Source organism: Cucumis sativus, chromosome 3 (assembly GCF_000004075.3).
Source record: "Cucumis sativus cultivar 9930 chromosome 3, Cucumber_9930_V3, whole genome shotgun sequence".
NCBI lineage: Eukaryota > Viridiplantae > Streptophyta > Magnoliopsida > Cucurbitales > Cucurbitaceae > Cucumis > Cucumis sativus.
The window spans coordinates 15,285,053-15,357,141 of record NC_026657.2 but is presented as its reverse complement, the minus strand read 5'-3'; the positions used below and the strand labels follow the sequence as shown (position 1 = coordinate 15,357,141).

The 72,089-nt window shown below is 32.1% G+C and overlaps 6 protein-coding genes and 1 long non-coding RNA gene across 10 annotated transcripts; 3 read left to right on the top strand and 4 right to left on the bottom strand.

Moving 5' to 3' along the window:
- The first annotated feature begins 4,173 nt into the window (after positions 1-4,173).
- LOC101222419 (beta-glucuronosyltransferase GlcAT14B) lies at positions 4,174-7,798 on the top strand. Of its 2 annotated transcripts, none has more exons than XM_004146201.3 (5): positions 4,174-4,463; positions 5,318-6,030; positions 6,112-6,187; positions 6,268-6,383; positions 6,814-7,798. In XM_004146201.3, the coding sequence occupies exons 2-5, from the start codon at positions 5,460-5,462 to the stop codon at positions 7,311-7,313; spliced, it is 1,263 nt and encodes a 420-aa protein (XP_004146249.1). In that variant the 5' UTR covers positions 4,174-4,463; positions 5,318-5,459; the 3' UTR covers positions 7,314-7,798. The 2 variants fall into 2 exon arrangements, with proteins under 2 accessions (XP_004146249.1, XP_011651292.1); XM_011652990.2 differs by lacking the exon at positions 4,174-4,463 and adding an exon at positions 4,471-4,669 and having other exon boundaries at positions 6,814-7,313.
- Positions 7,799-9,323: 1,525 nt separating this feature from the next.
- On the bottom strand, positions 9,324-15,874 carry LOC101222182 (probable serine/threonine-protein kinase At1g54610). The gene is made up of 8 exons (XM_004146200.3): positions 14,829-15,874; positions 13,917-14,201; positions 13,447-13,764; positions 12,715-12,942; positions 11,983-12,083; positions 10,817-10,928; positions 10,107-10,571; positions 9,324-9,969 (listed from the first exon to the last, which is right to left on the bottom strand). The coding sequence occupies exons 1-8, from the start codon at positions 15,234-15,236 to the stop codon at positions 9,763-9,765; spliced, it is 2,124 nt and encodes a 707-aa protein (XP_004146248.1). The 5' UTR covers positions 15,237-15,874; the 3' UTR covers positions 9,324-9,762.
- An 8,448-nt stretch (positions 15,875-24,322) lies between these two features.
- On the bottom strand, positions 24,323-29,208 carry LOC116402809. The gene has a single exon (XM_031883171.1). It carries the CDS (start codon positions 26,751-26,753, stop codon positions 25,983-25,985), a length of 771 nt encoding a protein of 256 aa, XP_031739031.1. The 5' UTR covers positions 26,754-29,208; the 3' UTR covers positions 24,323-25,982.
- Positions 29,209-34,034: 4,826 nt separating this feature from the next.
- Positions 34,035-37,079, top strand: LOC101222658. The gene has a single exon (XM_011652988.2). The coding sequence runs from the start codon at positions 35,214-35,216 to the stop codon at positions 35,646-35,648; it is 435 nt and encodes a 144-aa protein (XP_011651290.1). The 5' UTR covers positions 34,035-35,213; the 3' UTR covers positions 35,649-37,079.
- A 496-nt stretch (positions 37,080-37,575) lies between these two features.
- Positions 37,576-39,488, bottom strand: LOC116402644. Of its 2 annotated transcripts, XR_004215111.1 has the most exons (3): positions 39,214-39,488; positions 37,860-38,042; positions 37,576-37,758 (listed from the first exon to the last, which is right to left on the bottom strand). It is a non-coding gene; the product is annotated as an uncharacterized LOC116402644 (long non-coding RNA). The 2 variants fall into 2 exon arrangements; XR_004215110.1 differs by having other exon boundaries at positions 37,860-39,488.
- Positions 39,489-47,449: 7,961 nt separating this feature from the next.
- Positions 47,450-49,728, bottom strand: LOC116402840 (receptor-like protein EIX2). Its single transcript, XM_031883236.1, has 2 exons — positions 49,372-49,728; positions 47,450-47,609 (listed from the first exon to the last, which is right to left on the bottom strand). Exons 1-2 carry the CDS (start codon positions 49,711-49,713, stop codon positions 47,580-47,582), a joined length of 372 nt encoding a protein of 123 aa, XP_031739096.1. The 5' UTR covers positions 49,714-49,728; the 3' UTR covers positions 47,450-47,579.
- A 10,899-nt stretch (positions 49,729-60,627) lies between these two features.
- LOC101222899 (heavy metal-associated isoprenylated plant protein 45) lies at positions 60,628-61,620 on the top strand. 2 transcript variants are annotated; one of them, XM_004146204.3, is made up of 3 exons: positions 60,628-60,820; positions 60,961-61,036; positions 61,219-61,620. In XM_004146204.3, exons 1-3 carry the CDS (start codon positions 60,773-60,775, stop codon positions 61,539-61,541), a joined length of 447 nt encoding a protein of 148 aa, XP_004146252.1. In that variant the 5' UTR covers positions 60,628-60,772; the 3' UTR covers positions 61,542-61,620. The 2 variants fall into 2 exon arrangements, with proteins under 2 accessions (XP_004146252.1, XP_031738985.1); XM_031883125.1 differs by having other exon boundaries at positions 60,638-60,820; positions 61,198-61,620.
- The last annotated feature ends 10,469 nt before the right edge of the window (positions 61,621-72,089 follow it).

Genomic DNA, 72,089 nt, shown 5'->3' with positions numbered 1-72,089 from the left:
TCACATTTTCTATTTTGAAAGGTTGCTAATTGTTTCTTTTCTTTTTGTCAAATCTTTGACTCCTCCCTTCGTAGTCTTGCAATGGCAGCCCTTGATGAGAAAGACATCTATAAGAGCCAACATGAACAGATTGGAGTTTTCACATCAAATACTTTATAAATAATATTCTTTTTCAATTGATAACAAACAAGCACCATTTTCATATATATATATATATTTTAATCATCCATTATTGTCTATTTGAAGCTTAAATAAATTTCAATTTCTTCCTAACAAACCCTAGTTTCATCTTGTGGTGTAATTAATACCTCGTCAAAACTAAAACAAAAAAAAATCATGAGTTGACTTCAATGAAAACCAAAGAAGAATATTCAAACCTTAGATAAGTTCAGGGTGGAGCGAACGATGGAGAAATTGCAAGACGGAGGCAGAGACTGAGAAGGAGGAAAACAGCGGAGAGGCTGGCTGAAGGAGAGGCGAATGATGGAGAGGAGGTGAATGTCGAAGAGCTTGTTGAAGGAGACGGTTGCATGCGAAGCGAAGAGGTTGAAGGAGAGGTGCGTGAGAAGTGGAGCTGAACGACACGACGACTGGGTCGGGTTGGTCGATTCGACCTTATCAGTCCAACCCAGCTACCCGACCCAAAATTTTATTTTTTCATTTTTTTTAACCCAACTCAACCCTTACATTTTGGGTTGGATAAGACAGGTTGGTCGGGTTATCGGTTTTTTTTAACACTCTTATTTTAAACTATAAAAGTCAGCAAAATCTTACAAAATTTCAAAAGAAAAATCTCTTTAAAACATACTAAAACAATAATTAGTCTAATAAAAAAAAATCTTCCACTTGTAGATTTAATAAAATATCACTATATGCTAATAATTAAAAACAAAATTTTTATTTAGCAATTAATGGTTTGTTAATTACAACAATAACTAAGATTAGTTGTGTTCAAGATTTATATTATGTGTTACTAGTCAAATACATTTAAAACAATGATTTTAACTTAAAATTTTGATTGGTGAGAAATTAGTGTAAAATTTGGACCAATGAAAGTATTTTTTTAAAGCTCAAGGATATTTATGAAAAACTTTTTAATAGTTAATGGATATTTTTGAAGGAAAACTTTAACGATTTCTGTCCAAAAGTAACAGTAAGATTTTTGAACTCTTTTTTGAAAGTTTAAGAGCTTTTTTGAAATTTTTGAAAGTTTAGAAGTATTTTTTACACAAAATGACAAAGCTCATGGGCATTTTTTGTAATTTAACCTATAAATCAAATACAATTAAACATAATTTTTGTTTCATAAAATTATGGTAGAATTTTTCATGCACAAGTTGGTAAAGTGAGCTATGGTAGAGTGAGTTATTATAGTTCACTCCATGTTTTAGAGTCCAATTACAATAGTTAATATTTTCAACGATTATAACCTACAATTATCTAGAATATTTGTATTTTAAATCTCTCTTTGTTACAATGTTGACTATTTCTTACTCATGCTAAAACAGTTACACTCCAAATATAAATTATTATAACCCTAGACTAGACTGTACCTTAAACACAAACTATTATAACATTACATATTTCAATAACCCACAAACTAAAATAACCTACAAATTTAATAATCATTATTGTAAGACATTTTAGATCGATAAATAAACTTAAAATAACTAAGAGAGTTACCTTATCCCAAACATACATAAGATTGATAGAAAACTGACGCATATAAATTCGTTTGAAGTGTGGAAAGAACGATTAGGCAAGAGACCCGCCTCACCTTGAAGGCAGAGGTTGAGGGTGATGAACCCCTCCACATGAGTCATATCTACCAATAGACCCCTTATTTGGAACCTTCCTAGTTGTCCAATCCAACCCTTAAGTGTCTTTGTTTCCAAAAGGACAAAGTAGATAGAATCCTAATCTAAATGGACGAGGAAGACCCTCGACAAAATTCCCCTATAAATAGAGTATGATATTCCCTAAAAGGTAAGTTCTTCTTTCCTACTTCTAGCTTGCTCCGACTCTTTGCTAAATGTGACATAAACATCAGAGGTTTGACACCACACCGGTATTTTCTTATTCTTCAAATTACAAATTCATAGTTAAACGCACGTGTAAAGATCATGAGAGTCTTTCTATCCAAATTATACCTTCGCCAACCACAAACTATAATAACCAATTCAACGTCTCAAACACTTTCTATTTTTTTTATCTCCCTAACCTCATTTGACTCTTTTGAAAAGCACCACATTATTTCCAACTTTTTAAAATACTTTATTTTATTTTAGTTGATCAAACTATTCACTTTTTTCTATCTCATGTCAAGTCAATCTACATTTTTTTTTTAAAGAAATGTCATATCACACTACCATTAGTGCCAACATTCTATTAATGGTGGTTAACCATCAAACCCAAATAAGATCTCAAATAGCTCTCAACAATCCTAATCTAATTCAAATACCTCTTTATGTTATTATAGCTAATAACATTTGTTCTATTCTAAAGGGTTTATTCTAAGGTAAAATTAAATAGTTGATTGTGGTCACCATGACTTCGTAAAATGTTATTTAACTTTTTTGGTTCTACAAACCATTTTTAAAATTCTTGTCCACTCATAATTATCAAAATAATTGTGCAATCATTTATGCATATTTAATATTACAACTTTTTTTTTTTAAAAAAAATCTAAATGTAATATGGTCATCATTTCACCTGTTTATAATTATCCCAAGAAATTTAAACTATCCTATTTTAACTCATTTTCAATAGATTCGGTTATTACTACAAAGAAAACGTTGGTTTAAATTTTTCTGATTTTGTTTTTTATTTTCTAAAAGCAAAGTAGGTTTATCCTCTCAAATTGATATGAATAGCAAAACTATTTATCAAATAGTTTCCATATTTTGCTATTTAAATTGACTAAGAAGATTTGGATACCAAATTGATTTGAAAGATTTGGATGGATTTTGACATAATGTGTAAAATAGTTTCCATATTTTACTATTTAAAAAAATCTATTTTTTTTTTTGTTAAATATTCACATCTTTGTACATAAATCTTTACTTTCTATATTTTTTTTTCAAAAATTTTCAAAATTTTTTTAACTTCTTTTCACGAACAATATAATAGCTTTATCATCATCTTTGTATCATGAACTATTAATTAAAAACATATGCCAATAGACAGCCTAACAAATCGAATAATGCTATTGTTACTCTCCAACTTAAACTTCACCCATTCAACGTCAAATTCAAAACTTTTTCTTAACACAATAATTTTAAAACTTGAAAGAATAAAATAAAACTATGAAAATCTACCTAAACGTTGGGATAAAAAATTATACTGACGTAAGTTATTGTATTTTTTACTTTCGTTTATTTTGGTTCTTATACTTTAAAAAAATTAATCAATGTTATTCTTAGAAATAATAATAGTAATAAAAAGAATGAGGAAGACAAAAATATATGAAAAATTGGTATGTTGTAAGTAAAATAAGTCGAAATTTGAGGTATAATGATCAAAAGTAACCTTTTGAAAGTACAAGAAGCTAAATATATAAAATGTATTGATCGAACTAATTTTGTTCTCACACTTTCGTATTAGGTTCGTTTTGGTCTATATAAATTCAAATTTTCAGATTTTTAACTACATTTTAAATGCAGGTTCATTTTATCATCTCTTGAATATTAATCATATTATTGGTTCGTTAGAAATAAAAATAAAAAATAAATATTTTTATTAATAAATACTTTAAAGTATAAGAACCAAAATTAATACAAAATTGTTTTCAAATATCACAAAACGCGTTAAAAATATGTATAAAAATATAAAAATTTTAGAATCTATGGATGATGATATATTTCGACAGGTAACCTCGATGGACACTCGTAAATAAAGTTCTATTCTCGATAATTGAATTTGAAAATTTGATATATTATTAAGTGATTTGAAATAAATTTTGAGGAGAATACTGAAATAGTAAGTACACACTTTATATTTTGTTAATAGGTTGGAGAAAGAAGGGTAAAGAAAATGTTTTTGAAGAAAAAGAAAAGGTTTTAGAGAGAGAACAAAATTCCACGTTTGTTGAAAAAAATGAAATGAAGAAAAGCTTATAAGATAAGTTGAATTCACATGAATGGGAGAAAAAAGAAATGGAGAATTAGGCAAAAACAATGCAAATTCCCAAACTTAGCTGAAAGAAATCCAAACCCCAAAGAAACCAAAGACCCTTTTTCTTTTATTTTTTTTCGTTTTCTCTTCTCTCTCTCTCTCTCTCTCGCTTCTGTGATATAAACACTTGTCCTTCTCCTTCCCCCTTTTGCCCAAAAAAAAGGCTCTTCCCCCATTCCCAACAATCTCATTCTCTCTAAATCCCCCATTCCTTAACTCCTTCCTTTGTTATTTATAATTCCCCCACTTTATTTTCACCTTGCACCAACGCCATTGCTCAAGAACGGCAGGTTTCTCTTTCGTACATCCCTTTCCTTCTCTCTCTTTCTATCTCTCTCATTCTTCTTGCGCTTCTCGCTCTTTCTCTTCCTTGTGTTGTACGTATTCTCCTGACCCCATTTCATTTCTTCTGTTTCTGTGGTCGTTTTTCCCTCCTTTTTACTGTTTTTTCTCTTCTGGGTATTGCTATTCCGTCTTCCCCTGAGATTTTCCCTTGGTGGGTATTGAGGATTTTGTTTGTTTCTTCACCATCTCATCATATTCGTTTGTTTTTTTAATGGGTTTCTTTCAATCTTTGTGATGTTTGGTTTCTGTTGAATGATTTGAGGATCTACTCATTTGGATTGCTCTTATTTTGGACGATTCTTATGGCATTTGGTTGTTTTTTAGTGTTCTATGGCTTCCTCATTAATGAACAAGTTATTTTCAATCTTTTCATCAACTTATTTCCCTGATTTGGAACGTGGAGACTAGGGTTTCTGCTTGATTTCCATTTTGTCTTAATATCACCATCTGATTTGTCTACTGATCTGTACATTTAGCTTTCCATCATTGAAATGTGGATGCAATTAATTTTATTTCCAATTATTTTGTGTTTCTTTAAGCTGTTATTATCTATTTGATTTTGGCATATGCAGTAAATTTCTGATTCTTATCTAAATTTTGGTTTACAATTCTGGGTTTTGTTCTTTTTTCCATTTAAAATACATGAGCTAGTAGTTCACGCAAAGCTTGAGGTCGTTGTTCACTAAAAATTAATAAAAAAATTTGCGGACTTGGGGGTTTGTTATATTTGTTTTATTCATCAACCTTGTGTGAAGTATATATATATTATTGATTTGGTGCATTTGTTTTATTTCTTAAGGGTCTTGGTCCGAATTTGAACAGCTTGGGGTTGTTATTTGGTGCCTTGATCTTATCAAAACATTAGGAAATCGCCAAGACCCTGCCGTCTAGAATGATTAATAGAAACTGGAGCTGAAATCAACCCATGATAAGATCTTGTGATGGGGTCCTTGAACTTGGAGAGGAAATGGCTGTTTCCTCTTGTGATAAGCTCTCTCATATGCGTATTTCTTCTTGTCACCTTCTTCAACATGGGTCTCGTCTCTTCACTTTACACGATCAACTCGCTTTTTGCAATCTTTCCCGGTCGAATGACTATGGACAACACAAGTGCTGTTTTTGCTGAATCGAAGATTGCACAACCTTCAACTCCTGCGGGACCAACAATCCCTCGCTTTGCTTATTTGATTTCTGGGTCGAAAGGTGATTTGGAAAAGCTATGGAGAATCCTTAAAGCGTTGTATCACCCTTTGAATCATTATGTTGTCCACTTGGACCTCGAGTCACCAGCAGAGGAGCGATTGGAATTGGCATCGCGAGTGGGAAACGAGTCACTTTTTGCTGAAGTTAAGAATGTTTTCATGATCAGCAAGGCCAATATGGTTACCTACAGGGGACCTACCATGGTTGCTAATACTCTTCATGCCTGTGCCATTCTTCTTAAGAGGAGTAAGGACTGGGATTGGTTTATCAACCTCAGTGCTTCTGATTATCCTCTTGTGACTCAAGATGGTTTGTACATGTCATTTTAACTTATTAATTTGTATTAAGTTTATTTCATTTATTACAACTTTTATTGGTCTTACGTTGCAGACCTTCTTTATACGTTCACAAATTTAGATCGAAACCTCAATTTTATTGAGCACACAAGCCAGTTGGGGTGGAAAGAGTTAGTAGACCACTCTCTCATCTCTTCTCATACTTGTCGATATTGTACTATTACTTATATTTACTCGATTGTATTTACAGGGATAAGCGAGCAATGCCATTGATTGTAGATCCTGGTCTCTATTTGTTGACCAAATCAGATATTTTCAACGTCAATCCATCTCGAGCTTTGCCAACAGCATTTAAATTGTTTACTGGTTCGTGTTCCTTTATAAATCTCTATTCATTTTACTTGCAGTTATCTTTGTTTTTCATCATATATCTGCCTGAAATAATCATCTTCCAAGGGATTGAAGATTTAAGTTTTCTTTGTGTTAATAACTACCAAATATTATGATGTTTGAAAATGCATTGGAATCACTGATTTGCAGTGGAGTTTGAACCAGTTTTTTTCCGTAGTAGAACAAGGTCTCTTTCTTTTCTCATCGAGTAGTTAAGCAGATTTGGTTTTGTGGGGTCGCTTTCGAAGTTCAAAGCTTTGTACGATTTTGTATTTTGACTCTTCATTATGCAGATATTTCTCATCGAGTACAGAAATTTTAACATTCCCCAAACGTGGACCAGTTTTACAAGCCACCGCATTGTCGGATCTTTTAAGCAATCAAATAACACTACTATCTTCTGCAGGTTCAGCATGGATGGTTCTGTCTCGTGAGTTTGTGGAATATTTCATTTGGGGTTGGGATAATCTTCCTAGGACCCTTCTCATGTACTACAGTAATTTCGTCTCCTCTCCCGAAGGTTATTTTCACACTGTTATATGCAATGTGCCCGAGTTTGCTACTACAGCTGTGAACCACGACTTACACTACATCTCTTGGGACTATCCCCCCAAACAACATCCACATACGCTTTCTCTTAACGACACAGAGAGAATGATTGCGAGCAATGCTGCCTTTGCTCGTAAGTTCAAACAAGATGACTCCGTGCTTGATCTGATCGACAGGGATTTGCTTCATCGGAAAAAAGGAGACTTCACTCCTGGTGGTTGGTGTGCAGGCCACCCCAAGTGTTCCACAGTCGGTAACCCGATGAAAATCAAACCAGGCGAAGGAGCTCAACGGCTTCACCGTCTTATAACTAGACTAATTTTGGCAGCTAGATCCGGGGAAAACCAGTGTAAATGAATTTTGTACAAGTTTGTTGCAGTAGAACTCAAACGAACAATTCGAGAAGGTGAAAGCATAGGAGGAAAAAGCTAAATCCCGGGTTCATCCCATCAACAACTCATACAACAGTGCTTTGCTGAAATGCACAGCAACATTATACAGACCATTGCTACAACAGCATGATAAACTAAAGAAGGTTGGTTCCAATATTAGCTTAAATGCATCTTTACACAGGTTGGGATCATTGGAGCTATGATGAAACCACAAGTTATAGTTGAGATCTATTATTTATGTAAAACCTTTATCCCACAATATTTCTATACATGCTGCTGCATCTTTTTTTTTCTTTCCCTTTAATAATATCACTTTTATAGTATATGCCTTTGTTTTTCTTTCATTTCTCATTTGGAGCTTATTTAGATATGCATTCCTCCATGAAGTCCAAGTCCTGTAGCAGTTCAAAAGAATTGAATAAATAAAACCTCAAACATTTTATATGGTCATTTGCTTATTTTTCACCTTTTGTCTCAAGTTTGTCACAATTTTTTTAGTTCAACGATTACAAGTCATAGCCATCACCCGGCCATCCGCTAAGCTATATTCAAATTGATAAACGGTTGCATGTGGGCAAAAAGATTAGTTGCAATATTAAAACATTCATTATCTTATAGAGGTATGAACATGAATTGCTTTACTTGTAAGTAATTATCTTGATTTTTTCAAAATACATAGTATTTGAACTGGTTGTGTATATAATAAATAAATTTTCGGCTTGAAATTTTATTTTTCTATCAATAAATTGTGAGGTTTCTTTTTCCTTAAAATACATAAATAATACAAACAGGAAGTTTGTTTTGTTAGGAAAATTTATGGATGAAACACTAAATCAAATTTGACATATTCAACTAACAAAGAAAGAAGAAAAAAAGGCATGCTTATAAATAATTGATGAAGAGTTTGTGGATGTCATTTTGTAGAATTGAAATTGGCCTAAAACATCTCTGAGTTCTGACCAATGTAAAAGGATAAAAATGGAGATAAGCCAGATTATGGTTATTATTATGATAGTGTTGACTTCAAATTTGGAATATATCTTAGTCCACTCACTACAATTTCTCATAAAAATTACTGGTGAACATCATAACTACAAGGGACAAAGGTGGGCTTTACTTTGACTCTTTTTTTTTTTCCCCTTTTATTTATCATTCTAAATTTGTTTTGAAATTGAGCAAATGATTCCAAAGTTGACGAGGAATTACCACATAATGAACTTTTATGACATCTACCACTAAATCCAATTATAGTCCAATGAGCATAAAAAAATGATACCTTAAAAGGGCAAAATATATACTTTTTTAAAGAAAAAGAAGTTAGGAGGATTGTTCGAGTGATATAGATAATTCAACTATATTTTCATCCACCAATTCATTAAAATAACCTCTTACTAGTTTAGGGTTTAGGGGTTTCTCTTTCTATTAGTTAAAATATGAAAGATTTGATTTGACCAACTATTTTCATTGGATGGTTTTCTGTCCATGAAAAGGTTAGAAAAGAATTTGAATTAATACATTAATAAAGTGTTAATTCAACAATATTCAGAGATACTAGCAAAGAGATACACACGAACTCAACCAAAGGAATTTAGAGAACAACAAAAACAAAAACACACCCAACTCAAGATTAAAAAGTCTTGTAGAGATGTGCTTGCTCAAATTTTCTCGACAGAAGCCTCAAAGCAGAAGAAAAAACACAAGATTGAATGCCCTAACTGCCACCCCTAAATTAATTGACATCAATATTTTAACTCATAAGCATTTTAGCCAACTTCAGAAGACCAACCACAATTTCCCCTTTTTTCTTCGGTGAATTGAGATTGAAACAATTGATTGTAATTCATCAATCTTGCACAAATGGCGACCGTAATCTGTACGCCTCTATGCATGACCCAAATGAAATTAAAATTAAGAAGAAGAAAAGTCTTCTTTGAACATTTAATTAAACCAAGCAACAAGTAGATGGACAGAAGGGAGGTTTGAAATGGTAATAGGGCCTGCCTGCCCAATAATAAGAAAATGTAGTAGTCAAATATCTTTGGTCAAACAAATTCTCTTAACAATGAAGCAAAACAATGTCATATCCACTTGAACTATACACCCTAAGGCCAATATTGAAATACAAATTCTCTACAAGAATGGCCAAAATATTTAGAGCCTACATAATTTGCAACCAAGTTACACGTGTTACCTTACGCACGCGTGCGAGAGGAGAGGAACATTTACCCCCTTTTTTCGTCGTAAAAAATAAATAAACTAGAGCTAAATATAGCCGCAACCCGATATTCATTGGATGACTTCCCTGTACAACAGAACCACCAGCCAATCATTCTATCACATTTCTGGAGTAATATCTGCTCACCTAACAATGAACTTAACATTTGCGGATTTTCTGTATCTACCCAACTCCCTGCTTAACGACCTGAGACGAATAATGAATTTGTCGATATCTGTTTCCCATCAGCTTGAATCTTCCGTACCTTGGCCTTGTCAAGCCGAGCTCGTCTTACTGCTTCTTGGATATGGCGGTCGTGGTCCTTCAACATTTGGTCCATGTTACCGGAAGGAACCAGTAATGGACCAGAATAATGAATCTTATGACCCTTCGAGCCATAGCCCACCTGTTGTATTAGTAGTATAAACACAAACAGACACTCAAACGATGGTAAGAGCAAATGGATCAGCTTTACTGGCTGATACAATGGCAATGCAAGAAAAATGAACTTAAAACACGGTCAAATGGTATTCGCATACTTACAACTATAGGGTCTTTAGTGCTGCTCCTCTCTTTGTCATGTGAGCCTGCAATACTGTGATTTGAGAACTTCTGGTCCGGTAGCATTGACGACTCTGAGGTTTCTTTGAAGGAACCGGGAAACCTACCAATTAGCTTTTGAACCTCTCCTTGTGAAGAATCAGATTTTTCCCTACAATCTTCAGCCAGCATACTTCTTCTAGCTGCTACTAGTCCTGAAGTTGCGAAAGTTTCGGTCCCAGTTGAAATTTTGGGAGGGTCATCTGGGTTCCTACTAGCCTTCGCCCAAGCAGCACGCTGAGCAAGTGGCCCTGAATGTGAGGCTTTCTTAGGATGACGCACCTGAGAATCCATTCTTTCTGCTCCTTGTGAAGGTCTAGGTGGATCAATTGGAAAGCCAGAAGCCTCTTCTGGATGTGGGTTAAACTTCTCACTCCGGCTCTTTGAACTGGACAGGCCTTGTCTTTTCTGAAACGACCAACCGCATTAGCAAGTCATCTCGAGAAAAAATAGAGTGGTTAGACAGAATTTGAATTATGCACTTTTCTAACTAGAGGAAGAAATCAGAATTAATGATTGGGAATTGGAGAAAAGAATAGTTTGATGGAAAGATGAATACGTAATGAAAATATGCATAGTGCCACATAGGAAGGACTAGCAAATTGCAACCCCTCTTTGACATGGTTCTGATTAAAATTTTAACAGAAAGTTACCTGCATTGATGAGGCTAATTCAGCATTGGCATCAGGTGCAGGGACAGCTCTGGAATCTCGATCTTTTCTTTGCAGGTCAAGCCGGTGTCCCTTGCTTCCTACTGCTCCTTGTCTACAAAAATTAATCGTGGGAAGTCATTCATAAACAATGTAGTTGATCTCATTGTATGAGTCCAGATAAGCACAACAGTTAGGAAAAAGGCAGTTCAGGGATGACTGGGTACAAATATCACAAATTACGATCTATCTACCAGCCAAAGTAGATTGATAGTACTCCAGCCTACAGGTTGGTGTTAATGAAAAGTAATCCTTTGATTTTAACTTATTCCAAGTATACAGAACCCAAAACATGGTAAATAAAAGCCCAAACTATTAACCACTGAGGTTTTACGAAGGAACTTGATATTCCTCAGCCAAAAGAGAAAAGTAGGGTGGACGTGGGTTGGTTCAGGTATATCCCAAACCAATCAAAATAAAAAAATTCCAAATAATGAATTGACCATTTATAAAACCAAACCACCGGTTTTGCATCCCTTTCAGTATCAGTATCTAATATCTTCCAGCCAACCAGTGTCCTCATGTGATGTTAAACAGTAACATCTAAGGGTATGATTGGACTAAGTGCCAAAAGGTAATTTTTGAGAACCAAATGTATTTTTCAAAGAAAACCATCATGGGTTGACCTAATGGTAAAGAGAAACATAGTCTCACTATCTAACTAAGAGGTCATGAGTTCAATCCATGGTGGCCATCTACCTAGGAATTAATTTCCTAAAGTTTCCTTGACACCCAAATGTTGTACGGTCAGGTGTGTTGTTGTGCGTAAGCTGACCCGGACACTCACAGATATAAAAGAGAAATGTATTTTTCAAAGAATAACTCGAAATTTCACTCTAAATAATGACCCTGAATCATTTTATTTGCTTATGGGAAGCAAAGCTCGATTCCCGTTTCTCAAAAAAATAAAAATAAATAACATAAAACTACGGGTATCGTAGGTGATGTTGAAAGTAGCCACTAAGCTTTATATTTCTCAAAATATGCATCAACAATATCAAGCATAAATTTAATTTTTGTCAGATTTTAGTGAGGCAAGTAACTTTCTTCCTCATCCAAGAGAAAAATAAATGCTAGATTTTGATATATTGTTGCAGGGTATCAAATACCTTCTAGCTTCCTCATCCCTTATTTTGGCATCAAATTCTTTGCTTGGAGGATACTTTGGCAAGCTTGAAGGATCACAAGGTAGTGGCTTTGCTGAAAAAAACTGAAATGAACAATCCAAATTAGTCATAACATAAACAAATTGTCGATACTAAATCAAAATAACAGAAAAGACATTCCAAAAATACTGATGTAGAATTAAAGCTTCACAAAAAATGAATTACTCATAGAGGAAGAAAAATGATAGGCTATTACATCCCCAAAAATGGAGTTTCTATGCTAGAAATAAAACCATAGGAGATGTCAACTAAAGAATTCTTCTGGTGAAACTGATCTCCACAACTTCTATTTCTTTCGTTTTTAAATACTTTAACCAAGTGATAGGAGCTCCACTCCTAGCAATTAGATCGTGATCATGGCTTCCCTAAGTATTCTGCAGAGATGTGTTGCCAACTTAAGGTGAGCTCCAGAAGGCAACAAGGCTTGTCATTAAATTTTGACCAAGGGCTTGAACCAATGGACCATCGTAACTCCAAAGATTCCAAGTCCATACCACTAGGCCACCCTCAAAAAATATCTATTCAACTCGATTTAATAAATATAATCTATAGTCTACAATGACTTTAAAAATGCCTGGACACGGATAAATATGGGGGGGAGCATACACAGAGATAAGTAACGAACATGATTAATACTAGATAATCTATTATTATAACAGTCCTACAAGAACATACTTCACTTTTAAGGGCGAGAGCAGCAGAGCCACGATCTGCAGGATCTATAGAGAGCAAGGTCTCAATGAGAGCTAAAGCAGGTGCAGGAAAATCCTTAAATGTGTCTGCAACACAACGTCTATAGGGTTGTTGGGGCTTAAATATTGTTGCATGAGGCAACCTTGATTTCCTCCAATAATCCTCTGAAGGAGAGCCACAGAGTTTAAATATTTTATGTAACTGTTCCACCTACACGATATAAATCAAGTTTTGATACTCAATCTCAACAACCATAATAAAGCAAAACCACACTAGCAAACATGAGACATAGACAGTTAAAGAATAGCACAGCTTCTAATTCGTACATTTTATGACAATAAAAAACACAGATGCTTGAGAATTAACAATATTTAAATACCATCATGGTAACAACAAACAAGAGGTAGTTAGAAAAGATGCTCATATATCCAACCAGAAGCTGAAGCTAAGAATAAAAACTTCTGCATTGAACCTTAATAATGAGTTGATGACAAACAATTTGTCACAAATAACAACGTTCCAATCTTGTTTGAATGGGGTTTGACAGGAAGATACAAAACAAAAGAGCTTATAGATTGTTTGCAATTTGCATAGAATTGTTAGATACTTCTATAGACTTAACTACATTCTATCAGAAAGCCAGGACCAGACATGAATATTGAATTAAAAGTATCAACCAGTCATAGAATCCGGCAAAAATTAAAAATAATATACCTCCGTTCTTCCTGGCATAATGGGCTTCCCAGCATACAATTCAGCAAGTATGCAGCCAGTACTCCACAAATCTACAGCTGTACCGTAATAAGTGGCACCAAGTAAAAGCTCAGGTGGTCGATACCAAAGTGTTACAACCCGACTAGTCAGAGGCTGATTTTGATGGATATCAAAAAAACTTGCTAGACCAAAGTCTGCAATTTTCAAGATGCCATGATTGTCAATTAAAAGGTTGGAACCCTTTATATCACGATGTAGAACTCCATGACTGTGACAATGATCAAGTCCACGTAAAAGTTGCTGCATGTAACATTTAACCTGCCCCAAGATGAATTGAACTTCTGATTCAGAATTATTAAATGAAATAATGAAATAAGAGTATGCAAATGTAGTGTCTTAAAATGATTAATCTTCTAGGCTCAAAGACCTTGATATTGGTAAATGATATAGGAATAAAAGGCTGCAGTTACCTGCGCCTCTGTAAACTTCACACCAGGGTGTGATGCAAGTCCTGCCAGGTCATGTTCCATGTACTCAAAAACAAGATAGAGGCTGCAAGACATCCGAGATGTAACTAGACCCTCCAGCTTTATTACATTTGGATGATCAAGTCTACGCAATATGTGAATTTCCCTAGCCATAAAGCGAACGCTCTCAGGTTCCAGGTTGTCAAACCTTACTTTCTTCAAAGCAACAATTTTCTTTTGGTCAAGATCCCGAGCCCTATATACATTACTATAAGTCCCTTGGCCAATCTGCATGGATACCCATTTGAACATCAATAATTTATAACAAAGCATTATTATTATTACTATTGTCCAAGTAATATCACTCTCGATTCTGAGATAATCTTCACCAGTAATAATATAAGGAATGAATAAAAGGGAAAAGTTAAACTACGAGAATGTGAGGGGCATCTCCAGCCTCCAATAAAAGGCAAGTTGGATCACCTTGTAAATCTCTCCTCTTTTTTCTTTTTTCTTTTTTTAAGAAAACACTGTTGGAGTACTGACTATATTCCTTCACAAAAATGCCACCCTAACGTCTAAATCATTCTACGACTGGAGATAAACCATGTCCTGCTCAATTAGAGACATCACTTTTAGTTTTAACAAAAACTAGAGACAAATCTTCTAAGGCCACAGTATACTCACTAAAAGGTTGTGGTGAGAACATAGTGACTAAAGACCCTAAATAATATAACATTAGGCTCACCAAAGCTTAAAAATCTCAATCAAATATGAAATACCCAACTTTTTCAAAATGAGGTGTGTACGCAGAGTGTCTATTTTCTGACTTTCTTCTCTAGAAGTGTGTGAGTGAGTTGGTTGGGAGGGGGCCTATAACAAAAAAATAAAAAATAATTCACCAAAAGAGCGTACTTTATCCAATTTCTCAAAAGAATCAGCTCGTCGGGGTAGCCATCCTCTGATTGCCTCTCCTGCAACTGCAGCCAGCCATGGCGGCCAGCCTGCAGCAATGTGGTCTCCCTCTGCTGCCTTCGGAATTCTCCCCATTGAAGGATGTTGAGCAGTCATATGCTCCATCTTCTCCCTCTTCCTCTCACAATTCTCGCCTGGCAGTCGACCCGACCCATTCACCTGCTTGTCAATCAACGTCACTCTCGCATCATTACCATCATACTGATCTTTAGCTCGATAAGCTTCTTCCCTCGATGACGAAGTCAATCTTGCAACCCGCAGGTCAGAAGAGGTCTTACTTGAGACCCTATCCCTTGGACTTTCCTTGCTATCTTCAATAGCAGAGGGCTTACAGCAAACGCAACCCATGATGTAAAAAAGCCACCCCCAACAGTATTCTCCCTCAGAATCAATATTCACCCTTCAAATTCATCCAGTAGTAAGAATACATCCTCCTCCTCCAACATTCCCATAACAAGAAAAAAAACCCAGAGAATAAACCTAAAACACCCACAACTTAGCTGATTTGAACTACAATTGGCATTAAAAACCAAATACAAGTGAAACCGAAGTAAGGTAGAATAGGCAGACAAGTCCAAAAGCAAAGCAATTGGCACAATTGAAACACCAAAATTCAGAGGAAATACATACCCAGTGGATAAATGTAATGAAATCCCAGAAAAGCAGAAGGAAAAAGGTGAGGAGAAGAAAACGGAAGAAAGAAAATCATGAAACTGAAGTTACAAAAAAGGGGCAATAATGAAGCAAAAGAGAAGAGGGTTGAAGTAGTTCCACGTTTTCCCAGGAGAGAAACGGGTGAGGAAAAAGGAACAAAAAATGGAGAGAGAGAGAGGGAGGTGTGAAAGGCTATGGAGTGAACTGGGGCCTGAAGAAGGAAGACATGGATCTAGGGCACAATGATAACAGAAGGTGAATCAAAGAAATGGAAAGGAAAAAATCCAAAATTGAAAAGAGAAATAGTAATTTAAGAGAACAAAAATAAAATTACGAAATTATCATAAGTCTTTCTCTGCAGCTTTGAGTAAGAGAGAAAGAGAGAGAGAAAGAGAGAGAGAAAGAGAGAGAGTGGCTGTGAAGTGCCCATTCAGACATTCTTCTCCCTTACTCCACGCGCTTCTCTCACTATGTGTTTCTCACTCCCTATTTTATTACCAAATTAACTGCTTTTTTAGGCCTTAATTGTGTTTTTTATATAAATTAGATTAAGGTAGATTTCTCAAAAATACAAAAATACACAAACTATTCACAAAATTTGGATGATTGGGTAAATATTTTGTAATTACATTAATCTTTTATTACTCTTAAAAAAGAAAAACCCACCAATTATATCGTAATCTATTCAAAACTCCTTTCCAAACTAAATTACAACCTTAAATGGTGTGTCATTGTTATGAGTCATCTAAAATTTAAATAAATTTCTACTTTCTTATTAGCTTTGTATAAAGTAAAGTTTTATTTATAAATATAAAACAATATCTTATAATCTGTCAACATAGTAATAAATATAAATATAGCAGACATCCATCCATAACTAACAACATTTATTAATCATATTTTATTTTATTTTTCTTTTTTCTCAAAACTTATCAAAACAAAATTAGTTTTAAATAGTAAAATTGCTTTAAATATATTTTTAATATATAAAAAATAAAACAAAAAGTTTATTTTCATTAAATGAAGAAGCTTTTGCTATTTTACTATACGAAGTAGATCATTTTACTTATATACAATCAACCTTTTAACACATCCCAAATTTTAAACATAGTTTCGATCAAATGCAAATACGTCACACAAATTCTCATTCTTCCTATTCAATCAATTTCAGAATACTAAATATATTTTAATCCACTTTTTTTCTTTTTATTTCATTCTATTTTCTTCTTTAAACTTCTAAAACCGTCTATTTTAGTCTCTAAATTTTTAAATAATTATTATCATTATAATTCTATTAACTCGAGTGATGACTTTAATATTTGAATGACTATACTTTAAATTCATCATATTAATTAAATCGATAAATAACAAAAAAAAATACTATTTTTTTTCAAAATAAACAACATATTTGAATAAATAAATCAAAAAACTATTTTTTTCTCCAAAACTCAACTCTCACTCGCATTCTCTATCTATCTAGCTCCCACACCATTTATTTTTATTTTTTTAAAAAAATTGGAATCTTAAAGAAAGTTATAAGACATCGAGTAGAATAAAAAGAAAATAGAACTCTGTGTTGGTATTAGTATCAATGACAAGGTGAAATAAAGCTTAAAAAAAATAGACCTTATGAAATCGTAGATAAATATTAATCAATCAATTTAATTAATATAATAAATCTAAATTACGGTAACTCATATCACAATTTCATTAAAAAAAAAAAAAAGCTAAATCTCAATAGCAAATACCAAAGTTAGCTTTTTAAAAATGTTTAGAAATTAAACACTAAACAGAAAGTATTTATTAATCAAATTGCATAAGAATGCCAAGATTAGAGTCCGTTGCATTGTTATGACATAGAGTGAAACATAAACCAAAAGTGGTTTGGAAAATTTAAGTAATTTGTTAGGAAGCCATGATAATATCTATGCACAATAATAATCAAAGTGTAATAATGGAAATAATTTTTAATATTCAATTAAAACATAATGATGATTTAACAAAGCACGTTATAGTTATATATATATATTATACATAACAAAACTAGTGAAAAAAAAGCCAACTAACACTATATATAATTTGCCTACACTCATTTGTTAATAATTTTGTTTTATTATTTTTTAGAAAATTATGTCTTTTTAAAAATAAAAAAAGAAAAGAAAAAAAATAATGATGGCTTGTAGTTTACATTTTGGTTACCTAACTATGATATATTTTGGTTACCCACACTATAGTCTTTTGTCTTATTAAATTGAAGTTTGGATTTTAGCATATAAAAACTTACAAAAATGTGTAGATTATAAATGCATTGAAATTGGTAGATGGCTATTTCTTATTTATTTGTGGACATTAATAGATGAATGAGTCTCATATACCTAAAAATTAATGTGAACATGTATTTAGTTGGAAAATTGACGTAGAGCTAATCTACTAATTTAAGAAAATTGGAAATTTGATTAATTTCTTATCAAATAAGATTGTTTGTTATTTATTAATCAAGCTGCCCAAATTAACTCAACTTACTTAATTAAAAAGTTTCACTTTTGTCTTTTTGCTAACAACGAGAGATTAAAATGGGGAAAAATTAAATTAAAATTTTCTTTTTAGAAAATAAACTAAATTTGAAGAACCTCTAGAGATATAGCTTAGTCGTCAAGTTTAAAGAAAATATGTTCAAAATTATTCACTTTTAAAATAAGTTGGTTTGTTAACTACTTTATTCTTGTTTTTGTTTTTTAAAACCAATTTGGTAGATAATATTTATTTACCTCTTTAATTACAAAGAGTTGAAAAACAAAGTTGCATTTCGAAAGGAAAAATTAGTTTTTAAAATACTTTTTTAATAAAATTGGCTAATTCAGAAAGATACTTAACATGTAAGAATAAAAATAAATATATTTAATTTAAAAACAAAAAAAAAAAGAAAAAACAAAATTGAGATCAAGAAAGTTTAGAAAAAGAACCTTAAATTAATCATATTGTTTAAAACAGAGTTAAGAGTTTACTTATATTAGATTTGTAGGTTGCTAATTAAAAAATTTAAACGATGAGATTTTTTTAAAAATAAAAATAAAAATAAAAATTGCTTTAAATCTTAAAATCAAGTGAACTCTGATGAATTAAAATCCCTTTAGAATTTGAAAATCATGATAGAGTTATAGAAGGCACAACTACAGCACCAAATTATATAGAAAAAAAGTAGAGCGTAGAAGAGAGGCGCGTGAAAGGAGTGTGGAAACATAGCAATAAATAAATAATGTGAAGTTCCCGACGCCACCACTTCTCTCTCTCTCTGCTCAATTCCTTTCTTCTTCTTCTTTTTCTTTTATATATATATATTTATTTTTCTTTCTTCTTTCTAAAACGCTCACTCTCTCATAAATATTAAATAGAGTTAGGTGATGAAATTACTCTACCACTCACTCACTCACTCACTCACACTCTCATATTATATATTATATATATATATTAATAAAACCATACATAAGCATAACCAAATAATTATATACGTTAAAATTATTAACTTTGTGCAACTATGTTGATAGGTTTCTGAAAGTTTTGGTTTAATTGAACCAATTTTAATTCTGTGTGTTTACCGATGATTCATCTTACTTACAAAATCTTCATTAAATTGACATAAATTTTATAGTTAAGGCCTAAAATTGCAGTATCTTTTAAATACATTTTCAAGTTTTTAATTTTAAAAATAAGTTGATTTTATATAGGGTTTGATAACCAACCATTCATTCATTCAAAAAGCTCAAGTTAGGGATTGGAGACAAATTTAATTAAGTATCTCTAACATTCCAAACAGATTTCAAAACTTTTGTGATTTTTTTGGAATGAATTTTCAAAATTTTACATTTAATTTCTTAACTTTAAATTTGTAAAAAGTTTACGGATCCATTCACAAAATGAGTGAAAAATTTAGACATAGTTTGAGTTCATTATGTTTTTTTAATTTGTATTTTAAAGTTAAGTTTATAAATACTACTTCAATCTTCGACTTTATTCGTTTGTTAGTGCATTATATCATTAGTTTAAAAAGTAAATAAAAAATTTAAAACAAAAATAAAAATACACCGCCTTCATAAAAAGTTGTTTTTTTCATTAAAAAAATTGACTAAATATCTAACTAGTTGTATTTAATAAAAATGCAAATTATTGTAAGAGATTAGAGAGAAAATATATTTAATTTTTAATGTAAAAAAATGATTCCCATATTCAAAATTATCAAGAACTTCTCAAACACACAAAATTGAAAAAGTCCACAGATCTATTATACACCAACATCTAAAATTTATAAAGTATAAATGATAGTTTTGTTTAAACAAGTTTAAGCATTTGTTTTCCTAATAAATTTCCTTGCTTTGTTATTTACGTATTTAAAAAACCAAATTAATATTTTAAAAGGGTTTTATAAGTACAATAAAAGAAATAAAAACCACTAAATGACAACGTATATAAATAGTTTATTCATTTTACCATCTTTCACCATTCTTTGATTTTCTTTTAATAAAAGGTAGAAAAATATTTTTAAAAACATTATTATTTTTTGTTTTGATTTCTTTTAAAAAAGATGAGTTAGTAATTCAACTATTCTATTTAAAAATATTTAAAATAATTATAAAAGATTAGAAAGAAAATAGACTTATACTTTTGATTTTGCCTTTTAAAAATTAAGTTTACTTCTTTCCATTTTTTTTATTTACATATAGATGATCTAGTTGATTTTTTTTTTTCTTGAACGTTAACCACAAAATTGAAAATATGACGGAAATTAAATTTGACTATTTGATAAATTTTCACTTGAAATAATCTATGTTTAAAAAAGTATTTTCCTATGTAATAAATTGATAATTATTTCACTCCGTACTATAAATTTAATGGACTACATTCCTAAAAATGTTATAACTTTTTTCACATACAAATAATGTATACATTCCATTCTTTGTAGCATTTATATCTTATTTCAATTTGAATGTGACATAGGGTTTGATTATGTCTTCAGTTACTAATAGAAGAATATTCAAACTTTCCATGCAGAATAAATAAAGTAGTGGTTGACTATTAAGTTAAAAGTATCATATCAAATAACATCGTTTCTTTTCTTCTTATACACACATATATATCTTAAAAAATAGTTGATATCATTTTATCCTTTTAAAATGATATTCAGTTAGAGTTATTTTTGAACCGTTGAATTGAGTTGATAATTATTGTAGTAGAGAGTTAATGTAAATAACAAAATAATAAATATAATTTAATAGAATTAAGGAGAATAATACCCATACAAAAAGATATATATATTTTTAAATTTTGTCCTCAAAGTTAGTTAAAATATATATTATTACTATCATATGTATTCAGTGATTATTAATTGTTTTTCTCTTTTTAGCCTATTTTAGTTAATGCCATTAAACTTTCATATTGGGTACTTAATGAAAGCTTTAATTAAGCCACATGTTTTCAATTATAATATGGTAGTAATGTTTCTTAGAGAACAAGTAGAAAAATAATGTTCTCATCAAACATAATAAATAATAACAATATAGATTTTTTTTTTATAAAAATTAATTTTCCAAACTTTCAAACTGAGTAAAATAAACATTAATTATTTGAAAAAACATGATGAAACATTACTTAATATATTTATATAGCATATAATTGATAAAAAATGAAATTGATTCAGACATATATAGCTTAATGTATTTATTGATATGGCATCTTATAATAATAAATTATATAATGTTGAAATTTAAATAGAAGGGTGGAAAAAATTGGACCCATTTCGTGGAGACGAAAACCACAATAGGTGTCTCTCAATAACACATTAAATTATGAACAGTTATGAGAAAATCATAGACACATGAAATTTAAGGCTATGTCCTAATTTCTCTAGACCAATCTACCCCTACTTGGGACCCCTTTCATTTGGTTTTCCTCTTTTCATTTCAAAACAATTTATTTCACATTAACGCCATAATTGGAAACTAGATTTTAAAATAGCAATTTATAAGAAATTAATTAAACAACAGTTTTTCTTAAACACCTAACCAAATAGAGATTAGGGAATGTTTTGTTGTTTTTTTTCCCTCCAACTTTTGAAATGATTCCAAACTCGATAGTATAAATATTATATTGATGAAAAATTTTGGTTTGAGTAAGTGCACCGACATTCATATTGTTTGAAGAGAAAAAAAATATACATTGATATGGTGTTTGTCATACGCACACTTGCATGAAAGTTGAAATAGGATGTTTGGTCGAAGTTTAATTTAATTTAACCTTCACACTATTTTACTTATATTATTGAAATTGATGAGGTAAAAAGTAGTATGTCAACGTTAATAATATTCAAATGGAAAGTTGATAAATAATATGGGAATGGTATGAAGTATGTGGAGAAAATGAAGAGTGAAAAAAATGATAAAAAAGAGTTAGAAGGAAAATAATAAATAAAGAGATTAGATGTGTTATATTAATTATGTGGTTATTTAATTTGATTCTTTTGGGCCTATATGTGTCATTGTGTCTCCGAAGAGTCCAACATTATTAAAGCCTTTCTCATGCATGCACGTAGACTTTCTTTGTATGTATTAAAATTTCAACTTTTTTGTCCACTAAAATAATTCAATCCACTCACTCTAATAATAAATATTTTTCAAACAACTTCATTACAAAAATATCACAAATCCACATCACACTATTTCTATAATAATAATAAAACAATGTATTTTCATTCAAACTTTCAAATTATTCCTCTAGATTGGACGAAATAAATATATTTATTTATAATAAGTACTTTCTTAGAAGTAAATCCAAACACATGAGTTTTTTTTTTTTTTTAAACAAACATTTACAATTAGAATTATTCTTTCCCAGTGAATCTAACCAGATCTTAATGTTGGTAATTGTATTCGTTCAACCTCTAATTTATAATAAAATTCCTATCTAGTAAAAGTAAAATGATCAATTAAGTAAAACTACTTTACTAAGCTACCTATCTTTCTTCCAGCTAAATTATAGGAACAATACATTAAAAAAACTATATTATACCTTGTTAATATTTTAGATTTTTGCATTAATTTATGGTCATATAATCAGTTAATTTCATGAACCAATATTTCAAAAAATGCTTATCTTTTGCATGGGGAAGAAGAACAACCAATCTACTGCCTTAATTGTAACAAAATATCTTCATTAAATTGTAAAAAATCTCTAACCTCAAAGTTGGTAATACCAAACTTGAGCTAGAGTATTAAAAAAAAACATAATTATAAATGTGTGTTTTGAGAATAAAAATTAATTAAAACAAGAAGAGTTTGGAGAAATATCCCGAGACCTTACACAAATAGAGCACGTAACTTATAAAAAAAATTGTTAACACATCCATCTTCAATTGGTTAGTTTCTTCAGAATAATAAAGGAAAAGATTGATAGTTTAGAAAGAGGTAAGTATAATTCAATAATAATTGATATGGTTTTTATCTCTCTAAAAACATACTTTTGTATTTTTTTAACCCTCGTAAAAGTAATAACTTTGTTTGTAACCATTTATCATATACCTTTCATTTTTGTAACAATGTAGTTTTTGTTGTAGAAATTCATGTTAAGATTCAATGAGATATTTTTGCCTAAATAAACTATTAAACAAATTAGAAATTTAATACTTTTACAAATTACAAAGTTTACATAATAAAAATATAAAAATTTACATTTAATTATAACATTTTTTTTTTTTTTTACATTAGACACTAATACTACAAGAAAATGAAGATATTTTGACGCAATAAAATGCATCGGGATAAGAAACGTTGGGCAGTAGCACATACATTGACATTGTAAGGTGTGTGTCGGCAAATTGAACTTTTTCCGACGTCGAGTTCATGACATCGGGAATGGCCAACCAATCCTCGAAGCTGTACACGTATATAGGGGAGAAAAAATAATTAAATAATAAATTTCTTTTTCTTGATGTCATGCATATTCACGTCGGGTCTGGTGCGACTATTCCCAACGTGAACATTTAACGCGTCGAGGAATTAAAAGGAGATAATAAAATAATTATTTCATTTTCTCCGAAGCCATGCATATATACTTGTTGAAAATGGGTTGGCTATGTTCGATGTGGACATTTATGACGTCGGGAGAAAAGGAGACAATTAAATAACAATTCCCTTTTCCCCCACACCATGCAATTAACGTCAGGAGTAAATGCCCTATTCCTTATGCGTTACTAATGGCTTCATGACTAGGAGGGTTCTTCCGACGTTTTTGTTGTGCGTCAGAAGTTCTTTTATAAAACTCTTTTTCATATCTGTAAATCACAGAACTGAAAGAAGAGAGAAAATAGAAATAGAGAAATCGAGAAGAAAAGGCCCGCCGTTCACCGTGCTCATTGTCTTTCTCTATGGCGCTCGCCATTCATCGTCGTCTGTCGCTGCCACTCTGCTGGGATTTATGTCCTAAAACTCATATATTGTAAATAAAATCCATTGACCGTTATTAATAAAATGTTATTATTATAATTTCAATAAATGTATCGATTATATTATTAGTTTTGTCTTAATAACCTAAGTCTAATAAACTAACATCTTAAACTATTTGATGAGTCTTGAAGCGTATGTAGAGACATACAATGATCAATATTCGAGATCAACTTAAAGAGTCTATAGTATATGGATAAGGTTGGGTACCTTATCCTGGTAACACTATAGATACGACTCACTTTGTATTTAATACAAACTCAATGATCCAACGTGTTTGTGTAGGTGACATGCAGATGAGGGTATTCTATGCAATGAGTTTGCATAAGATCAAGCCATGAAATAGTATCCACTAGATGTAACTCTGTTAACTAGTTGAATTTTTGTTTCATTAGGATGACTTAGGTAACTTAATCTTAATCCTAAGTATTGAAAGCAATAAACACGAAATCAAGGCTTACGTGGAAACTCGAGAACCGGAAGAAAAACCACGAAGTTTTTAGTTTTATTATTTTCCTAATAATTACAATGGTACAAATGAGGGAACTTAAATAGGATGTAAAGAGCAAAAAAGAAAAGGAAAAGAAATATTTATGGTAGGTTTTCCATAAATATTTTTTCCATAGATACAAATTCTAACACTCCCCTCAAGTTGGGACGTAAATATCAATGACACCCAACTTGCAAACACAAAAATTAAAGTTTGGCCCGAGAAGCCCCTTGGTGAGAATATCAGCAACCTATTGGCTAGAGGGGATGTACGGTATGCATATGCTTCCACTGTCAAGTATTTCTTTGATGAAAGGATCAATCTCAACATTTTTAGTTCTATCATGTTGAACTGGGTTGTTAGCAATACTAATAGCGGCTTTATTATCACAAAAGAGCTTTAAAGGAGTCTCACGTTCTTGATGAAGATCAGATAGGACTTTCTGGAGCCAAATTTCATCACATATTCCCAAACTCATAACTCTGTATTCGGCCTCAACACTGCTCCTGACCACAACACTTTGCTTCTTACTCCTCCAAGTAACAAGATTGCCCTAAACAAAGGTACAATAACCAGAGGTAGACTTTTTGTCAACAACAGATCCAACCCAATTCGAGTCGGTATATGCCTCAATGGTCTTTCTGCTTGTTTTTCTAAACATGACCCTTTACCAGGTGTTATTTTCAAGTATCTCAGAATTCTATTGACAGCTTTCATGTGTTTCTCATAAGGAGCTTGCATAAACTGGCTGACAACACTCACAACAAAGGAAATATCAGGATGAGTATGAGATAAGTAAATCAACTTACCCACAAGATGCTGATATTGTTCTTTATCAACTGGAACTTGATCATTAGAGTTTCCAAGTTTACAATTGAACTCAATAGGAGTATCAGTAGAACGACATCCCAAAATACCTGTTTCGGTTAGCAAATCAATGGTGTATTTTCTCTGAGACATGGAGATACCTTCTTTAGATTTGACCCATTCCAAGGAAATATTTCAGATTTTCCAAATCCTTGATTTCAAATTCATCACCCATTCTCTGCTTTAGTTGACTGATTTCTGCCTGATCATCTTCAGTTAAAACAATGTCATCCACATAAAATATTAGAACAACAATCTTCCCTGTCTTGGAAACCTTTGTAAATAAAGTATGATTAGAGTGCCCCTGACTGTATCCTTGGGACTTGACAAAGGTAGTGAATCTATCAAATCATGCTCTGGGAGACTGTTTCAAACCATATAGGGATTTTTGGACTTTAAATCCAGGCGGAGGCCTCATGTAGACCTCCTCCATAAGGTCTCCATTCAAAAAGCCATTCTTAACATCCAACTGGTAGAGAGGCCAATCTTTGTTCACAGCAACATATAGCAGGACTATAACAGTATTCAACTTAGCAACTGGAGAAAAAGTTTCTGAATAATCAATTCCATAGGTTTGAGTAAATTCCTTTGCAACTAACCTTGCTTTGTGTCTGTCAAGAGTACCATCTGCTTTGTATTTAAGAGAGAACACCCATTTGCATCCCACAGTTTTGTGACCCTGAGGTAGAGCACAAAATTTTCAAGCTCTATCCTTTTAAGAGCCTTCATTTCTTCCATGACTGCATTCTTCCATTCAGAACACTCTAAAGCAGTGTAGATGTTTTTCGGTATTATGGTAGAGTCAAGGCTTGTTGTAAAAGCTCTGAACTGTGGAGAGAGATTATCATAGGAAACATAGTTGCACATTGGATGTTTAGTACAAGACCAGGTACCTTTTCTCATAGCAATGAGAATGTCAAGAGAGGGATCATACTCATCAAATTCTGTATGACCCTGTTCAGTTTCATTATTATCGGTTTCTGTCTCAATCTCATCACCACTATTCTTTTCTTCCACATTTTCAAGAACAACAACATCAGATCTGTCATTCTCACTTATCGTATTATTAGTACACGGTCCAGTAGGATTTTTCATACCTTGATCTCGAGGAGGTTTAGAGTCGTGGACTGGAGCTGGCTGCTGACTAGTAGGGGACCTGACTTCCTTTCTGAGATTCCTCCTGCAATACATTTTCCAAGGAACTTGGTTTGTGGGTAGGACTATATGATGAAGATCGATATCAAACACAATATTAGAAGTAGGTTCGATAAATTCAAAGGCGTTGTTAGACTCTTCACTCACACTCTTTCCCTGAAGATGGCTAATGGGAATGTAAGGTCGACCCTCATAGAAAGTAACATCCATAGTGACAAAGTATTTCCTGGACGATGAGTAAAAACATTTATAACCACTCTGGTGAAGGGGATACCCAACAAACACACATGCCTGAGCTCGAGGGGTAAATTTGGTCTAGCCAAAATTATGAACATAAGCGGTACACCCAAACACACAAAGAGGAACCTCAGAAACAAGATGGGTATAGGGGTAGGGCTCCTTAAGACAATTTAAGGGAGTCTGAAGGTGGAGAATACGAGAATGCATTCTATTGATTAAATGAGCTGCTGTAAGAATAACATCTCTCCACAAGTATGAAGGAAGGGACGTGGATAGCATAAGGGAACGAGCTACTTCCAGAAGGTGACAATTTTTTTGTTCGGCCACTCCATTTTGTTGAGGAGTGTAGGCGCATGAGTTTTGGTGAACAATCCCCTTAGAGGCTAGAAATTCACTAAGGCTATGGTTTTGAAATTTCCATTCATTATCACTCCAAATAATAGCAATTTTTTTTTTTTTTTATAGAATTAGGTTTCAATGGTGTGATAGAAGTTTTGAAAAATAGAAGAAACCTTTGATTTATTGGCGATAAGGTAGACTCAGGTAAAACGGGTATGATCATCAATGAAAGTTACAAACCACCGTTTCCCAGATGAGGTGGTGACCTTGGAGGGACCCCAAACATCACTATGGATAAGGGTAAACGGTTTTGTGGGTTTATATGGTTGTGAAGGAAAAGAAACCCGATGTTCTTTTGTCCGAATGCACACATCACAAGATAACGATGAGACATCAATTTTAGAAAAAAGATGAGAAAAATAATATTTCATATAAGTAAAGTTTGGATGACCCAACTGAAAATGTCATAACATAAAGTCATGTTTAGAAGTGCTAAAATAGTAAGATAGTAAATCATTCTTAGAGATACTACTACCAGAGGTATCATCATCAAGGATGTAAAGTCCCCTGCTATGCCAGATAGTGCCAATCGTCCTCCTCAAGGTCAAGTCTTAAAAACAGGCAGATTCAGGTAAAAAAATAGCTTTACAATGCAGCTCACGAGTGATCTTACTGATAGATAACAAATTGTAAGAAAGCTTAGGCACGTGCAAAACATTATGGAGAGAGAAACCGTCAAAGAGAACTATTTGTCCTTTGCCAGCAATCGGGGCTAAAGAACCATCTACTATCTTGATTTTCTCATTACCGGCACAGGGTGTATAAGAGACAAAGTGCTCCGAAGAACCTATCAAGTGATATGTGGCCCCAAAGTTTAAAATCTAGGGATTATTCCCATCAACACTAATAAGAGCGAGGGACTGAGGCATACCTGACTGAGCAATGACGCCTAGGGTAGGAGGGCTGGTCTAACTAGTAGTAGGGCCAGTTGACTGAGAGGTATTGGCAATCTCCCTAACATCGGTACGCCCTAAGTGCTTGTTGGAGCTACGTTTGTTACCTCTTAGGGGTCGACCGTGGAGTTTCCAATACTGATCCTTGGTGTGCCATTGTTTCTTGCACTGCTCACATACGAGGATTGCTTTTTCACTATTCTTCTCATTACCGTGGGTCGAGAATCGAGCACTAAGGGAAACAAAGTTAGTTATATAATTCGAAGGTACATTAAGGAGCGAAGTTACTAGGTTCTTTGAATACATCGGGTAGATTGATTGATTTAGAGGATGCACCAACTTAAAAAACAACTATGTTGTAGGTTTGGTTAATCGTCGGACCACAAACATATGGTTGTCCAAAACTGGAGGGTGCCAATGACTCGCGCTCACTTCAATTTCCGATTTGTTATGGAATTGGGCAGCCTCATTCCCACCATAGAAAGGTTTTTGTAAAGGGTCGACGGACAAATTTGCGTTACAAATTTGCATTACTGTACAAATTTGACAGTTTTGTAGGTTGCTGTTCGGAGGCAATAGGTTGCGCGTGTAGCTGCGGATGACCGAAAGGGTGACACGGTTAGATAGGCTACGACGCGTAGATGCTATGTGATGAGCGGTGAGATGAACTGGCACGTAGGCCCACGCGCCCGACGAAAGCGGTGTGTGCGGTGGTTTTTGGCGGGAATATTGTTTGGACGACGGCGAGGGTTGGCCCACTATGTAGATCGATACCTTCTGAATCTGATGGAGTAGTTTTTCCATGGTGCTGTCCACGACGATGGCGGTGGCGGCGACGGAGTGCCCGGACGACGGTGAGGGTTGGCCTATTGTATAGGTCGGCGCCTTCTGAATCTGGTGGAGTAGTTTTTCCATGGTGTCCACGGCGGCGACAGTGACGACGGATCCTGCGGCGACGATAGAGGTGGTGGCGGCGTCAGTAACATTTGTTTTGGTCAGGGTGTTTCCTAAATTTTTTTCTAGGGTTTTGTGGTTGCTTTGCTCTGATACCATATTGAAAGCAATAAACATGAAACCAAGGCTTATGTGGAAACTCGAGAATTGAGAGAAAAACCACGAAGTTTTTAGTTTTATTATTTTCCTGATAATTACAATGGTACAAATGAGGGAACTTAAATACGATGTAAAGAGCAAAGAAGAAAAGGAAAATAAATATTTATGGTAAGTTTTCTATAAATATTTTTTCCATAGATACAAATTCTAACACTAAGTATATTATGAACTCCTGTTCGCGAGTGATTGTTCTTTGATTTGTACTAGTGAGAGTGACTAAATTGCGTACTCAATATGCTTATCATTTTGGGGACAAGATCGAGTAGGGAGCTGGAAACATAATTACATAAGATAGAATTCACTAATTCTACTTTAGAATAAGTAGACGAATGTTTCCTTAAATGGTGTCTCCAGGACTTGAACTAAAGAGCCATATCCTCTCTATAGCACGAGAGGAGTTTTTGTTTATTGGTTGGATCATAAACAGGTTGTTCATTAGAGGAACATTAGTATTTAAGTACTAGAAGTAATCTAGAGGTAAAATGGTAATTGGACTTAACTGGTGTTACGAACACTCATGAAGAACTAACTTACTGTTATTGGTCTATATCCGTGGACACATAAATATATCTACTGTGAGAAGAGTTCAGGTGTGAGGCTTTAGCTTTAATGGAGTGTACACACAATTAACGAATACTGATTTATGTGGTTAATTAGTTTAGTCAATTAATCTCATATCATTGTAGCTTATGATCTGTAGGTCTATTAGGTCTCATTTCTAGCTCGTAAAGGGTAATGAGATTTATTTATATTTGTTGTAATTAATTTGAAATGTCCAAATTTGCTTTGGGAATTAGTATAATGTATGGTGATACATTATAATATAAAATTTATATTCTAATCAAATTTTATTATATAAATTTAATTTTGGATATAACTCAAAATTAATTTATTAGAGATAAAATATTTGAATGAGTTCAAATATTAATTTAATGTAAACTGAATTCTTATTAAAATTATTGGATATGAGAGAAATTTATATTTGAATATGATTCAAATTTAATTTAAGTTAAATATAAGATATTTAATTTAGCTATTAATTAATTAATAACTTAGTTTAATTTTATTTAATTAAATTTGATTGAATTAAATTAATTTAAAACTATAAGATATTGGAGACCTATTCATTAAATATGATTTAAATGAAATATTAATTAAATATAATTTAATTACTTATTAATTGATTTGAAATTTTTACTAATTTATTATTTTTTAAATTAATAGAATCTCAATATTTTATTATTCTCCTAAGGAAAGGGAGTTATAAATATATATAAAAAAACAGTTTTTCTTAATCAAATTAAGCCAATGCTTTTTGCTATCTGCAAAAAATAGTTTTTCTCTAATTTTTTTTCATCCCAACTAGTTTGGAAACCAATCTCATCCTAGAAGATTCGACGGGTGTAAAACTACGTAAGTTTATATTATTTATATCTTTTAATTTAAAAAGCATGCTTAGCCTTTAAGTTATAATAATAATGTTAGTTTTTGTGTAATTTTGTTAATGTATCGATATGTGTAATTTTGTCAATGTATTGGTATTTTGGGATTCATAAATTAATTTGAGAAATTGTTCTGTAAAATCTTCCGCTACTTAGGGCTTTTACCCCTTTAGTAACCACTAGATGTAACTTCATTAACTAGTTGAATTTCTATTTCAATAGGACGACCTAAGTAACTTAGTCTTAATCTTGAGTGTCTTATGAACTTCTATTCGTGATGAATTGTCCTTTGATTTGTATGGATGAGCGTTGCTAGATTTTCAACTCAATATGCTTATCATTTTGGGGACAAGACCGAGTGGGGAGCTGGGAACATAATTACACAAGATATAATTCACTATTTCCTAATTTTAGGGTAAGTAGATGAGTGTTCATTTGAATTGTGTCTTCAAGATTTGAACAAAGGGTGCTACCCTCTCTATGACACGATAGAGATTTCTTTTTATTGGTTGGACCATAAACAAGTTGTTAATTAGAAGAACACTGATATTTAAGGACTAGAAATAATCCAGGGTAAAATGCTAATTTAATTTATCTGGTGTTACGAACACTCGTGAAAGACTAACTTACTGTATTAGTCTATATTCGTGCATATAGAAATATATCTATAGTGAGAAGAGTTCAACTGTGAGTTTTTAGTGGAGTGTACATACAGTTAATGAATATTGATTAATGTGGTAAGCGAGTTTAGCCAATTAATCTTATATTATTGTAGCTTCTGATTTGTAGGTCCATTAGGTCACTTTTCTAACTCGTAAAGGATAATGAGATTTATTTATATTGGTTGTAATTAATTTGAGATGTTCAAATTTACTTTGGGAATTAGTATAATGTATAGTGATACATTATAATATAAAATTTATATTTTAATCAAACTTTACTATATAAATTTAATTTTGGATATGATCTAAAATTAATTTATGAGAGGTAAAATATTTGAGTGAGTTCAAATATTAATTTATTGTGAATTGAATTCATATCAAATTATATGTTAGAAGAAAAATTTATATTTGAATTAAATACATTTAATTTAACAAGGAATTAATTAATAGCTTAGTTTAATTTTATTTAATTAAATTTGATGTAATTAAACTAAAACTACAAAATATATGAAAGATATTTATTAAATATGAGTCAAGTGAAGTATTAATTAATTATTTAATTTAATATATTTATTAATTTAATATTTTTAATTTACTAGAATCTCATAATCTATGAGACTTTTTACAAAAGAGAGTTATATATATATAAAAAATATTTGCTTCTCTGTGGATCCTGTGATAGATCCTCTAAAAAACTACTTTTTTCCATTCTAATTTGGTTCCCACAAACCAATCTCATCCTAGAGGGTAGGAAGGTTTTCGACAAATGGTGTTCCCAATTCAGTGATTTATAGATTTATAGATGTCAATGAGAGTAAGTTTCTCTATTTTGTAACTCTATGTATCTTTTAATTTAAAAGTATGCTTAGCCTTTAGAAAATTAATTCGGTATTATTTTGCCAATTTACGGTATTTTTAAGTTCCCAATTAAATTGATCTAAGTTCTTTGTAAAATCTTTTGCTACCAAGGACTTTTATTCCTTCCGTTTACTTAGAGCTGAAAGCTCCAACTGATCTAGTTGTTCCATTATTTCGTGTCTAGCCATTACCACTGGACAAGCCCTACGCTCTACTTGTCCATTGTGTAGCCTACTTCTTCACCAAACATGGTTGTTACGAAGATAACGTTGATGTCCCATGAAATATATTTTTTCTCTTATCTCGAATGACAATCTATCTCCCTTGCATATGGGGGACACATGCCTAATATCTTTTTGTACTCCACTCTAATAACTCAGCATACGCCAGAAAGTCATTTATCGTTCAGAACAATGCTGCGGACAACTGAAAAAATTATCGATTAGAGAATCATATGTACGCACCCTAAAACTCCATCACTCTTTAAGCTCATCAAGCAATGGTCGGAGGTAAACATCAATTTCCATACCAGGAGATCTTAGACAGGATATGAGCAATGTCATGAAAAAAGTGGACTCTTTTATGCATTTCCAAGGTGACAAATTGTAATGAATTAACATCACACACCAGGTACTCATATGATCAAACAAATCAAAACCATTTGAAGCTAACTCCAAACGAAAATTCCGTGCATCTCAAATAAAATCAGAAAATTCAGAATCAAAATGTTTTTATCCATCCGCATCAGCTGGATTTCTCAACAGATCCTCTGTTTCAACACATTTGTCATGATGCAATTTCATGTTAGAGGATTCTTCTTGTGATACAAATAAGTGTTGTAATCTCGGTATCAAAGGAAAGTGACGCAATACCTTATGCAAAATTTTGTCTCTATGTTAGGACTAACATTGTACCGAGACTCACTACAAGTTGCAAAATTGCAAACCCTAGTACAAAATTGCAAGTCCTCAAATTCCTTCCAATAGTACATGACAACGCCGTATTTACAAACATGAATAGTTTCATATCCCAAGTTCAAGTCACACAATTTTCGTTTGACTTCGTAGAATGAACTAGGGACATTGGTACCACACATTGGAAACACACATTTTATTAAGTCTAATATCACGTCGAAGGATTTGTTACTCCAATTGTTTAGAACATTTACATAGATCAACTTAACAAAAAAATTTAGAGAAAAATATTCAGAACAATCAGAGTATAGATCATTATGAGCTTCATTCAATAAGTCCTGAAATATGTTTATTGTCTCTTATTCTATATTTATCCTAAACTCAATTACTCCATGAATAAGCTATAATCCTCCAAATTTTTCACAAAGCTAAGTTTAAACTACAAAAGCTACAAGATAGCAAAAACAAACTACCAATAGATTCAAAACTAATTTTCCACTAAAGAGAAGAGACTACCATAATTTCAGGATGGCCATAAGAAATCAACAACAAATTCCTAATAGTCTAACAAATGAAACTATTAAAACATAAACAACACTTAAGTTTGAACTAAAGACTATCATAACTATACGAAAACAAATTTTCAATTCAATACAACCCCCTCCCCTTCAAGCTTTCAATACAAACCCTCTCTCCACCGTCAAGCTTCAATTCAACAACCTTCCTCTTTCATTTTTAATTCAAGCCCCCTCCATCAAAATTCCAATTCAACTTCCCCTCCCCTCAAAATTTCAATTCAAACCATCTACACTAAGTTTTAAATTATTTCATAAATCCAAAAACAAATTGAATACAAAAAAAATTAATTCAAAAACCAAATCCTAAACCAAATTCAGAATCTTATTCCTAACACAAATTTATAATCTAAATAAAAAAGATTCCAAAACCAAACTAACCCTAAACTAAATCTAAACTAAAATAAAACTAAAACTAAACTACTTACCAGAAATAGGTGTGGCAGACGGCGGCAAAGTAACGAAGACGCACCAAAACTCTATCTCCTTCTTCTCTCTCGATTTTGTTTCTCTTTCTTGCTCTTCTGTGAGTTCTGTGATTTACAGAACTGAAAGGGTTTATGCCTGGAGGCACTTTCGGGCACTTTCAACGCACGTCAAAAGAAAAGTACTGAAACACCGATTTTTCATTTATGGTGTTGGGAGTATGTACAAACTTTCCCGAGAGGCCATGCAAAGTTTCCTGTTGTTACTAATTACTGCTTTGGAAAATGGCAAACATTGTCGATGGTAACATTTCAACATCGGGAGATGTGCCTATTCCGAACGTTGTCGGGAGAAGTGCCCATCCCTAACGTTTCTATCGTTTCTATCATTAACGTCGGAAGAACTCCAATTTTTTGTAATGTCGTTCATCATCTTCTCCAAAAAATAATGGCGGATGGAATTTTTAGAAATTGAAAATAACCCATTACCACCAAAACTTGGTTTTGCACTTCAGCACCACAATCAAGAAGATTTGACTGGAGGAGCGTGGCGTTTTCTGTATGAGAAGCAGCTCACGGTATGGGAATAGAGATGGCCACTGGAAGCACCAATCCCTATGCCAGTTAAGCACATCCAATCTCTCTGAATCTCAACCCCATCTTAAATTTTAAACTTTCCTCGTGGAAGTGCAATTGCCCTCCATTAATCTCCACTTCCCATTGCTTCTCTTGCTTTTCCCGTTCATTTTTGCAACAACCCATTTCGGGTTCCATTAATTCCCTCAAGTTTAGGATTTCGATCGAAAATTGTGGGTTGTTTTTCTTTTCTCCTTTCCTGGATTCTTGTAATTCTGAAACTTTCTAGAGATCTCTGTTGATGTTCGATTTTAGCTCAGTGTAACTTAGGATGAATTGAGGGTTTGTTAAACGGTCTGGGATTTTTGGGTCGGGACCGAGGTTTAGGGTTTTTAACTGATCATGATCATCATCCTCTTGCTGTTAATTCACACATGTGATCTGGCCGAGTAGTTTTGATTCCTGGGTCTGTGTTTTTCCTTGGAGATTTACTTCTTCAAGGGACTCAATTGCTGCTCCACTGTTAATTTGGTTCTGATTTGAAAAAGTAACTTCAAGTGGGAAGTCAAATCAATGACATCATCTGGGTTTTGCTTAATCTGTATGCTTCATTCTCTGATTGCTTTAACTTGTGGAGCTTTAATGATGTTTTACTCCCACGAGGTTTATGTCTTTGGCCATGGCCCTGAAACCGCAATCAAGCTGCAGGGATCTAGTCCCCACGATCAGCTTCTGATAAAGACATCTGATTCTTTCTCTGGTTTGCTTCTCTTTACTGTTGGGTTACTTTTATTCATGGTGGCTTTTGTCAGAGATAGAGAGTTTCAAAGCTTCTTTGCTAAAGGCTGCGTGTTGCTTCACTTAGGTATGGCCATATGGAGAGTTTATTTCGAGAGGAAGCTTGAGGATCTCGCCCGGGATTGGCCTCGACAGGTTGTTGGGGATGTTACATTGGCATTGTCATGGGTTTTCTTTCTTGTGTATTCATGGAGAGAAAAATACGATTAACTTCAAGTTTTACTTCTCTTTCAGCTGGTATTATTGTTTGAAATTGTCAATTATGACTCTGCTTCTTAATTATGATGAGTTTGATAGAAATTGATATTTGTTTTCGCTGGCTTTTGCTTCCATTGTGTTTTAAGAATAGGGGGTTCGGGGACTGGAAAGTGAGATAGAAATGGAAGATCAATTTGATTAGTTACCAAGCTTGAATTTCGTTTCTGTTCTGTGTCTGGATAGATAACACATTCATTTGTCTGGCTATCTTCTACAAGATTGTGGATTGTACTAAATGGCATTTTGGACCATGAATATGACCCCTGGAGTCGTAACAGAGGCAAGGAGCAACTCGTGGTATACTTCTAGACAAAATGAGATATTAATAAACCAATATCTCAGCGACAGAAGAAAGTGTTTGAGACTGAGCAACTTGAGCGATTCTAGATTGGGGAATGACTTTAAATTTTAAAGAGATTTTTCTAGGAAGCATGTGAGTGATGATAAAAAATGTGAAAGAAATTGGGGTTTTCTTTTTGCAGAGTGATGATAAAACATGCTATGTGACACATTTAGATTGCTAAAGAAGTGGGCAATTGGAAGTATTGGAGCTATCAAGTGCAGAATCTTGGGTCTTAATTGTTGTGCTAAAATATTTGATTTCCATCTCAGATTGCGGAGTTTATACATCTTGAAGGACACTAATAATAGTATCAAGGTTTCAAGTCCCCGAAATGCAGATGACTTGCCCCATTTCGAATACTAATCCCATCATATTTGCTTTGTGCTTTGTTTAATCATGTCAATGGCACAGTATTGGAACCCTGAGTCTGTTCTCCCCATTTGGAACATCAAAATTCTCTTTTTGTTTGGGGGAAAGACATGATGATTCTGGAAACATACGATGATGCTTCACTGACAGTTCGGTTAATTGATTAAAAGGCAAGTCGCGGCCGTGAGATCAAGTTATAGTACCCATTCATGTAGGATACTGAAGTTTCTAAGTTTTGGATGCCAAATGCTATGAGAGTGCCTTTCCTATAAAATTGATAGAAGCAATTAGCAAAAGTGGGCTAGGCCAAACACTGGTTCAAAACCTGGGAAAAGTAAAGTCTTCAATACGTTGTTAGCTTGGAGCTGGCAGTGCTTTTACTCAAACTCTTTCCATGGCTTTGACTGGTTGATGTGAATGAAAAAAATTATTTTTCTTGAACGTGTGATTTGTCTTTCAGACAGGGAGAATCCTGTTTCCGATTTTCTCTCCGATGATATTATCGGTTCTTGGTCTTCCTTGTGATATTTTATATTTGATAGTGGGTTAGTAGGGAACATTAAACCATGGATATGGTTAAAATCAATTGAACTTTTTGCATTGTTCTAGTGAGAATCATTTCTTGATGATTTTGTTACTTATATCAATAGAAAATGGTGGATAAATGAATATTTTCTTGCTTGTTTTGGTACTTATGTCGATGAGAAAAGAGATAGAGAACTTTGTCTCGTAAGTCATATTATTACTGCAGCCATTACAAGTTATTACTGACTTGGTCTTAGTTTGGTGACTCTATTTTGCATTCTTACCTTACAAATATGACCTGTCATATTTAATGTTACATAATGTGTTAATTGTTTTAGATGTGGTGAAAAGAAATTGCTAGATACCTAGATTAGTATAGGGTTAGGGGTATAAGGTTAATTTGATACTTAGGCAGTTACATATAGTAGTGGTTATAAATAAGAAGTTTGCTAGGTAAGAAGGGGGGTTATGGAGTAGTTAGGTGTTTAGTAGTATTCTCAAGAGAGGGTATGTAGCTCTTCTTTAATTCTCAATATATTTCAGATTTTAATTCTGGTTAGGAACTGGTGTTTCATTAGAAATCTTGACAATTATTTGAGTTATAAGAGAGCATTGTTATTAGTATATGAAAAAAATTGAGCATTTATGGAAAGCCAAGTTTTCCTTAAGGTATTTGTGTTTGGACGATAGTGCACTTGAATTTCCTTAACCATCTGTTGAACCTTAAAACAAAAAACATAGCTACACGATTATGCTACGCATTGGAAGCCCAGTTATTCATCCACCAGAGAGCTCCCTACTTGGCTAAATATATCTCCAAGGTGCCTACAAACACAAAAGAAAACCGTTCAAAATATTAAGCAAACATCCATTTTGATATCTTAAACATATATGACTTTATAATTAAAGAAAGGAACACTATTCACCTGATTTCAGTGGATTGTATTCCTTAAAAATTTGAAGTAGGCATGCCTCCATCTCCTATGTACTACCAAACTTCCAAATATTCCCCAAAAACCCACAATATATCCAAATGCCATGCTTATTGATGCAAGTTGGAATGCTTCCAGAAATATAATTGGATGAAATATCCAATTACTTGAATGTTACTGAGGTTGCAAAGACTTGAAGGTAAATCTCCATGAAAATTATTTGACTTCAAATTCAGATGTATCAAATATGGTAATTTCCATCCAATCCATGATGGTAGAACTCCAGAAAAATTATTATTCATTGCATCAAAGGTAATCAAATTTGTTATGTTGAATAAGTTACGGAACCCGCCAGTGAATTGATTGTTGCGTAAAAATAAGGAATCCAAGTAAGTTAGATAATTCATAGAATGTGGAATGTCTCCAGATAAATAATTATTAGACAAGTCCAATAATACTAAATTGTCGAAGGAGTACCAACAACCAGGAAGTTTTCCTAATAGTTGGTTGTTAGAAAGATCAAGTAGCATTAAATGAGAGTCACCAACGAATTCACATAAGCCACTTAAGTCAGAAAAGCTATTATTTGAAAGAAAAAGTGAAGAATATTGGAGAAGAAAGGAGGGAATTCGGCCCACAAATTTGTTCGACTCAAGATTGATAGACAATGCACTGGTGGAGTAGTTCATTGACATATCCGGGACTTCAATTTGGTGGAAAAGCTATGAGAAAATCAAATAGCAATCCTCCTATATTATTGAATGACAAGTGTAATGATTTTAAGTTGCATAGACTTCCGAAGGAATTGAAAGAACGAAAATTAACTTGAGTGGAAGTCAGACCAAGAAATACAAGTGAAGTCATATTTTCAAAATCATTCAAGTTCAAACTTTGTAGATTGTTGTAACCAAGATTCAGATGAACAAGATTAGTTGAGTTGATCATCGATGAATAAAAATTTGAGGAACTAAGATCCATATAATTCCAAGAGAGGTCCAACTCAACTAGAAATCTCGAGAAATTGATGTTTGAATAATGAAATGATTGAACAGGGGCTGGAAGGTAACGACCTCTTAAAAACAAACTTTGCAAGGCAGGAAGTTTGTTAATGGTAATTGTCCAATCATGGGCATCACCAAGGTCATTAACCTCTTAAATCAAGAACAGACAGTTTTGAAAGATTTCCAAGATGAGGAGGAATGGGAGTATAAACATGAAAATTATAAGACAAGTTGAGATAATTCAAATTCAGAAGAGAAGCAATATCTTTAAGGACAATCCGATCAAACTGATTAAAGCTAAGATCTAAGAAGTTGAGGTATGACAATTGAGTCAAAGAAGAACTAACCTCACCCATCAAATACCTTTCATAAGAATATGAGCCATGAAGATCAAGTGTAATGATATGTTGGTGAGTGGTAGAATTAGTGTTGGTGCATTCAACACCTCTCCAATTGCAACAATCACAGTTGATATGTGTGTCCCAAGAAGAGAGTATATCAAATTCATCAACTAGTGTTTGCTTGAAGGATAAAAGTGCTACTCTTTCCTTTTGGATACACCTCATTTTGATGTGTTGGGCTACATTATTTTTAGGCATAGAAAGCAGAAGGATGAGATGGATGGAAGCAAAATACCAAAGGAGAGCCATGGGATAATGTGATCTCATCTGCTCTGCCTTTGATGTGGCTCCCCACTGTTCTAATTATCAATTTATTTTAAATAATACGTGGAAAAAGAAGCAATTAATCACAATCCTATTAAAAAAAAAAAATTCTACAAATATTTGTAGAATTTCAAATTCTCTTTCAATACGACTTAATTTTTATGTATGTCAAGACTTCACATAAAACTTCCAACTTCTTAATTATTATTTAGTTTTTTTCGAGACATTTTTAAAAATAGCAAAATAAATTAAAATATTTACGAGCTATACCAAAATTGGAGATTCTATTACGGATAGTCTTCTATCATGGTAGCATATCAATAACTATATGTGATAGAATTTGCTATAGATTGTAAATATTTTGTAAAATCTACTATTTTAAAAATTTTCTTTTTTTTATTAACTAATCATCCTAAGTCATTTTCTATTTTCACGTGAAGTTTTTCTTCCACCAAAATTTAGCATCAACAAATTTCAATTTAAAAAATCATAGTTAATTATTAAGGTTCACTATTAAAATTAAATTTAAAATTTTATTTCATAATTATTTTTAATACACATATTGATTTTATGAGTTGTCGTGGTTGAATGAGAAATTTTCAACCAATTATAAATTCTCACATCATCAACTAAAGGGTTGTGAAGAAGAATAGCAAATTATAGATTTTCTTTTGGAAAAATAGCAAAAATAATTTTAAATTGTTAAAATAGCAAAACATAAAAAATAGAACCATAAATAAATAAAACAATCCCTCAAATGTCTCTTGTAGGAGAATATGCTGAAGAATATTCCTTTTGTTGTTTATTGATAAAAGTTCTGTGTTTTTACAAGAGTATGAAATGATACATAAATAGCTAAATTACCCAAATTAAATAAGGAATGTAATATAATTAGCCTAATGTAATGTAATTAGCCTAATTTACAGAATTTACATTAATACCCTCCCTCAAACTCAAGGTGGTAGAGTGACGATCAACTTGAGTTTGGTAAGTAATTGACAGAATCGATTAGATGGCAAGGCTTTGGTGAAGATATCCGCAGGTTGTTCAATAGTAGAAACAGAACGTAAGAGGAGGGTGTTGCTTAGGAGGTGGTGACGAACAAAGTGACAGTCATTTTCAATGTGTTTTGTACGTTCATGAAACACATCATTGTGAGCAATCTGAATGGCACTACGATTGTCACAATAGAGGAGGGTAGGACCCTGTTGAGGGACACCCATATCGACAAGGAGCTACCGAAGCCATATAAGTTCAGCTGTAGCATCAGCCAGAGCACGATATTCAGATTCCGTACTGGAACGAGATATAACACTTTGTTTCTTACTACGCCATGAGATGAGAGAATCACCTAAGTAAAAACAGTATCCTATGGTGGATCGTCGATCAGTAGGATCCCCCGCCCAATCAGCATCAGAATATCCCGACAACACAGGGAAGACTGAGATGAGAATTGAAGACCATGTCCCAAGGTACCTTTGACATAGCGAAGTATGCGTAGAACAGCAGTGAAATGAATTGTTCGAGGAGCAGCCATAAATTGACTGACAATATGAACAGCATATGCAATATCTGGGCGAGTTACTGTTAGGTATATAAGACTGCCAACAAGTTGCCGATACAAGCTTGCATCGTCAAGAGGAACACCATCAAACGGAGTTAGATGGACATGAGGATCTAACGGTGTTGAAGATGTGGTGGAGTCTGTAATTCCTGAGCGCGCTATTAGATCAGATGCATATTTCGCTTGAGATAACAGATAACCATCTGAACGGTGAGAGACTTCAAGACCGAGAAAGTAATTGAGAGATCCAAGGTCTTTCATCTCAAAATGTTGACCAAGATATTGTTGTAGGTCGGATATGGCCTGTTGATCATTACCAGTAATAATCATATCATCAACATAAAGAAGGAGAAGAACAATACCATGAGTTGTCTGTCGTGTAAAAAGGGCATTGTCGTGAGAGCTGGAGGTAAATCCAAGTTGAGTAATGGTGGAGCTAAACGTGGCAAACCAAGCTCGTGGAGCCTGTTTTAGACCGTATAGAGCGCGACGAAGGAGACACACCTTGTTGGGAGGAGGAGAAGTTCCCTGAGGTGGCTTCATATACACTTCTTCAGATAGGTTTCCGTTAAGAAATGCATTTTTGACATCCATCTGAAGAAGAGGCCACTGTTTGGCAGCAGCAACAGCTAACAAGCTGCGAACAGATGTCATCCGGGCAACAGGGGCAAATGTTTCTTCATAGTCAATCCCATATTCTTGTGAGTATCCTTTTGCAACAAGCCGAGCTTTATAACGTTCAATAGTTCCATCAGAGTGAGTTTTGATTTTGTAAATCCATTTGCAACCAATGGGTCTTTTACCGGAAGGTAAGTCAACATAGTCCCAAGTGTGCGTCTTTTCAAGAGCATGTAATTCTTCATCCATTGCTTTCTGCCATATTGGGTTAGTACTGGCCTCTTGATAAGAGGTGGGTTCAACAAGGGAAACAATGGTAGAAAAACAATGGTAATCAGTGAGATGAGTGAGGAGGTTCTCTTACCCGGGTAGAGCGACGAAGAGGAGTAGCAGGTGGCGATTCAGGAACATCATCGGAGACAGACGGTGGATCCGGATTTGCAGTAGCAGGTGAAGATTGTGCAAGCTCAGTATCCAAGGTGGGTTCAGAGAGAGGAAAAAGGTCAACAGATGTATTTGTAAAGAAAGATTGAGGACTAGAGAAAGAGGTGTGGAAGGAGGACAAACGAGAGAACATAGTGTGTTCCCAAAAAGTGACATGCCGAGATATCCGGAGTCGGTTGGAAAGAGGGTCCCAACAACGAAATCCTTTGTGTTCGGTGCCATAGCCAAGGAAACAACAGAGACGGGCACGTGGTTCAAGTTTATTGTGTTCATGAGGATGTAAAAGAACGAAGCAGGCACTACCAAAAACTTTGAGTTTAGAATAGTCGGGAGAAATACCATATAGTTTTTCGAACGGAGAGGTGTTTTGAAGGACAGAGGAAGGGAGACGATTGATTGTATATACTGATGTAAGGGCAGCTTCACCCCAGAATTTTTCTGGACAAGAGGCAGAAAGAAGGAGGGCACGTACTGAGTCAAGAATGTGACGATGTTTGCGCTCAGCACGTCCATTTTGTTGAGAGGTATGAGGGCAAGAGCGCTGAACAATAGTGCCCTGTTGGGAAAGAAAAGAAAGAAGGATGGAATCTTTATATTCCAAAGCATTATCAGTGCGAAGAATTTTGATGGGAGAGGAAAATTGAGTGCGAATCATGTTAGCAAACTCAATATATGTGCGAGATAATTCAGAACGATGTTTTAGAAAGTAAATCCATGTAAATCGAGAGTAGTCATCAATGAATAAAACATAGTAGCGATAACCATGAACAGTAGTAATTGGGGCAGGACCCCAAATATCAGAATGCACTAAATCAAAAGGTTTATCACAATTAGAGATGGATTGAGAAAAAGATAAGGCAGGTTGTTTAGCAAGTTTGCAATTCAAACAATTAAAAGGAACAAACTTAGTAAGATTAGTCAAATTGTTAACAGAAATTAAATGACGAAGTTTTTCAGAGGAAGCATGACCAAGACGAAGATGCCACTGATATGTGTCAGAATCAGTGACTGAAGCAGAGATGGAAGAAGGAGATGAAACCCGAAGTGATGTGAGCTCAAACAATCTTCCCACTTTGCGACCCGTTCCAATCGTCCGTCCCGTCTGCGGATCCTGAACCTGACAACCATTGGGAGAAAATGAAACATTTAAGCCAAGATCACATAATTGACCAACAGACACTAGATTAAAGGTCAGGTTAGGAACACAGTAAGTATGGGGAAGATGTAAACTGGGAGTATCAATGGTACCAGTATGAGAGATGTTCATACAATTACCATCAGCAGCATAAATAGGAGGTAAAGATTTTGTAGGGCTAGAAGTAGACATAAGAGAAGAGTCAGAGGTCATATGATTACAACAGGCAGAATCAAGAAGCCATCGATTACCTGATGAAACAGCAAGAGCAGAGGATGATGAAATTAGTTGATTCAATAAGCTCTGAAGATCACTTATCTGAATGAGGGATGAATCATCCGAGGTCGCAGCAACAACAGATGAGGAACCATGTTTGGTAAAAATTTTCTCTTTTGTGGAAGTGCCAGGAGGTCGGGGTGGTCTGGTAGGGCAGTTATCCAGAATGTGACCATGTTTATGGCAGTACCTGCACTCTATTTTAGGACAGTTACTAAATTTGTGACCAGAGAGCTTACAATTCTTACAAAACATATTTGCGGCTCTGTTGGGAGTGTATGTGCTGGCAAGGACAACATCAGATTGTTTAGTAGAGTTGATGCCAAGACGCTTTTCTTCAAACAGAATTTCTTGAATAGCTGCATCTAATGAGGGTAAGGGATTCCGGTGTAGTAAAGCAGCTCTAACAGATTCATATTCTGGACGTAATCCCATAAGGACTTTAATAAGGCGAAGATGATCTTTGCTGATGTTCGCTTGGTCAAGTTGAGTCCAAATGGGTTGAAGAACTGCCAAATATTCATTAACAGACTGACCAATATCTTGATTTAGATTTACAAGTGTACTGTGGAGTTGGTAATAATGGGCTAAACCAATAGACTTGAAGCGTGTAGACAAAAAATCCCATAATATTTTAGCATCATCAAAGGCATCAAACTGTGCATGTATAGCGGGAATAGAGGTGTTACCAAGCCAGGTGATAATTTGATGATTTTTACTGTCCCAATCTTCGAGACGTTCAATGAATTTGTTATCCCCTTCCTTTGCAGTTGGTTTGGTGATGTCGCCAGTTACAATGCGCCATAGTTTTCTTCCAATAAGAAAACTTTTCATTTGATTTGCCCATGTGATATAATTTGTACCATCAAGTATTGTAGAAATGGGTCTAAAGATATGGTCTCTCTCCATTTTGATTTGAGGTTAACAATGCGGATTTTCGGCCGAGTTTTGACTGATTTTCGGCCGAGTTTTGACTGATTCGTGACTGGATTCGTTAGATCTGGGTTTTACTGTATTTTGCGGCTGAGATTTGCAAGACTGGGATTCGTGACAGGTGAGCGTCTTCACAGCTGGGTCGCGGCGACTGGATTCAGGGGTTCACGGCTGGGTTGCGGCGACTCGATTTAGGGGTTCACGTCTGTGAACGGAGACAAAAAAATTGAAGACAAACGGCTGAAAGATTTGTCAGGTCTGGTGGACGGCGTCGGACGGTAGACGTTGTCTTGCACTCACGACTGGAAGAGAAGTCGCGTGCGGCTTGGAACGATAGAGGAATAAGGACAGAACGACTACGAGGCGTGTATCTCAGCGACGTAGATTGGAGACAGATCGGAGCGGCGTAGACTGGTGCTTCGCGGATGGAGACAGATCGGAGTGGAAATGGACAGATCGAAGCGGATGGACACCTGCGATGCCGAGGCTGCGACTAATCGGCGCGACACCGATGCTGTGGTGGAATGGCTGCGAGTCGTGATGAAGATACGAGACGGAGACGGTTCGAGATGTGGCGGAACGGCTGCGAGGCGCGATGAGGATGCGGGATGGAGACGATTCGGGACGCAGCTCTTCCTGGAGGTATCGAGACGATTCGGGATGGAGACGTTCACGGGTGGTTGGCGGTGGCGGCGGCGATTGAGATAGAGCCTGAAAACCCTAGCTCTGATACCATGTAAGAGAATATGCTGAAGAATATTTCTTTTGTTGTTTATTGATAAAAGTTCTGTGTTTTTACAAGAGTATGAAATGATACATAAATAGCTAAATTACCCAAATTAAATAAGAAATGTAATATAATTAGCCTAATGTAATGTAATTAGCCTAATTTACAGAATTTACATTAATATTCCTAATTAAACCAAAATACAAATTGTTTACCCAAAAGTCTAAACCACAATTACATTGTAATTGAAATAACAAATGCTACAAAAAAAAACTTTGAACAAAAAGCTACTTGCAGTTAAAATCAATAATAGCTGCAAATAAACGAAGAAGATGACTTACGTATACACAGACACACAGACCATTTAACTAAGAAGAACCACTCACCACCCTCGTCATCATCACTGCAACACCAATCGGAGGAGATCAAGAAAGTTAAGAAAAGAGTGACATTTGCCGACACTGAACCGGTGATAATCGCCATTAGTACTGAGAGTAGGAGGAGTTGGAGGATGAACATAGAAGAAAGTGAGAATTATGGTGAAATTGAAGAAACAAGAAGCAAATCAAATGCTTTCGAGGTGCTCCAATGGTGGCGTTCTTGAATTGGGAGATGTGGCTTTTGAACTCATGAGGACTCCTCCAACTTGAGTTAGTTCATCTTTGGTGGCCAATTGAATGTTTCCCCCCTCTTTTTCTTCTTCCTCAACTTCTTAGAGAGAAGTTCGAGAGATTTCTGGAATTATATTCATTATTACTTTTTTTTTTTTTTTGAAATTTGGCTTTTCTTCTTCTTAAGATCGTAACAGTAATATAGAGTTGTTAAGTATTATCACTTAAAGTGACAACATCTATATTTATAAAGACTATCATTAAATTTGTAAAGAAAATAAAATACACACGCTAGGAATGAAATATATATATATATCAGCATTCATATGTTGAGGCACAATGGTTGAAGTACTCCACTGGGAAAGAAAAAAAAAGAAGAAGTTGAAGGGTTTGAAATTCTGAAGAAAAAAATTTAAAGTATTTTTGTATTTATCTGATAATTTACACTGTCAATAATTAAAAAAAAAAAAGACTAAAATCATATTTATAATTTTCTGGATTTTCGTTAGGACCAAATATTTACCAAACATAATATATTTTCATATTCTATAGTTGTTTATAATAGTTTTTTTTGTTATATTAATAATAATAAAACCAACTTTTAAATAATATTTATGGAAAATATACCTCACTTCAGTATTCTTCCATAAAAGGATTTTATTCCCCTAAATTTGATCTATTTAACGTCTGTATCTTAAGGAATTTTTTATCATCCATACATATCGTTATATTAACTTTGATTCCCTTTAAATAATGTCAATTTATTATTGTTTATGGAATAATTGTTAGTACATAATTATAAGGAAGGTACCATGTTAATATGAAGTTGTTATTATATCCAACGTAAAATTTTAGGAAATGATACAATTTTAAATTCAAATTCGAGAGATCTTCTAACTAAACTTTTAAAATTGAATGATAAAACAAATATTTATTACTATATATATAATATAAAAATAAAGAAAGATAAATATGAAAAATTGTGTATTTGTATGATATAATAACAATCATTATATGAAAATTTATGTGTTTTTATGATATAATAACAATCATTATATGAAAATTATGTATTTGTATTATATAATAAAATGTTATTAAAAATTAACCAAAGCTTATGAAACGTACAATGAATTAATTATATTATCAATCAAGTGTGATTTAAATAGTTATTATTATATATATATCAATAAAAATAAATAGTTAATCATTTTATTTGAAGCCTACAAATTCGAAAATCTGGTATAAATTGAAGGCATAATTTCAGTAGATGTTGGTTAAACAAGATCAATCCCAAAAAATAAATATTTATTTAAAATTTTTATAAAACTGAATGATGCAAATATACTGTATTCGTAATTCGGTGTTATATTCCATTATTTTACTTTGCCCAAATACACCATATTTGAAAAACAATCTGTTTCAGTCTATAAAAGGGTAAAATTGGTTGAAAATTTGTCCAAAAATATATACTTTAGGCAGTTTTGCTAAAAATTAACATCTTTTTTAGATTTGCTACTTTCTAAATTGTAGTATATTATTTTGTCATTTTCACATTTATCTCTTACCTAAATTGACATTTGTCCCAAATTGAAATTGAAAACACATATAAGTTGCATAAGGCCAATAATACTAAATGTTTTCATCAATCACTAGAGTCTAAAAAGAATATACATATTTTAACCCAAATGCTAAATAAGACTATACTCCATAAATTGGGTTGAAAGGGCCTAGGTCCATGGACTAATCAAGGCCCGAGCTCATGAATCCCACCTAAGAACATTACAAATAGAGAAGTTATTTCATTCGTGAGGTTTAAAAAATTTTACTTAAGAAAATCTAGAAAAAATTCTTCCAATAAGTAGAAGGCCTCAAGAACAAAATAAATTGAGAGATAATTACACAATTAAGTACTACAAATCGAATCACATCGCATTAAATAGATCATAAATACAAGTTCAATTCCGTGTAACAAGTTTCTAAAAAAAAACGTGATGTTAATATTTTTTTAAAAAATATAATGACTTATAGCATGGAGGTTTATGCACTAAATTTAATTTATTTAAGTATGTGAAAAAATGGAAGCAAACAATAACAAAAATATTTGGAAAAAAAGTCATTAAAATGGTATTGAAGTAAAATTATAAACTCACGTAATGAAAGTTTTTGCCTAATTAAAGAAGAAAAGTTTTGTTCCCATTGTTATATAGTTGAAAGTTAAAAATTAAGAACCTGGACATGTCAATTTTTCAATTTAATTATTTTAAAGATATTTTCGTAGAAATTTGAAGCACTTCAATATGACTTTATATATATTTCACATAATTTGATCTTAATTTTCAGTCCTTTCATTAACTATGGGTTCATATCTTGGAAGACTTCCACAAATGAAACAAAAATAGAAGACTTTGCATGAGCTATAGTCCAAAACCTCATTTTTAGTCATGGTCATCTACATTAACTTGGGTCCTTATGGGTTTAGAAGAGACCCTCACATCCCATTTCATACTTCAAAAACAATTTCTTATTTATTTACTTGTTGGGCCACATGATGTTTGTGGTCAAGACATTGGAAATATTGATGCGGCAGGTTGGAATGCATTACATAAATAATATACTCGTTTGATTGTAAGAGAGATTAGTGCTGACAAAGGAGAGTTTGACGAATTCACATCAGCAGTTCATTTTGGGGAATTGTTTCACTCAAGATGTTGTGAGACAAGTCTAGTTCTTTTAATGATGGAAGCATGATAAAGTTTGGCAAGAATCCACTCATGTTATTTGCTCCAAGATATAGAGACTCAAACGAGTGAAGCATACATGGTGGAAAAGCTTTGAGGAAATCAAATAGCAATCCTCCTATATTATTGAATGACAAATGTAATGATTTTAAATTGCATAGACTTCCGAAGGAATTGAAAGAACGAAAATTAACTTGAGTGGAAGTTAGATCAAGAAATACAAGTGAAGTAATATTTTCAAAATCGTTAAAGTTCAATCCTTCTAAATTGTTGTATCCAAGGTTCAAACGAACAATATTAGTTGAGTTGATCATCCATAAATAAATATTTGAGGAAGTGAAATTAATATAGATCCAAGAGAGGTCTAACTCAACTAGAAATCTTGTGAGATTTGTGTTTGAATAAGGAGATGATGGTAGAATAGGGGTTGTAATGTAACAATAGCCTAAAAACAAACTTTGTAACAGAGGAAGTTTGCTAATGGAAATTGCCCAATCATAGGCACCATAAAAGTTGACCAACCTCAAATCAAGATATTTTAAGGATGAAAAAGAACTCGAGATCAGCCATTCAAAGTTGTGATTTAACCAATAATTTGACCGAAGATCAAGAACATACAATTTTGAAAGGTTCCCAAGATCAGGAGGAATCAGAGTAGCAAAGGCATTATAAGACAAGTTGAGATAATCTAGATCAATAAGAGATGCAATATCCTCAAGGACAACTCGACCAAACCAATTAAGGCTAAGATCCAAGTAGTTGAGGTGTGACAATTGAGTCAAAGAAGAACTAACCTCACCCATCAAATACCATTCATAATTATATGAGCCATGAAGATCAAGTCCAATGATATGTTGATGAGTGGTAGTATTAATGTTGCTGCACTTAACACCTCTCCAATTGCAACAATCACTGTTGACATCTGTGTCCCAAGAAGAGAGTATATCATAATTATCCACCACTTTTTGCTTAAAGGATAAAAGTGCTACTCTTTCCTTCTCAATACACCTCATTTTGATGTCTCGTACAGATACTTTAAATTCAAGATGGGCTACAGTTTTTGGCATAGAAAGCAAAAGAATGAGATGGATGGAACCAAAATACCAAAGGAGAGCCATTGATATTGTCATTCGCATAAGCTGTAGCTGATGTCTTAGTACTATTTGGTGGAATTAAGTTCCTAAACTCGTCAATTTATGACAAAATTTTGTAAGTCAAATGTAAGAACGTGAGAAGTTTATGACATCTGTAAAAGAAGTGTGTTCCGTAGAAATTTCAAATGGTTCAACATGATCATGTAATGTGATATCTTTTAACCATTGATTTGATTGAGAAATGAGAATGACTATAACTACAACAGGAAAAGGTTTTAATTTTAACTTTTAGTCCTTTCATTATTTCAAAAAATGGATGGATGCATATCTTTTTGAAATCTACTATATAGTGAAACAAAAGTGGAAGACTTTGCATAAGCTATACTCCAAAAACTCATTTTCAGAGGTCACCATCTAAAGTGACCCAAGTTATGCGTAGACAAGTCTATTTAGCCCACAAGACTTGTTCCACCCTGTTAAATTGAAATGGAGAGGGACCAGAGAGTCTATTTAACCCACTGTTAAATTGAAATGGAGAGGGACCAGAGAGTCTATTTAACCCACTGTTAAATTGAAATGGAGAGGGACCAGAGAGTCTATTTAACCCAAGTTATGCATAGATAAGTCTGTTTTATTGCATATAAAATGAACCAAAAAATAATGATACTATACTATGTCTATGTCAAATCATTTGAAAGAAGTATAACATGTTGGTAAAAATATAGTCTCCTCTTTGTTTTAGTTCTCGATTTTTTTATATCCATGTACGGTGTTAGCTTACGAGCACCTCAACTAATTTCATGAAACAACCCACCTAACCTTACAACATTTGAGTCTTAAATTACTCAAAATCCGTAGGATATTAAATTCTAGGTAGATGGTCATATCATGGATTGAACCTATAATCTCTTAGCCCTTTATCAAGATCATGCCCGTCTTCTTATTTACCACTATGCCAAGGAAAAAAAAGTAATTTATTTCAATTTCTTTTTGTACAAATTAGAAATATATTTGTTTGTATTGATTTTTTTAATTGCTTACCTTATTTAACTTAGACGTATTTGTAAAAAAGAAGAAGCAAAATTATACCTAATAGCCCTAGATTACTTAGTACTCGGTTGAAATAAGTCATGAACTTCCAAACCCTACAAAAATTTTGATCTCTGTCGACGTAGAAAAATTTCAGCAGATCTTAAGAAAAATGTGGGCAAAACCTATTTTGATGTTATATTTTTGTGTGGACATGCATCATAATCGAAACCCCATCGTCTTTTCCCCTACCCACGTTTGGTTGACATCATGACGACAAAAATACCAACACACAAGTGAACACGTGGGCAAAAAAGTCATTTCTAACCACAAAAAGTACGATGACAAAAATGACTTTTTACAAACGTGGTTTCACCAGTAGAACTTGCATTTCTACCCATTTTCTTTTAGTGCTGGCAGAAACTGGCAACGTAAAAATTTCGGTCGATTAAACAAAATTTCTTCTTGAGCTACAAAAATGAATATTTGCCCACGTAAACAACTCTCTTGGCTAGAAGTTGCATTTTTGGCTACACAGGGTACATCATCATATAATATTTTTTTCATTTTTGTTGAGAGGCAAAAAACGTATTATCAGAGCTTTATAACTGCAAACATATATTTTTGACAACACAAAAAACGTGGACAAAACCCATTTTAATTTGTTCCACATTTGTTTTTATTATAAGCTTCTAGATAAATTTAGAAATATATGATCGAATTTCCCGTGTAACAAAATATTTCCAACAACTCAACAACAAATTTAAGGAAATATTTTCAACCAATAAATTTTCTCCAAAATATGCCAAACTATATAATTCTCGAGTGTCTAATTATTTATATGATCTATTAGATTTCATTTTGGTATACCAAAATTTAGAACAAATATTAAATACACAAAAAATTGTTAGCTTGCTTGTTTACACAAAAAAAAAAAAAAAAAGAAGTCATTCTTAGCGTTAGCAATGAATAAGAACATGCATTTAAAATTGATTATAACAAATATAGCATTTAAAATTGGGAGGATAGCCTAAAAATATGTGTTGTGTGTTTTTGGTTCAAGTTTATGTTTGGTATAGGGTTTAAGGAAAGGATAATATGCACATCCAAAATCTTTTAGATAATGCAAATCAAGAGTATTATCAAAACAATATTTCAAATGGTGATAAAATTTGAAGGGAAAGAGAGGGCATTCGATTAATAAGACAAACTATAGTAGAAAAAGCATGACTCTCATTAGTGGTATGATAAAGGAAGCCTCTATCAGTAAAATCACCCGAAATTCTCAAAGTCCTAATTCTCAGAAGGTAACCTCCCACAGAATCTACACCATAAAAGCAAAATTCTTTGGTCAAATCTGAAAAATCCAAATCGATTACGGCTTTTCCAACTACAACAATGACTTAGCCACCTATTTTTATCCTACACATATATATCTTTTTAAAAATACCAATATTAGTAATAATGACTGAATTAAAAAAGATATATATGTGTAGGATAAAAATAGGTGGCTACAACATGCCCCCTTTGTGCATCCTTGTAGAATTAGAAGGTAGACGAAGGTGTAGCAATTAACTCATCAAACTAAGATATTTTAGATAACTTACCAATGTCAAGGACCAAGGATAAGATAAACATCTCAGGACAGACAAAATAAGTTGGAGATGAGGGATAAAACAAGAGTCATCATAGCAATATGGTGTTAAGGGCTAGAGACAAAACAAGCACCTCATGACAAAAGGATAAATAAGCCGCAGACAGAGATCAAACAAGCGTCACCACAATAACATGATGTCAAGGGCCTAAGATAAAACAAGCATCACATGACAAAAGAATAAATAAGCTGGAGACCATGGATAAAACAAGCGTCACCGCAGAAATACGATGTCAAGGGCCAAGGATAAAACAAGCGCCTCATGACTAAAGAGTAAATAAGCTGGAGGCCAGATATCAAACAAATGTCATCACAGCAACATGGTGTCAAGGGCCAAAGATAAAACAAGCACCTTATGACAAAAGAATAAATAAGCTGGAGACCAGAGACAAAACAAGCATTACCGCAGCAATACGACAAGGATCAGAGATAAAGCAAGTGCCTCATGAAAAAAGAATAAATAAGCTGGAGGCAAGGATAAAACAAACGCCACCACAACAACATGGTGTCAAGAGCCAGAGATAAAACAAACACCTCATGACAAGAATAAATTAAGCTAGAGGCCAAAGATAAAACAAGTGTCACCACAACGACATGGTGTCAAGGGCCAGTGATAAAACAAGCACCTCATGACAAAAGAATAAATAAGCTGGAGACCAGGGATAAAACAAGTGCCATCACAACTAAAATCAAATTGATAAATGTCATTCATGAATGCTTGTATGCATGTATATGCTTACTAAGACATGCTTATTTTAATAGTTTTCTTTTTTCAAACATTCTCTAAATTCTTCTCAAAAGAAGAAAAAGAGTCCGAGCATACAAAATAGGTCGTTTACTTTTCCACAAAAATTGATAACTAGGTATTATGATCTTGAGCTGTAATCTGGCTGCTAATTTGCCTTGAAAATCTCTTTGGAGTGATTATTTACATAATAAAACACCAGCTTTAATCCTTGAGACCGATGGTAATAAGTAGGTCAATAAAAGGCAGCGATCATGTATCTTAGATTTTGATCTTAAAGTCCTTCCTTAGACTTTAATCTCTTCATAAATGATGAATTTTAAAGGCTCTTATAGTCTCTAAAGCGAGGGAAGCTTCTTCGAAATTGGCTCTCTCTTGCAAATAACTATGACAAGCGTCATGTGCTTTGCAATATAGTCTTACTTAGATGGATGATACTTGGATTTTGACAGTGAAAGCCAGTTTCATAAGGGGAGACTGCCCCCAAATGATCTTTGATAAAAATAGGAAAACTCCTACTAATCCATTTTATGACCAACAATGGCGATGATTATCAGATATCTTGCAACATAGTCATGTAAAGATTTTGGCTTACTAGCTCAACAACCCTCTTATTCTCTATTTCAACATCTTATTCCCCTCATGATTAAGAGATGAAAAATTGAAATCAAACCTTCATGTTGATTTCATTTATGAAGTCTTCATTGATATCATTTTCTTTTCACGACGACAAAAAAGAATATACTTGCAAAAAATGGAAGCCAACAATCCATTTTTATTGTGGAAAAATAGGATGCATATGGTCATGAAGATGCCATCCAATTCAACAAAATATTAAAAAGTGCCCCTATTACAAAGGTGTTGCCTTGATCTTGAGGGTAGCCAATAGAAAATAACCTTCAATTTCTCTAGCAATCTTAGGCAGTTTTTTATTTCCAATTGGGATGCTCCAAAGTTTGCAAACATGGAGAAATCAACTCATCATATAAAATTGCACTACTAATGATGATGGAAACAAGTGCTTCGTTGTCATTCTTTGGTTTATTTATTTGACTTTTCCTCTTCGTAGTTCACTTGTTTAAATGATGGTAGCAACACATGGCTAATAACGCTCTACCCCGAGTTGATCTCATGCACTTCATCTTTTCTTTTAGTGGGATCATATTTTAATGATGTTAACTTCTACTTCTGCATCATTCGTAATCCCTTCTCCTTTAAACATCATTATCATAATGTAAGAGGCATTTTATCACAATATGGAGCAATCATAGCACTGGTGACATTTCCTTACTCACTCAAAAGGGGTTGCCTCTGATCGACTATTTTTTTTACATGTTTAAGCATATTTCTTAAAAGTGGTTAATGCTTCATTTTTTATACACTGAAGACTTAAATGGTATGAGACCAAACTAATAATGTCCTTGTACTGTTTCAATACTTGCGCACTTGAGAGATATCCAACTACATATACTAAAGTGCCATTGAGCCAATTAGGCTATCTTCTTAGTAACAAACAACTAAAAAAAAGTGGGATCAGTAGGCGCACCAGAACATCTCAACTAGGTTGACACCTTCATAGCGCCTTCGTCATATCCCATACTTAATAAAAAATATGTTCCTTATCATGAGATCAAATAGTGTCAAATCAAACGTTCTTGAAACTAGTGAAAAGAAATTGTCATTGTGGAAGTGAATTGGCATCCTTCAACCGTATATGATGAAATAACTTTCATTAAACTTTCCAAATTTTAGCATCTTGAACTTGGTTGTTGTAATGGTGACATCCAAGACTAGACACAATTGTCTCGCCTTAATTTCTTCATAAATGTTGTTCTTTATTACACCCAATCTCTCTTCTAGAAATTTTGATATAATCTTTCTTTGAGATTTGTGTTTTCAAAGGTCTTTTTGTCGGTTTTCTCATTTGCCGTAGAAACCTAAGTCATTCAAATGACTCATTTATTATAGAGCTCGACCTTAATCTGGTGTCAAGTATGCCCTCAAGTCTACGAATCTAATAACTTTTTTGAAGTAAGAGCATGTGGGTAAGGAGAAACATCGTTTGAAGGTTGGTTCTATACCAATTTCACTTGTTTGAATGCCCCTGCTACTGGTCTATCTTTAACTTAAGCGAGGGACTTTAAAACCGTTGCCACCTGCCCTTTTAACATTTTAACACATCCTTTCTGATTACTTGCACTTGGTTGGAAAACTTTTCCATGACCTCGACCAATAATGAATGAGGGTTGGAAATCTTTTCAACTATTTGTAAAAACTTTGACTATTTCGATCTTTCTAAAGAGAGAGAATGGTTAAATTATTTGAAGTTATTTACCAGCGTGAGGTTTATGCATGTGAAATTTCACCAACAATGCAACAATCATCATTCTAAAGTGAAAAAAATTTACTAATATGTTCAAGAAAAAGTTAAATGTGATGACTAATTAATAAGATTTTTCAATAAAATACTAGCCAACAGTTTTTAACATACATAAAGTACGCGTGTTTATAAACATACTATTATAATGCATGATAATGAAATGACTCTCGGTACTAGATCATGCAAGTAAAAAAAATAATGATGAAGTAATAGCATAATATAACACTCTCTATGATATTTTTTTTTCTTCAAAGAAACTTTTCTTTTTGGCACATATCTACATTATTTAAGACGTCATTAACTTTAAAACATTATTAGTTATTTGTTAAATGAGGCAAAAAAGAAAAGAAAAAAAAAACCTTAATAATAGTGTAACTCCATATGAAGAAATCAAAATTTATTTAATGCAATTTGTAACAAGATAAAATGGATAACAATATGGGTTTACGATCATGGATGAAAAAGTTCATAAATAAAACTCACCTCAAAACTTTTACGAGACTGTCAAAATTAATCCCTTATTCTAAACATACAATGATATAAATGCTTATCTTTTGATTAATTAGTCAAATCTGTTTGAAAATGTCAAATGTTATTTTTTTAAAAAAATTGAAAAAAGTTAAACTTTTTAATTATTTTCTTTGACTATTTTTTTAATTTTGGAAAATTTTCCTTTTTTAAAAATAAATTTCACAATAATCAAGTTTTAATAAGAAAATAATACGCATGTGGTTTCACAAAAATAGATTGAAGAAACAAAATATGAAAGCTCTTTTTTTTGTCAAATTTTTCTTATATGATCAGATTTTTTTAGTGTTTCAAATAATCATTCTCAAAATTTTATTTTTTTAATGCTAATGTTATTTAATCTTGACATGATTTTTTAAATTTAGATTTAAATAGTTGTTATATTAAAAAAATGTTAAATGATACTAAATGTTATTGAATATATATTTTCTTAAAAAAAGTTGGATAAACATGTTTTTCCTTTTTTTTTTAAATAGTACTTGATCTTTTGAAATACATGAAGAAAAGTTGCTCAATTCTCTCTTTTTTTTTTTTAAATAGGAAAAAAAACTCTAAACTACTACGATGTCAATTGATTAAGAAAAACCAAAATTGACAAATGAAATATTGTTAACCTTTATTAAAAAATTTATGCAAGTGTGATAATTGAACCAACATAAGTAAAAGAAATCAATCAACCAAAGTAAAAAGAAATACATGTGTAAATGCATGTTGTAATACACTAGTATAATGCATACAAGATTTAAAAGTGAGGTTAATTCTAAAATTCCTAAATGATATAAGTTCCCAATTTGGTTAAAGTCATACATGACGAATTGACCAAGTTGAGCGAGAATTTTTCGTGTGTCTGCATGGAAGTATAAGCTTCTCGAAGGTCAACACTTCTTCATTCTCAATCCTAATCTTATGAAAGTAAAGCCTGAGTAGGAGGCTCGTGATTGTGTGTAATATAATTAAATGCACAATAACTACACACAATAAATTTAGAATAAAATAATTCAAGATAAAAGAGAAAATGGTCAAACTCTCGAGGTAAAGCCTCATGTCCCCAGCGGAGTAGCCAAACTATTGCCATGTGCCCGAGACGACGTTGAGCGGCCGATGTCCTCAAAAGAGTTAGTTTTAAAAGAAAATAGGAGTAGTCACAAATCTTTTTTACGGTGTGATTGAACATCGAAATAAAGTAAACAATTTATAAAAAATGGTATGCAAAAAATAGAGTTGAGTTCGGGAGTCATTTGTGTATGGAGAAGGTATTAGCACTCTACAACATCTATTTAGAAAGACGGTGGTCAAATTTCAAATCTTGAATTGAAAATATTCTTTAATTTATTTTAAAACTAATGTCTTATTTTATCTCTCATTACTCCAATATTTGAAGCAATGATCTCGCAAAATAAGCGAAATAATATTTCATTAATTATATTATATATTGAGAAAAGTTTCTCATCTAAAAGAATGAGAAATTATTACAATTTCTCAAAATCTATCATAGGCTAATTTTTTTAAAAAAATATTAATTAATTTCATTTTTTCTTGAGATCATATCGTGAACTTCCAAATTTGTGATTTCCCATCTCAATAATTCTAAAAAATCTAACTTCTAAATTTTCTGAATTCTATCGTTAGATTTTGTTTAAGGAAAACGATATAAGTATTTTAGAAATTACTGATTTAGAAAACCTTATGAAATTATAGGTTAATTTTAAAGGTTTTGAAAAAACATAAAACATTCCTAACATTAGACATAATTTTTTAAAAATTGTTTACTTTGTCGGTGTTCAATCACATCATAAAAAAAGAAGATTGGTGGTTCCTATTTTTTTTAAAACTAACTCTTTCGAAGACGTCGTTGGTCGCTCCGTGTCATCTTGGTCACGTGAGAACAATGAAAATTTGGGTTTTTCATTCAGTGTTGATGAAGAAAGGTTTCAAAAAATCAAGCAGCTGAAATGGAAGTTTAGAGGAAATGTAAGAATCGAATTGTTGAAAGAAAAGAGAGGAAATGCAGTGTTAATGTTCAGATTCGAAGAGGAAAACAAAGAACAGATTTGATTTGGCAATACTTAATTTTTCTCTTTTTTAATATTGGAATTTGATCAATTGACAAGAACTAGAAAGATCACAGCCATTAGAAACTTTGAAGAAGTGGGTTTCATGTCCATTATAGAGATACAAGGTTCATTCTCTTCCTTCATTGCTTTTCTGTTTGCATATTCCCGTTGTTGACCACAATTCAAGGTTTGCATGCGATGTCGGAAGTGATTTATGGAGCCTATGATTTCCCAACGAATGTTGAGTGAGAAGACAAATTAACGAATGTAAAACAATGGATCTTGAAGTTGGTGCACAGAGATATAAAGGAGTGCATTGTTGAATGGAATGGGTTGAGTTTAAACGAAGATTATATCCAATATTGCATTGCCGAAACTAGTGGTGTTGAGAAGATATTGAATTGGAGAAGAAATCGCAAAAGACATATGATGTATATATATATATGTTAAGTTTTTGATATAGAGTGTTGGTAGGGGTAAATAGAATTTTTGATTTACTAATAAGAACACAGTACGTTTTGGAAATTTTGGAAAATTGTGAGAATTTAAGGTAATTGTTGATATGAAAAAGAAAATTATTGTCCTGATTAGATCATCTTCAAACAATAGTGCTCATATTCTTTCCTATTTTAGTATTGAGTAGTGTGTAGCTTAAAAGAATTCAAGGGATTGTTCATGTTCTTTTAGAGTTATTTATTATTTATTATTTTTTATGTTATGTTTCTCTAAGGAGCATTGTATTATGCTATGTTAGGTTTTATCTAGTGTTTAGATATGCTGTAGAGATGGCTGATTGAAGTTTATCTTTGTTGTCAAACTGAAGTTTGTATCAGAAAAAAGTTGGTGTGATGATTGATGAAGTTTTCCTCTTTTTTCCCTTGAAATAATAATTGATGAAGTTTGGGGTTGTTGTAACAAGCTCAATTCTGGGATTTAACTAACAAGGCTTCTTCTCAAAGTGGTAGGTAAAATTTTTGTTGATCTTTTTAGTGAAGTAAGTTAGAATCATGTGGGTGTATTCATAATTGTAAGAAAAATGTTCCCGTTCTAAAATATGTACCGATTGCATGTTGTACAATTCACAATTATATGTTTAACGTAGGATATTATTAAGAAAACAAGAAATAAGAAACAAGAGACAATTATCAAACACGTTTTCTGTTTCTCTGTTTTTTCTTCAAAAAAACAAAAAACAAAAACAGTTATCAAACACATCCCTGTTTTTTATTTTAAAAACAGAAGAAACAGAGAACAAAAATAAAAAAAATAGAAAACAGGAAACAAGAAATAAGAACGTTACCAAACGGGTTCTAAGAATCAAATTCCATTTAATTTAATAAGATAAATACAATTTTCTAACCAAATCTAGCTAAAATTCACAAAAAAGAAAAAAAAGGAAAGAAATAAAAAGAGAAGAGAAAAGAGAAGACAAAAAGAGTATCCAAAGTTTCTTTTTTCGAATTTAGCTACAAAATTATTAAGTATTATTATAAGATGAAACATAAAGTAATTAATGAAATTACTTGAACCTTATTTATCGACCATATAGAAATCACTGGTTAAAAAAACAAACTACAAAACAATACAAAAAAACATTTATTGCAATATAATTCATAAAAAATAAATTATTTAGTAATCTTTTTTAAATAATCAAAATGAATTACTAAGATGTACTCTTGATAACCATTATTGGTTTTTGTTTTGAATAGTAAGTTTATATTTAAATCTAACATGTTTTGAAAATTCAGAAATTAAAAAATATATATTTTTAAGTTCTTAGTCTAGAAACAGACATGGAACAAAGTTCATAGTTTAAGCACCGCCAAAATCAAATTTAAAGAAAACAAAAATGAACTAAGAATCAAACAAGTCTTTAAGAGATTTTCAAAGCTTTTTCGATTGCAAAAGTAAATTCCAAAGGATGGTTTTTTTTTCTTCTCGATTCTAAAATCTCTTAACAATTTTGGAAACAATATAAAAAAATTGAAAAAAAAGAAGCTAGGAAACAAAAGAATTGAATGGTAAACCAACGAAACCAATTTACTCATGAAACCCCTAAAAGTTAGCTAATTAAACTTTATGATTGTAACATTCTTTCCAAAATAATATAATTAATTTTTTCAATTATATACATGTGTCATAATATTCTAAAGATAAGGTAATAATTTTGAGAATTGCTGTTTTTTCAATTTAATCCCAAACTTCCCATTTAGAAACCAACATTTACAAGAACATAACCAATCCTTTTTCTTTTTGGCCACATCTCATTTCCTTCATTATTTTGCATATATATATATATATGTAAGAATAAACCAAAAATGAATGTTGTCTCACAAAATCAGAATAAATATCTCTCATGTCCCACGTTGGTTTCTCCTTATTAATGAAATGATAAAATCTTTAGACCATAGCTAAGGATAAGGAAGGAAAGGATATAGGTATCTATTCAAATGGACAGTGCAAATTAAAGCAAACCTCAATTTGGGCCATTTTCTTTTATTCCTATGATGAGATTTTAAAACATAATAATAATAAATAAAAACCAAACCCCATAATAAGAATAAATACAACACACAAAGCTCCATGCAGAGAAACAAGAAAAGATAACCCACCCATATTACTTACTATATATATTCATACAAAAATAACTATTATACCTTCAACCTAAAACTTTTCATTCAAAGCAGGGGCTATTTCGTTCAACCACCCTCATGTTCGGGCAACGATTTCATCGAAAAAAATCCTCCAATGCCATGTCTGTAAGTACTTATACAATCCTTGATCCCCTCCAATTTTATCCAATGTCCTTATCTTTCATTGAGATGTAGAAGTTTTAAGTTGATATGTTATAGTTATATTCAAGATTTGATCGCATATATGGCTCAATTTTAATTTGTAGATTGTAGAGCTTCTAGTGCACATGGATTGCAATGGATGTGAAGGTCGGATTCGAAGAGCGGTCTCCAAAATAGAAGGCAAATAGTATACTATTACTTTTATTTTATGCATAATACTTGGGTGCAACCTAAACTACACTTATTTTCATGCATCTTTAAAGATGAATGTAGTTTGAGTACTTTTATTCTATCATAAAAAAAATATGTCGTGATGTAATTTTTTTTTTTTGAACTAATAGAGAGCAATGTTACTAAAACAGGAGTACATAGCTTGGAAATAGACATGAACAAACAAAAGGTGACTGTAACCGGATATGTAGAGGAAAGAAAAGTGTTGAAGATGGTGAGAGGGACGGGGCGAAAAGCTGAGTTATGGCCATTCCCTTACGATGATGAATATTATCCGTATGCATCGCAATACTACGACGAATCAACGTATGCTTCGACATATAATTATTATAGGCATGGTTTCAATGAAGGCGTTCATGGATACTTTCCGGATCCTTTATATTCAACTGTTAGTGATAACACTGTTCATCTTTTTAGTGAAGATAACGTTCATGCTTATTGTAGTATTATGTGATCCATTATTATATATAAATTTATGAATGTATATCCTCATGTGTGAGTTCATAAAGTTTAGCCAAATTTGTAACAACAAATAGCTAGATCTCGTTTGATAATTATTTCGTTTTTTTAATTATGTCCATATCCTTTCTCCTTTTTAGATGATTAAATTTCTTAGTCAATTTCAAAAAACAAAAGAAATAGTTTTTAAAAACCATCTTTTTAGTTTTTAAATTTTGGTTTGATTTTTTAAATCAAACCATTTGGACATAAAAAGCAAATGATATAAGGAAAGAAATTTGAAAGTAAAAGTAACCCTTGTAGACTTAATTTTGATTATCAAATGAAGTGTCGTATATTATGGACAAAATGCACTTTTTGGTCCAAGTTTCTATGTAACCCTTGTAGACTTAATTTTGATTATCAAATGAAGTGTCGTATATTATGGACAAAATGCACTTTTTGGTCCAAGTTTCGATTTGAAGTTAGATGTCTATTTGGTTTTTGAAGTTTTAAAATGAACATTTTAAATTCGAGATTTGAAAAATAGTTCTAAAAGTTTAATTAAGTTGGATAAAAATATATTATAAAATAAAAATGACAATTTCATACTAAGAAAGAAGATAAGACAAATATGAAAGTTGGGATTCATTTGGAAGGGAAGAAAGAAAACTAGACAAAATAAAAATGTCTTCCATAAAAAGAGAGAAGGGGAGAGAAAGGAAAAGAGGAATGAATTGCCACATCATAAGAAATAATATTATAATATATTTTTGCCAAACTAATCATATTTAAGCGATATCATTTTTTTCGTAGTCAACTAAAATTTAAGTAACTTTATGGACCATTCAAAGCCATTTCTCAAACCTCAAGAACTAAGATATTCATTTTAAAACTTTCGACACTAAACATGCATAAATCTCATTATATTTTGTTCTTTACTTTATTTTTATTATCTAGTTTAAAGATACATAAACAGCTAACAAAGGTTTGAAGTTTTGAACCTCCTCCCTCCCTCCGTACACATACACATTATTGATTGATTATATATTCTTATTAAAAAATAGCCAAGTTGTTTAGTAATGCAGCTTAGTACTGAAAACAATTACTCAAGCATACAATTTATGCTCTACTCCGATGTATTTTCTTATTTTATATTTGAAATTTAAATATCAGTTTATTATTAAAGTTTTAAGATCACAAAAAAGAAAAAAAACGTCAAATTCACATCTTGAATAATGATATGACATTTGAATATATTTTAGTGATTGTTTGAAAATAAGAATATCACATGTGTTTTGATACATATTTGGACTAACTTACTTCATATAATTAATTCAAATTTTTAGATTCATGAAAATGTCAGTAAATATATTGATTTATTGATATATGAATAATAAAAGTTTCACCATGCCTGATTTCAAACCTGAGCAGAAAATAAAGAGTAATATAACACAGGTTCATATTCATCGCACTATCTATCGTATATTGCTTAACCTACCAGCAAATAAATAACTTTAAGAAAACAAAAAATATGAGTACAAAAAAAAAGGAGAAAAATATGGAATCCTATAGGAATATGTTCCTAAAAATATTTAAAAATGAATGAATGAAAAAAAGACCCCAAGCTAAACTCTATTTGATGCCATGACATTGGAAAGCACAAATTCCGAATATATTAACTCAAAAAATCATAGCATAGGGGAATAAACATATGACTGATGTGTGTGGGAGAATAATATGCATATATATATATAACATAATACACATATCTTCATTGTCACAAGAAAACTTTTATCTTAACTCTCAATTTTGACACTAAAAATGATATTTTTAAATATAACCTAATGAATATATTTATTATTGATATAATATAACTGATGAATATATTTATTATTGATATAATTTAAAATTTTGTTATATTTATAAATATTTTTTTAACCAATTTATCATTTATAATTTTTTATAAGAAATAACGTAGTTTTATAATATGTATTATTCATGAAAAAATATTGAAAAATGATATAATTACTAGTGGATGGTTGGATTTTTGTTTACATGTAGGTTAGGTTTAATAGGTGTAGATATTATTTTTGTCCTTGTATTTTTTAATTTAATTCCTATATTTATAGATATTTTAGAATGGAGTGTATTTAGAATGAAATTTTTCCTAATTAATATAAAGAGAAAAGAGAATATATGTGGAGAAATTGGTTGAAGAAAAGGTGAACGAAAGAAATGAGATGGGAGGAAAAGAATATGCTTGGGCAAGGTGAGATGGAGAAGTGGTAAAAAAACTAAACATGAAGGCAAAAAGCATCGAAACCCCCCATGTTGAAATTGTCAGACAATTTGCGACCAACATGAAAGTTTTGGGAAAAAAGAAAGAACAATATTGCAAATTGGTTCACTAATTACATATCTCTCTCTCCTATATTATTTTTATGGTCCTTTACAAGAATCACATGCTCTTATAATATAAATCAAGTGGATGAGAATGACTTGAAATACAAATTTCAAATTAAAGTTAAGTCTTGCAAGAATAAAGCAATTCGACTTTTGTTCTCCATAATTTAGTTTAAACACACTTTTTCTATCATATTTCTAATCAAGGTTTATCGTGTGGATGTGTATTATATTTCTGTCCTTATATTTTGATTTTATTCCATTTAAGTGTTTGTTGTTTCAAATATCTAAATTAATAAATATTGTGATTGTTTTTAACTATAACTACACTACTACAAATTTGGTCCTCTTTGATATGCAAAAACACGTAAAAAAATATCTATCATGATGGTCTTTTGTCGGATGATTTGAAAAAGTAGGATAGTTTTATATTTAAATTAGGAAAAATGTGTGGTTTTAAAACAATTTAGGTAAAAGAGGTTATATTTTTGTCATTTAATGGATTCCTTTTTTATTTAACTTTTCTAAACATCACTTCATCCCTTCCTATTCTCTCTCCTTCTTTCTTTATCATTATAATTTTTTAATTTTAATAATTTATTAACCAATTATATACTGAATGATTTTTTAATATCTTTTTTCACAAATTCATATTTAATATTATATATAATTATTTTTAACATTTTATAATAATTTATTATTCTTAACTTTTTTAAAATTTTAATGATTTATTAATTATTGTATTCATAGTGATATAAAAAAAATCATACGGACTATTATTTACTTAATTATTTTAAATTTAATGATTTTTAATAATTTTTGTAATAATTTATTATTCCTATTTTTTTTATTATGCACATCCGTATTTTTTGGTAATTTTTTTATTATTATGTTTTTATTTCAATCTATTTAATAACAATGTTTATAATTTTTTTTGATAATTTTGTCGATAATTTAAGCTTTAGGAGAAAATTATGTAATTAATCTATATGTTTTCCTTTCTTTTGTTATTTTGGATGTATCAAATTCATACTGCAAGTCTTAAATCGACACCATTTTAAAAAAGATGGATCCAAATATATAAAATTTAAATTTAATTAAAACATTAAAAGAATTAATCGATTATATTTATAAATAAAACATTAAAACAATTAACAATGTCATAATACATATACTTTTATTTTTGTGTATTTAGATCCATCTTTTTAAAAACGACGCCAATTTAAGAATTACAGTATGAACTCGATACATTCAAAATAAGAAAAGAAAAGAAAACATATAGATTAATTATATAAATTTTTTAAAAAATTATTAAATTATTGGCAAGCTATCAAACATTATGAAAATTGTTATGAAATAGATGGAGCACAAAAAAGTAAAAGAAAAAATTATCAAACATATTCCAAAAATTGAGAAGTGCATAATAAAAAATATAGATAATAAATTATTACAAAAAATAAGTAAATATGAATTTATGAAAAAAAAATTAAAAAAATTAAGAACAATAAATTATTACAAAATCATTAAGTTAAAAATAATTAAGTATATAATAATAAATATGAATTTGTGAAAAAAATATTAAAAAATCATTAAGTATATATTTGGTTAATAAATTATTAAAATTGAAAAATTATAATGATAAAAAAAGAAGGAGAGAGAATAAGAAGTGATTAAGTGATGTTTAAAAAAATTAAATAAAAAAGGAAACCACTAAAGACAAAAAAAAAAAAAACCCCTTTTTTCCATTTAAATATAAAACTACTCTACTTTTTCAAATCACCCTTGCTTATCAAGAAAAGTGAGTAGTCTCGTTTTCTTGATGGCCAAAAAATGTCATAAAATACCCTTATTATTTTTTTTTTTTTATATTACTTCTCCTTCACACCCACCTCTTAGGTCTACTCTAATTAGAATCTTCCTTTAAGGAGTTGAGTTAAGCTCACGTTGTCCTGTTTCTAAAACTTTTGCAAATTTTTAAAACCCTGAATTACAAACATTCAATTCAACCCATTAAAGTTGAACACAATAACTAATTTAACTTTAATAAAGTCACTTATTTCAATCTAATTAATTACAATAGTTATTTTTAAAAAAACAATATTGTACTATTGATAAATAGAAAGTAATAATTGGAAAATAAATAGTAAATATTTAAGAATATTATGGATGAATATCGTGTTTTCTGAGTCCGTTAATCAGGTTCGAATTTCGCGCGTGCAAAATAGTTTTTTTCTTGATGGAAATGTCTCCATCAAGATATCATTTTTGTTCATGGGTCTTTAATCTTATAATGAATCCAAAATTATAAATTTTTTTCTTGATGGGGATATAATTATTCTTGATGGACCTTGTCCATGATCCTTTTTTACTCTTTGTCCATCAAGAAACTCTAGACCCACCAAGAAATCCAAAAAAAGTTATATTAATTTTTTTATGATAGTCATTGCAAATGAAGAAAATTCATCTATTGATGAGCCTCGTCCATCAAGAAAACCAAACTCACTTGATGGACATTGTCAGTCAACTAATATATTATCCTTGATGTTTATTGTCCATCGAAAAATAGTTTTCTTGATGTTTGTGGACCGTCAACTAAACTAAGGGAACTTTGCCCATTAAGGAAATCAATAATCTACATTTTTTTTTTACGTTTTTTCGTATTTTTTCAACAAAATAAGTGGATTTTTCTTGACGTACATGACTATCAAGATAAACGTTGTATCAAGAAAAATATTTTTCTTGATTATTCTTTGTCATGACCATCAAGAAATCAAAATTTGTGTGTGTCAACAAAGACCAAATTTATAGTAGTAGTAAATGATATAGGATTGAAAATACGCTATCTTATTCCGCTTAATTCGAGCTAGTTTCGTGATTTTACATCTTTGATTGACTATTTTAAAGATTTTGAGCCATTTGAAAGTTGAAATTCGAGTTGATGTTGATTTAGAGCTAATTTGGACAAATACATAATCAAATAGATCAATCAAGGCCGCGTTGTGGCACTTCACAATCACGTATGCGACACTGGCAAGAGAAAGAGGTACAATAGGCTTCTGAACCCTATAGCGGCCTTGGAGCACTACGATGCTTCGAACTTCAATGCATGCAGAAGACTAATCAACGTCATAGTGCTATCCCCGTGATTTTTTTTTATTAAATCTTGTTTTCGCTACTATGTCAAATATATCTCAGATCCTAACCAACTTGTACCTATTTTCTCTCTTTTTTTTTATATTACTTTTAGGCTAAGTTTGTTCTTGAACATTCCCTCATTATTCGGCATGTGAATGAGAGGCTAAGGTATCATTATCTAGACCTTGGGTTGTCTAGGATTTTCCCCAATTCTCTATGTATTTGTGATGTTTGAACTGAATCAGATTATTGCAGCTTTTCCATTATGATTATAATGGTTAAGTTCACACTTTGAACGCATGGGACGATATAATAATGTTTTCTTAATTGTAATGTAATTCATGTTGATTGTATAATAATTAAACGAAGAATAGGTTAGATTAGCTTAATTGCAAGTAAAGTTGCAAGTAAAGTTGTGTTCACATATTGTTCTAATCACTTTAGGATGGAAGCAACATATAATTAGCTAGACACATGGAAGCTAATTATTCACGCTAATGAGCGCTTAATCTTAATGAATTTGATAGTAAGTTAAACTTTATACGCGCTTTGTTAGTTTAATTGATATCAATTAGTTGCTTAAAGAAAATTCAATTGGTGTTTCCAATTGAATTGGTTAGGTGTTATCTATCTAGATATCCAGCAATGATAAAACAATGATAAAAATTGCGTTTAAGAAAATTCGATAGACCCAAGCCATATTCTTTTGATATAGAATTTCTACAATTTTCTCTTTCTTTGCAATTTACTTTCTTGCCATTCAAAATCAACCTTAAACCCCCTTGATTGTCTTGGTTGGAAATTGATTCGTTTGAGAAATTAGTGTGCTCTCTTGGTTTGACTCAAGGTTACTCCTAGGATTAGTGTTTGGTATGTATTTCGATAATTTATTTGGTACGAAATTGGACGACAAAACTCGTTAGTAGATCATTTCTTATTATTATTTGTGTTTGAAGTTATTATAGGTTGATTAAACTAAAAGGTAAAATTGACATTAAAAAAGGGATAGAAAGTAACAAGGACCAAAGAAGATAACAAAAGATCAAAAGTAGCACCCTAGATTCATTTTGGGTCTAGGTAAGAGGTCAAAAATTACAAATTTACAAAAATAGCATCATCTACTCATTTTGGGCTAACCAACTTCATTGGTCATTAGGCCCAAATTGACGTGCTCAGTCTCGACCAAGCAAATAAGGTTATGACTAAATCAAGCAAAATAACTAATGCACAATATTTGTTTACACCCTAACCTAATGCATCATCTTAAGATCAAAACAAGGCCTAAGGAAAGGTGTTCGGTCTCAACCAGGATAGACGAAGAGTTACTCCATAGTTACTCAATAACCCTATTGATCAGGAAAATCTAGATCACTTAGGTCAACCACTCCTACAATTACATTAATATAGCTTCAAGAAAAGTTAACTAATCATTCTTCCCTCACAAAATCTTAATTTATTGCACTTATTCACTTTAAACATCAGAGCTTTTGTTCCAAAAACCACAAGATGGGTGTGCATGCACTACAGAAAAAGTAGGTGTGCATGCACTACACAAGATGAGTGTGTCGAAAGTAATGGATAACTCCTCAAAAGTTGTATAAAGGCATTGGGATTTAATTGGGAAAAATAGGTAAAAATTGGCTTCTCCCGACGCCTTTAAGGACAATGTTGATAGTTTGCTCCTAACTCTTAACAAGTTAATTAATGAACTCGCCGGGAGTTACCTTAAACTTTTGACACACTACAATTTGAACAACTATCTCTTAACGAGAGGTTGTCAGGAGTTCCATTTTATCCCACAGGTTAGAATGTTGTGGAAAGATTAGTAACAAAAATCATATGATGCGAGTAACTCCTTTATGTTTATTTCTCAAAGCAATAATGTGTAAGCATATTATTTTGTGATTGCATCATCTGCTTTTGTTTCTCTTCATTTGCATGCTACGTCTATTATCAAGTTTAATAAACTCAATTCTCTGATTGGTGCGAACAAATCTGATTCCATCTTGGAGTTATGGATCATAATTTGGCACTCTTAAGTGAGAAACTTGTTGCACTTACTTCTTCTAGCTGTTATGATAATAGATATTTCTATAAAGCTTGGAAAAGATCAAATAGATTGAGTCTGATGTTTATTCAAATGATTATAGCAAACAATATCAAGTCCACAATTACAAAATTGAAAATGCCAATGATTTTATAAAATTTATGGAAAATATGATGAGAAAGCATATTGTTTTGACCCATTTGCTAAATTCCTAGAAAGTCATGGCATATGTGTTCAATACACAATACCAAAACACAACAACAAAATGGTGTTGTAGAAAGACATAATCGTACATTAATGAATATGGTTAGAAGTATGTTAATTAATTTGTCTTTACTTGTGTTCTTGTGAATGTATGCATTAAGAACCGCTTAATATTTATTAAACAAGGTTCCTAGTAAGTCAGTTCCAAAGACATCTTTTGAACTGTGGACAGGAAGGAAACCTAGTTTAAGACACCTGCATGTTTGGTGTTGTCAAGCGAAAGTAAGAATTTATAATCCATAAGAAATGAAATTGGACTCAAGAACAACCACTGGTTTCTTCATTGGTTATCCAGAAAAATCAAAGGGTATACACAATTTTATTGTCCTAACCACATTATGAGAATAGTTGAAATTGAAAATGCAAGGTTCATTGAGATTTGAGAATGACATAATTAGTGGAAGTTTAGAACCACGTAAAGTGGAAATTCAAGAAGTTAGGGTGGACATTCATTCATCTATAATTTCTTCTCAAGTTGTTATTCTTGTAGTTGTTGACTCACTTAACAATCCACAAGAAGAACAAATTAATGACCAAACACTACATAATGATGTTATGACAAATGAACCTGAAATTAAGGGACCATAAGAAATAGAGTTAAGAAGATCTGTAAGACCAAGAAGATCACCTATTTCTGATGACTACGTGGTTTATTTGCATGAGTCAGAATTTGACTTAAGTATTGATAATGATCCGATTTCATTTTCACAAGCCATTAAAAGAGATAATTCTGCCATATGGTTAGATGCTATGAAAGAAATGTTAAAATCTATGAATGATGATGAAGTCTGGGATCATGTAGAATTGCCCTAAAAAAATTGGGTGTAAATGGATCTTTAAGACCAAACTAACTCAAATGGCAATATTGAACGATACAAGGCTAGACTTGTTGCAAAAGGTTATACTCAGAAAGATGACATTATTGATTACAAAAAGACGTTTTCTTCTATCTCAAAAAATGACTCATTAAGAATTTTTATGGCTTTAGTAGCTCATTATGATTTAGAGCTTCATCAAATGAACGTGAAAAACTACTTTTCTAAAAATGGAAATTTAGATGAAGAAGTGTTCATGGATCATCCATAAATTTTTATGGTTGAAGGAAAGGAACATGTGATGTGTAAATTAAAGAGGTCAATATATGGACTTAAACAAGCTTCAAGACAATGGTATCTTAAGTGCAATTGATACCATCACATCTTTTGGTTTTAAAGAAAACATTGTTGATCGATGTATACACCTAAGTATCAGTGAGAGTAAGTTTAATTATAATCCATGTTCTATATGCTTACTTACAAGAGATCTGATTATCTTGAGGTGATTAGATATTTTGATTCAGACTTTATCGAATGTGTATCCACGAAAATCCACTTTTGGCTATTTGTTCCTATTAGCTGAAGGAGCAATTTCATGAAAATGTGTGAAGCACCGTATTGTTGTTGCATCCACTATGGAGGTTAAATTTGTAGTATGCTTTGAGGCTATAATTCATGTTTTATGGCTGCAGAACTTTATCTCAAGGCTTGAAATTGTTAATAGTATTGTCAAGCTGCTGAGAATTTATTGTGATAATTATGTAGTAGTTTTCTTCTCAACAAACAACAAGTATTCTAAATTTGTGAAATTTATGGATTTGAAAATACTTTGTTGTTAAAGAAAAAGTTCAGAAACAAAGAGTGTCAATCAAACACATTAGCACTAAACTTATGATTGTAGATCTACTAACTAAATGATTGTCACTAAAGACATTTAATGATCACGTTAAACGTGTGGGCATTAGTAGATATCATTATTAAAATCAAGATTATGTTATTTGACACTTTGAGCTCATTTATTGTTTCTGATTTTATCTTCTGGTTCTATTCTTATGATTAGTACATACATAAACGAATGATGTTAAACAGAACATTGTCTTTAGTAAAGACATTTATTGTTGGACCGTTATTGATTATCTTTATTATAGATCATGTTAATAGAAGAACTATTTCACTGATACATGGAAGGGAGTATGTTAATGCAGTGATGTATGACCGTCATGATTCTTTAGTAGTTTCTTTGACTTAACATGATATGTTATGAAGTTCAACTTTGTGCATTATGTCTATGAACGTATATGATAAATTATGTCAATGGGCCAAGTGGGAGAATGTTAGATTTATTTTTAAATATAATATTATTAATGTGGCCCATATGTATTATATTGTATTTTATCTCTTTTTGGTCTATTATTTTATTAGGCCCATTAGGCAAAAAAATAAGAGATGTTATAGCGAATAACCTTTTGGGCATAAAATATTAAGTATATAGCAATTTTCTAAACAATTTGCAAATATAGCAAATTTTGTAATCTTTTTTAAAATATTCCAAAATTGCCCTTGTTTTAAAAGAAATCTCCATAATTTTCTCCTTCTCCACAATTTTCTCTCATTCTCCACGATTTTCTCCATTTTTCATCTTGAGAGTTGTTTTCTCCATTCTCCATGTTCTTTGTGATATTCTATTTTAAGATAATTTCTTCTCTCCGTGATTTTCTTCCATCTCACTTTGATATTTTTTTAGATGTGATTATTACTAAAATTTTACTTCATCCAATTTTTACAATTTAATTTAACTTCATCACTCTAGGTTGATTTTGTTCAATTCAATTGATTTTACCAGTATTTTTATATTAAAAAATGTGTTTAATTTCACTTGTATTGGACTTCATTAGTT

What these genes read in the sequence shown, in the direction of transcription:
- LOC101222419 (XM_004146201.3), top strand. Translation starts at nt 5,460, where the DNA reads ATGGGGTCCTTGAACTTGGAGAGGAAATGGCTGTTTCCTCTTGTGATA. An exon ending in TCCTCTTGTGACTCAAGATG is followed by an intron (nt 6,031 to 6,111) that starts GTTTGTACATGT and finishes CTTACGTTGCAG; the next exon opens with ACCTTCTTTATACGTTCACA. An exon ending in AGCATTTAAATTGTTTACTG is followed by an intron (nt 6,384 to 6,813) that starts GTTCGTGTTCCT and finishes TATCTTCTGCAG; the next exon opens with GTTCAGCATGGATGGTTCTG.
- LOC101222182 (XM_004146200.3), bottom strand. Translation starts at nt 15,236, where the DNA reads ATGGGTTGCGTTTGCTGTAAGCCCTCTGCTATTGAAGATAGCAAGGAA. An exon ending in TGAAGTTTACAGAGGCGCAG is followed by an intron (nt 13,765 to 13,916) that starts GTAACTGCAGCC and finishes ATCTTGGGGCAG; the next exon opens with GTTAAATGTTACATGCAGCA. An exon ending in TTATGCCAGGAAGAACGGAG is followed by an intron (nt 12,943 to 13,446) that starts GTATATTATTTT and finishes TATATCGTGTAG; the next exon opens with GTGGAACAGTTACATAAAAT.
- LOC116402809 (XM_031883171.1), bottom strand. Translation starts at nt 26,753, where the DNA reads ATGGATGTTACTTTCTATGAGGGTCGACCTTACATTCCCATTAGCCAT.
- LOC101222658 (XM_011652988.2), top strand. Translation starts at nt 35,214, where the DNA reads ATGACATCATCTGGGTTTTGCTTAATCTGTATGCTTCATTCTCTGATT.
- LOC116402840 (XM_031883236.1), bottom strand. Translation starts at nt 49,713, where the DNA reads ATGCGAATGACAATATCAATGGCTCTCCTTTGGTATTTTGGTTCCATC. An exon ending in AATGGTATTTGATGGGTGAG is followed by an intron (nt 47,610 to 49,371) that starts GTTAGTTCTTCT and finishes TAATGTTCTTAG; the next exon opens with GTGGGATTCATGAGCTCGGG.
- LOC101222899 (XM_031883125.1), top strand. Translation starts at nt 60,773, where the DNA reads ATGTTCGGGCAACGATTTCATCGAAAAAAATCCTCCAATGCCATGTCT. An exon ending in AATCCTCCAATGCCATGTCT is followed by an intron (nt 60,821 to 60,960) that starts GTAAGTACTTAT and finishes TTTAATTTGTAG; the next exon opens with ATTGTAGAGCTTCTAGTGCA. An exon ending in AGCGGTCTCCAAAATAGAAG is followed by an intron (nt 61,037 to 61,197) that starts GCAAATAGTATA and finishes TTGAACTAATAG; the next exon opens with AGAGCAATGTTACTAAAACA.